Source organism: Hyla sarda, chromosome 11, assembly GCF_029499605.1.
Source record: "Hyla sarda isolate aHylSar1 chromosome 11, aHylSar1.hap1, whole genome shotgun sequence".
In the NCBI taxonomy this organism is placed as follows: domain Eukaryota; kingdom Metazoa; phylum Chordata; class Amphibia; order Anura; family Hylidae; genus Hyla; species Hyla sarda.
In genome coordinates this window covers 50,694,034-50,766,122 of record NC_079199.1, presented here as the reverse complement: position 1 = coordinate 50,766,122, position 72,089 = coordinate 50,694,034, and the positions used below count along the sequence as shown (strand labels likewise).

At 44.0% G+C, this 72,089-nt stretch overlaps 1 protein-coding gene across 5 annotated transcripts; it reads right to left on the bottom strand.

Moving 5' to 3' along the window:
- Positions 1–16,471: 16,471 nt before the first annotated feature.
- LOC130295464 (uncharacterized) lies at positions 16,472–66,649 on the bottom strand. Of its 5 annotated transcripts, none has more exons than XR_008848840.1 (5): positions 66,446–66,649; positions 59,600–66,266; positions 55,084–55,376; positions 41,007–41,062; positions 16,472–17,203 (listed from the first exon to the last, which is right to left on the bottom strand). XR_008848840.1 is itself a non-coding variant. In XM_056546259.1 (2 exons), the coding sequence occupies exon 2, from the start codon at positions 65,929–65,931 to the stop codon at positions 59,851–59,853; it is 6,081 nt and encodes a 2,026-aa protein (XP_056402234.1). In that variant the 5' UTR covers positions 65,932–66,266; positions 66,446–66,649; the 3' UTR covers positions 59,431–59,850. The 5 variants fall into 5 exon arrangements, 1 of the variants encoding a protein (XP_056402234.1); XR_008848841.1 differs by lacking the exon at positions 16,472–17,203 and adding an exon at positions 30,955–31,391; XR_008848842.1 differs by lacking the exon at positions 41,007–41,062.
- Between the last annotated feature and the right edge of the window lie 5,440 nt (positions 66,650–72,089).

The following is a 72,089-nucleotide window of genomic DNA, read 5'->3' as shown; positions in this document are numbered from 1 at the left end:
TTTATTTAATTTTTTGGAACTGAATGTTTCCATTCAGACTATATTACTAACCATGTTATTTCTCTTTCTCTTTTTTTTGCAGTAACCGGAGGGGAATATTGTCACTCATGTTTATATAAAAAATTTCCTTCTATTTTTCTATATTAAATATTTTCAAATTAAACTATTGTTTGATGTTGTCTGTCGGAAGCCAGAGATGCATAATACATGTGTAAGACACATGAACTATGGTAGATGGAATATATACATAATGCATTCAACACAGCATCTCTTATATTTTACTTTTATTTTTTCACATTCTTCATATTTACTCCTTATTTTTTATTATTTTACTTTTTTATTTTTATTATTTTATTAATTTTTTATTACTTATTTTTAATGTTCATTTTTATTTTAATCATTATTATTTTAATTTTTTAATTATTTTGATTTGTTTATATTTATATTTTTGGGTCTTTGCTGTTGCTAACAGCTACGGAATGAGTCTTGCCTGGACACAGCTCCAGTTGTTTGTTTGACTGCAGTCCCCTTTTTAGCCCAGGATTAGGGCACCTGTGGTGCAGTAGAGAGCTGGTTACAGCGGTGACCTCAGACTATGGCTACAGCTGGATACCGTGCTCCAGCGGATCGGAGTTGAGACACTTCATTGTGCCTACGGCTCGGACCTGCAGCTGCACGTCTTAAGACTATTATGGGATCTGTATCAATACCTCTGAAATCAGTAGACCATTCCACTCTTTGTTTATTTTAATTTTACTTTTTTCTTTATTATTATTATCCACTTTACTTTGCTTAGTTTATATCTATACACTTATTTACACATTTTCATCACATGATATATTACAATGGTGACGGGGACGCTAGACAACCTGACAGTGTGGAAACGAGGCCTGGAATACTGCGCGCGTGCGCAGTAGGGCCCGCAGGTTCTGATAGTGAGAGCGAGGCTTGGAACGCCATGAGCATGTGCAGGAGGGCCGATACGCTGTGTCCACACACGGTCACCATGACTACGTGTCATATGCATCTTTTGACTTCCGTTGCAGGACCTGGGCGCACATGCGCAGTTACTTTTTACCCACACTTACTTTCTCTATTATGGCGGTGAGTGATTCTCTCCATACCTGTTGCTGCAAATGTTTGTTTTTAATGATTTTATTCACATTACACATCTGTTCTGAGTAGGTAATCAGAACCTTATTAGGGATTTACATATGATTTAGGGACACATGTTTGTATATATGTATTGAATTGTGTATAGACATATGTGACACATGTTTTGCACTTGTTTATGATATGTATTTTTTTGAATTTTTACACTACACATTTATTATGTATATTTTTTCACTAATTAAGATTGTAATTGTATGGCCCATAAAAAGGGACCTTTTGTTCACTTGTGTTATGCCTGAGAAAGACCAGGAGAGCTGGTTGAAACGTCGCTGTAACTTTCACCTGATTATGGAATACATTTTTTCACCTATTTGGATTGTGTGCTGTGGACTTCTACTAATTTATAGATAGATAGATAACCAAAGCACACAGGTTGCTTGATGGAGAAAAAAGTTATAGTTTATTCCATCTCCAATGTTACAAAAAAAGTGGTACTTTTTAGCAGCCTTTCACTACCATTCTCAAAGCATATTCAAATGACAAAGCTGGGACTTTAAGTAGACCACAATGTGTCCATACTGATATACCAATTTCCTAACATATGTTATATAAAAGTGCATTTGTTATCTTGCCTGGGTGTCGCGGATCACCGGGATTTGTTACGGTCACGTGGTATGTTCCTTCTCTCTTTGTCCTTTATTATGTCCTGTCCTTTCTACCTTGCTCTTTTGTCTTTTGCCCCTCATCCTCTTCTTCTTCTTCTTCTTCTTTTTTCCTTCTTGCTTATTCCTATCTATATTCTGTCTAGTATTTTCTTCATATTTTATAGTTTAAATATCCTTTCGTGTTAACAAAACAGTCACCTATTTGTTAGGTTGGGTACTTACTTTCTTAGAGATTATAGTCTTGTATGTAGCCTGTATTAAGGTTTCATTGCTTTGCCTACTACAGATTGACTTTATTGACATGGCGTTGTAATGTCCCATTGTATTTAGCTTTTTCCCTTAATGGGTGACTTCCTTATGTCATGCGTTGCACTGATTTGAAGTGCAGTTCCATTTTTGGTTATATGTCCTTTTTCCAAAATTTCAATAAACACATATTGTATAAAAAAAATAAAAATAAAAATAAAGTGTATTTGTGCATAATTAGAAATTTAAACACCCTTGTATAGAATAATAGCTAACTTAGGCTGGGTTCACACTACGTTTTCCCCCATACGGGAGCGCATACGGCAGGGGGGAGCTAAAAGCTCGCGCTCCCGTATGTCACCGTATGCGCTCCCGTATGTCATTCATTTCAATTAGCCGACCGGAGTGAAACGTTCGGTCCGGTCGGCTCATTTTTGCGCCGTATGCGCTTTTACAACCGGACCTAAAACTGTGGTCAACCACGGTTTTAGGTCCGGTTGTAAAAGCGCATACGGCGCAAAAATGAGCCGACCGGACCGAACGTTTCACTCCGGTCGGCTCATTGAAATGAATGACATACGGGAGCGCATACGGTGACATACGGGAGCGCGAGCTTGCAGCTCCCCCCTGCCGTATGCGCTCCCGTATGGGGGAAAACGTAGTGTGAACCCACCCTAAGTGCTAATATCGGTGTGTTACACTCCCCAATCGATGTGGCGTCCATTACTGAGTTCCTAACCAAGGCTCTTACACCTGCGAGCACCATGAATATTTTTTTCACAGCAGTGGTAGTAGTTGTGGCGTTCTTCTGTAATTTTGTAGATCAACTGTATAGATCATTTTTTTAAATATGTTAATATTATATTATCATTTAGTTAATTACAATAGTTAGCAGCCGCAGAATAATGAAATCTTATAATTATGGACCCCCTAATGATATGAAAGGGCTGATATGGAATACTTCAATGACATGTAAATCCTAAAAATTAAAAATGCAAGTTAATCTTAGGAGGAAACATCTATAGAAGACGTTCAAAGGGAATTAGAAATTTCACAAATAGGTGGCAATTAAATTAGCCAATAATTGTATATTGTTTCATGGGCCAGACTGCAATGAACAAAGCACAGTGATATTCAATATATATCAGAGCAAGATGTATACAGATAAAGCAATAGTTGGACAGGCAATATAAGTGTGATGAACTCACCTTGCTTGGCTCCAACGCTGCCTCTGTTTCTCTTTTTTCTTGTTGTCGTGAAGACACTCCTGCATTTAGCAGGGCCACTCATCATTGTATGATGCGGTTGGCCCAGCTAATGAGGAGATAGATGTCACAACAGGGTCAATCAGCTGCCGCACCAACACTCACTCCTCCCAAAGGCGGGATATTGGAAACTGTGTTGTAACTCAGTCCTAGGCCTGTGAGTATGAAATTTTCCTTTACTAGCGTTTATGATAACCTGTTTAGATTTTTCTGTGACCTGACCTCTTTCTGTGACCTCAAACTTCTAGGGGTGACCACCACCAATTGTTTATTACAGTATAACTTCCATTCAAAAACGATGCGTTGCTAACCCGGACAGGGTTTTTCATCAGGTTACACCCATTACATTAGGAGCAACCCCTGTCTTTTTGTTGTTTCCCTGCAGAATTTCATTTGTCTATGACCTAGCCTTGCCTCTTGCCTGCTGATTCTGTACTACAATACTCTCTAGGTTTGACCCTTGCTTCTTCTGTTCCTATTTTGGATTTTCTACTGCACTGCCCTCTTGGTTTCTAGCTTGTCTCTGGTTAACCCCTGTTTCTGGTTAACCCCTGTCTGTTGATTTTCTACCTTTTCTGCCCATGTGTTGCTGATGAAACCTGTCGGACTTCCCTTGATGCCTCATGCACTTATTTCAATGTAGGGACTGTCACCCAGGTGGGGCCGTCATTTGGGGTCGATTGTCCAAGTACATAGGGTGAGTATTAGTCTGCACTGATCCCTACCCCATATAAGTTTGATTAGAGGGAGATTTTACATGCTGTGTGCATGCTTTCAATAACTAAGATCATCGAATTCAAGGAGTTATCCAGTAGGTTGCAAAAATTCATATCCTTCTGGGGCCTGGAGGAAACCTATACTTACCTGTCCCTGGTCCCCCTGTTAGTCCCCCAAATCTTTCATTTGGCTCTTCAGTCCCCCCAATCTTCTGTCTCTCCTTCTCCAGAGACAAGTGCTTGGCACAGGATCTGCCAGCTCAGCTTATCATTGCCCGAGACAGGACACCGCATTAATGTTGATGCGAAGCAACCTCATTTAACAAAAGCTTTTCTGTTTTCTTTTTTCTAAGTAGTGAAATATACCAAACTATATTAAAAAAAGTTTTCCATCAAACTTTATAATTGAACATATGCCTCCCTGTACCATAAGACAACAAACACCCGCTCACTTGCTTCCCCTGAGCAACAGCTGACATACTTTCTGAGAGGTGCTCCTGTCTTCCTTCTTCTGGTGACATCTCACTCCCCCCTCTGGTCTATGATTGGTTTGATTGGGAAGAGAGATCACCAAAAGAAAAATACAGGATAAGTGATCAGAAAATATGTCAGCTGTATTGTTGGGGGGGAGAGGGTGTTGGTAAGTATATAGGTGTTTGCTATTTAAAGGCCTGGGTTTATGTAGTGGGTTTTCATGGTAAATACCTTTAATTTAGTATCATTGTAACTGTACTGAACTGCAGAGGAAATTTAAAGGGGATGTTTCATTCAGAAAATGACCTTTTGGTAAAATCTCCTTTTTTTTTTAAGTTAAAATTTTTTTTCTGTAGAATGTTTTGAGATTTTTTTTTCTAAATTTCAATTTTACATAATCCTGAAATCTTGCAGTTTAAATTCTGGCCTTTAAGTCTAATAGTAAGCTGATACTGGAAATAACCTGTTCTGGAAATAAATATTTTCCACAGTCTCCTCACTATCATCACAGGAGTAAAGCTAAATGTGACTCAAGTACAAACATAAGATGGGAACAGGCCATCCTCAATAGATAATAGTCACTCATGCACAATGTCCTCTGCACAGAGCACAGAGTGTTAGGAGTTGCGCCACGGTCAGACATGCTGGCCGTGGACGCACTCCTCCGCTGCTTGGCGGGGTTCGCACTACGATTCGCATCCCGCAATGCGATCATACCCAGCCCACAGCTCATTACTTTCCCTGTCATCCCCATGTCTCCTCTGTTCTTCCTGTTTGCCAGCGCTCGCTTCCCCACCTCCTAGGGCATGCACGCGCTGGCTCTGTGAAAGTTAAAGGGCCAGTGCACACTTAATTGGTTCTTGCTGCTCCATGACCCTCTAAGTAAAAGCACTTCATTTTGTCCCTTGACGGATCTTTGTGCCATTTCAACCTTAGAGAAAGCGTGCTGTTTGTGTCTTGCCTTGCCGTGTATCTGACCCCATTGCTACGTATCCTGACCTTGCTCCGGTGCCGCCTGCCTTCTGATCTCTTGCTACGTGACCTGACCTAGCTACAGTGCCACCAACCCTGACCTCCTGCCTGTCCTGATTTCGAGTTGCCTGATTCTTCCTGTGCCACAATACACCTCAGCTACCTGTGTGGACAAGTTGTATCAAGGGTAGCGACCTGGGTGCCGCCTGCAGCAGCATGTCCATCCTGCTTTGCGGCAGGCTGTGGTTAAAACCAGCGACACCTTAGACTCTGCTCCCTGGTATGGCCCACGCCATCATCCACACGGGTACAGCGGATCCACTTCACCTCTGCCGTAATAGTAAGATCCAGCCATGGATCACGCCAAGGTGCCACTGCCTAGTGTTGAGAACCTCTTCTCCATTGTGGCTCAGCAGTCACAACAGTTAGCTCAACAGGCCCAGCAACTGGATCAGCTGTCCACCATAATGCAGCAGCTCTTTTTTGTTCAGCAGCAGCCACAACAGCCGCAACAACAGCGGCAATGCACTCCTGCGGCTCCTTCGGGGACAGCAACTTCCGGTGTATTCCTTGGTCCCAAGCTTCGCCTTTCTCTGCCAACCAAGTTTGAAAGGGACCCTAATTTGTGCAGAGGCTTCGTCACCCAGTGCTCTATGCACGTGGAACTCATGTCTGACCAGTTCCCGTCTGAACGGGCTAAAGTGGCTTTCACGGTGAGCCTTCTTTCCAGTAAGGCACTGGCCAGGACTACTCCACTCTGGGACAAAGGAGATCCAGTTACGACCGATCTGAATACTTTCATTTCGGAATTCCACAGTGTCTTCGAGGAGCCAGCACGTTCTTCCTCGGCTGAAACCGTGCTCCTGAACCTCTGTCAAGGGGATTCCTCTGTCGGCGACTATGTGGTCCAATTCGGTACTCTAGCTTCAGAATTGGATTGGAATGATGCTGTTACGCCGAGCGCTCCGGGTCCCCGCTCCTCCCCGGAGCGCTCGCTACACTCTCGCTCCCGCAGCGCCCCGGTCAGATCCACTGACCGGGTGCGCTGCGATACCGCCTCCAGCCGGGATGCGATTCGCGATGCGGGTGGCGCCCGCTCGCGATGCGCACCCCGGCTCCCGTACCTGACTCGCTCTCCGTCGGTCCTGTCCCGGCGCGCGCGGCCCCGCTCCCTAGGGCGCGCGCGCGCCGGGTCTCTGCGATTTAAAGGGCCACTGCGCCGCTGATTGGCGCAGTGGTTCTAATCAGTGTGTTCACCTGTGCACTCCCTATGTATACCTCACTTCCCCTGCACTCCCTCGCCGGATCTTGTTGCCATTGTGCCAGTGAAAGCGTTTCCTTGTGTGTTCCTAGCCTGTGTTCCAGACCTCCTGCCGTTGCCCCTGACTACGATCCTTGCTGCCTGCCCCGACCTTCTGCTACGTCCGACCTTGCTTCTGTCTACTCCCTTGTACCGCGCCTATCTTCAGCAGTCAGAGAGGTTGAGCCGTTGCTAGTGGATACGACCTGGTCACTACCGCCGCAGCAAGACCATCCCGCTTTGCGGCGGGCTCTGGTGAACACCAGTAGTGACTTAGAACCGGTCCACTAGCACGGTCCACGCCAATCCCTCTCTGGCACAGAGGATCCACCTCCTGCCAGCCGGCATCGTGACAGTAGATCCGGCCATGGATCCCGCTGAAGTTCCTCTGCCAGTTGTCGCCGACCTCACCACGGTGGTCGCCCAGCAGTCACAACAGATAGCGCAACAAGGCCACCAGCTGTCTCAACTGACCGTGATGCTACAGCAGCTACTACCACAGCTTCAGCAATCATCTCCTCCGCCAGCTCCTGCACCTCCTCCGCAGCGAGTGGCCGCCTCAGGCCTACGACTATCCTTGCCGGATAAATTTGATGGGGACTCTAAGTTTTGCCGTGGCTTTCTTTCACAATGTTCCCTGCACTTGGAGATGATGTCGGACCAGTTTCCTACTGAAAGGTCTAACGTGGCTTTCGTAGTCAGCCTTCTGTCTGGAAAAGCTCTGTCATGGGCCACACCGCTCTGGGACCGCAATGACCCCGTCACTGCCTCTGTACACTCCTTCTTCTCGGAAATTCGAAGTGTCTTTGAGGAACCTGCCCGAGCCTCTTCTGCTGAGACTGCCCTGCTGAACCTGGTCCAGGGTAATTCTTCCGTTGGCGAGTACGCCGTGCAATTCCGTACTCTTGCTTCAGAACTTTCCTGGAATAATGAGGCCCTCTGCGCGACCTTTAAAAAAGGCCTATCCAGCAACATTAAAGATGTTCTGGCCGCACGAGAAATTCCTGCTAACCTACATGAACTCATTCATCTAGCCACTCGCATTGACATGCGTTTTTCCGAAAGGCGTCAGGAGCTCCGCCAGGATATGGACTTTGTTCGCACGAGGCGTTTTTTCTCCCCAGCTCCTCTCTCCTCTGGTCCTCTGCAATCCGTTCCTGTGCCTCCCGCCGTGGAGGCTATGCAAGTTGACCGGTCTCGCCTGACACCTCAAGAGAGGACACGACGCCGCATGGAGAATCTCTGCCTGTACTGTGCCGGTACCGAACACTTCCTGAAGGATTGTCCTATCCGTCCTCCCCGCCTGGAAAGACGTACGCTGACTCCGCACAAAGGTGAAACAGTCCTTGATGTCAACTCTGCTTCTCCACGTCTTACTGTGCCTGTGCGGATATCTGCCTCTACCTTCTCCTTCTCCACTAAGGCCTTCTTGGATTCCGGATCTGCAGGAAACTTTATTTTGGCCTCTCTCATCAACAGGTTCAACATCCCAGTGACCAGTCTCGCCAGACCTCTCTACATCAATTGCGTTAACAATGAAAGATTGGACTGTGCCGTGCGTTACCGCACGGAACCCCTCCTAATGTGCATCGGACCTCATCACGAAAAAATTTTGTTTTTGGTCCTCTCCAATTGCACTTCCGAAATTCTCCTTGGACTACCCTGGCTTCAACACCATTCCCCAACCCTGGATTGGTCCACAGGGGAGATCAAGAGTTGGGGTACCTCTTGTTTCAAGGACTGCCTTAAACCGGTTACCAGTACTCCCTGCCGTGACCCTGTGGTTCCCCCTGTAACCGGTCTCCCTAAGGCCTATATGGACTTTGCTGATGTGTTTTGCAAAAAACAAGCTGAGACTCTTCCTCCTCACAGGCCTTATGACTGTCCTATTGACCTCCTCCCGGGCACTACTCTACCCCGGGGCAGAATTTATCCTCTGTCCGCCCCAGAGACTCTTGCCATGTCTGAGTACATCCAGGAAAATTTAAAAAAGGGCTTTATCCGCAAATCCTCCTCTCCTGCCGGAGCCGGATTTTTCTTTGTGTCCAAAAAAGATGGCTCCCTACGTCCTTGCATTGACTACCGCGGTCTTAACAAAATCACGGTAAAGAACCGCTACCCTCTACCTCTTATCTCTGAACTCTTTGATCGCCTCCAAGGTGCCCACATCTTTACCAAACTGGACTTAAGAGGTGCTTATAATCTCATCCGCATCAGAGAGGGGGATGAATGGAAAACGGCATTTAACACTAGAGATGGACACTTTGAGTATCTGGTCATGCCCTTTGGCCTGTGCAACGCCCCTGCCGTCTTCCAAGACTTTGTTAATGACATTTTTCGTGATCTCTTATATTCCTGTGTTGTTGTGTATCTGGACGATATCCTGATTTTTTCTCCCAACCTAGAAGAACACCGCCAGCATGTCCGCATGGTTCTTCAGAGACTTCGTGACAATCAACTTTATGCCAAGATGGAGAAATGTCTGTTTGAATGTCAATCTCTTCCTTTCCTAGGATACTTGGTCTCTGGCCAGGGACTACAAATGGATCCAGACAAACTCTCTGCCGTCTTAGATTGGCCACGCCCCTCCGGACTCCGTGCTATCCAACGTTTTTTGGGGTTCGCCAATTATTACAGACAATTTATTCCACATTTTTCCACCATTGTGGCTCCTATCGTGGCTTTAACCAAGAAGAATGCCAATCCTAAGTCATGGCCTCCTCAAGCGGAAGACGCCTTTAAACGGCTCAAGTCTGCCTTTTCTTCTGCTCCCGTGCTCTCCAGACCTGACCCATCTAAACCCTTCCTATTGGAGGTAGATGCCTCCTCAGTAGGAGCGGGAGCGGTCCTTCTACAAAAAAATTCTTCCGGGCATGCTGTTACTTGTGGTTTTTTTTCTAGGACCTTCTCTCCGGCGGAGAGGAACTACTCCATCGGGGATCGAGAGCTACTAGCCATTAAATTAGCACTTGAGGAATGGAGGCATCTGCTGGAGGGATCAAGATTTCCAGTTATTATTTACACCGATCACAAAAATCTCTCCTATCTCCAGTCTGCCCAACGGCTGAATCCTCGCCAGGCCAGGTGGTCTCTGTTCTTTGCCCGATTTAATTTTGAAATTCACTTTCGGCCTGCCGATAAGAACATCAGGGCCGATGCTCTCTCTCGTTCCTCAGATGCCTCGGAAGTAGAGCTCTCTCCGCAACACATCATTCCTCCTGACTGCCTGATCTCCACTTCTCCAGCCTCCATCAGGCAAACTCCTCCAGGGAAGACCTTCGTCACTCCACGCCAACGCCTCGGAATCCTCAAATGGGGTCACTCCTCCCATCTCGCAGGCCATGCGGGCATCAAGAAATCCGTGCAACTCATCTCTCGTTTCTATTGGTGGCCGACTCTGGAGACGGATGTTGTTGATTTTGTGCGGGCCTGCACTGTCTGTGCCCGGGATAAGACTCCTCGCCAGAAGCCCGCTGGTCTTCTTCATCCTCTGCCTGTTCCCGAACAGCCTTGGTCTCTGATTGGTATGGACTTTATTACAGACTTACCCTCATCCCGTGGCAACACTGTTGTTTGGGTGGTCGTTGATCGATTCTCCAAGATGGCACATTTCATCCCTCTTCCTGGTCTTCCTTCTGCGCCTCAGTTGGCAAAACAATTTTTTGTACACATTTTTCGTCTTCACGGGTTGCCCACGCAGATCGTCTCGGATAGAGGCGTCCAATTCGTGTCAAAATTATGGAGGGCTCTCTGTAAACAACTCAAGATTAAATTAAACTTTTCTTCTGCTTATCATCCTCAATCCAATGGGCAAGTAGAAAGAATTAACCAGGTCCTGGGTGATTATTTACGGCATTTTATTTCCTCCCGCCAGGATGACTGGGCAGATCTTCTACCATGGGCCGAATTCTCGTATAACTTCAGAGTTTCTGAATCTTCTTCCAAATCCCCATTTTTCGTGGTGTACGGCCGTCACCCTCTTCCCCCCCTCCCTACTCCCTTGCCCTCTGGTTTGCCCGCTGTGGATGAAATAACTCGTGATCTTTCCACCATATGGAAAGAGACCCAAAATTCTCTCTTACAGGCTTCATCACGCATGAAGAAGTTTGCTGATAAGAAAAGAAGAGCTCCCCTCATTTTTTCTCCCGGAGACAAGGTATGGCTCTCCGCTAAATATGTCCGCTTCCGTGTTCCCAGCTACAAATTGGGACCACGCTATCTTGGTCCTTTCAAAATTTTGTGCCAGATTAATCCTGTCTCTTATAAACTTCTTCTCCCTCCTTCTCTTCGTATTCCTAATGCCTTTCACGTTTCTCTTCTTAAACCACTCATCATCAACCGTTTCTCTCCTAAACTTATCTCTCCCACTCCTGTCTCCGGTTCTTCAGACATCTTTCCTGTAAAGGAGATACTGGCCTCCAAAAAGGTCAGAGGAAAAACCTTCTTTTTGGTTGACTGGGAGGGCTGTGGTCCTGAAGAGAGATCCTGGGAACCTGAGGACAATATCCTAGATAAAAGTCTGGTCCTCAGGTTCTCAGGCTCCAAGAAGAGGGGGAGACCAAAGGGGGGGGGGGGTACTGTTACGCCGAGCGCTCCGGGTCCCCGCTCCTCCCCGGAGCGCTCGCTACACTCTCGCTCCCGCAGCGCCCCGGTCAGATCCACTGACCGGGTGCACTGCGATACCGCCTCCAGCCGGGATGCGATTCGCGATGCGGGTGGCGCCCGCTCGCGATGCGCACCCCGGCTCCCGTACCTGACTCGCTCTCCGTCGGTCCTGTCCCGGCGCGCGCGGCCCCGCTCCCTAGGGCGCGCGCGCGCCGGGTCTCTGCGATTTAAAGGGCCACTGCGCCGCTGATTGGCGCAGTGGTTCTAATCAGTGTGTTCACCTGTGCACTCCCTATGTATACCTCACTTCCCCTGCACTCCCTCGCCGGATCTTGTTGCCATTGTGCCAGTGAAAGCGTTTCCTTGTGTGTTCCTAGCCTGTGTTCAAGACCTCCTGCCGTTGCCCCTGACTACGATCCTTGCTGCCTGCCCCGACCTTCTGCTACGTCCGACCTTGCTTCTGTCTACTCCCTTGTACCGCGCCTATCTTCAGCAGTCAGAGAGGTTAAGCCGTTGCTAGTGGATACGACCTGGTCACTACCGCCGCAGCAAGACCATCCCGCTTTGCGGTGGGCTCTGGTGAACACCAGTAGTGACTTAGAACCGGTCCACTAGCACGGTCCACGCCAATCCCTCTCTGGCACAGAGGATCCACCTCCTGCCAGCCGGCATCGTGACAGATGCAGCCCTGTGTGCTACCTTCAAGAAGGGACTTTCTAGCAGGGTAAAGGATGCCCTGGCCACACAGGACCCACCATCTTCCCTGGCTGAATTGATTCTGCTGGCTACCCGCATTGATGTGCGTTTTGCTGAGACACAGGAGGAGCTCCGTCAAGGATGTTAACCTGCTCATTCACGTTGTCTTCCCCGTTTGGCTCCGGTGTTCCAGTGGCCGCCTCTGCCTATTTCTATGCCTTCTGCCGAAGAGCCTATGCAGGTGGATCAAGCTCACCTGTCTGCAAGAGAGGTCACGCCGACGGGAAGAGAATCTGTGCCTGTACTGTGCCAGCCCGGAGCATTTTCGCAATAACTGTCCTCTTTGGGCTCAGCAATAACTGCCCTCTTCGGGCACGCTTATACATGCCGGTCTGGCTCTTCTCCTCTTCCGGTTTCTCATTTCTTGTTTCTGCTTTTGTGGATTCTGGCTCAGCAAGGAACTTCGTGGATGCCTCTCTGGTCCATAAATATAATCTCCCAGTCTCACAGCTCGCTAAGCCTTTGTACATCTCCACTATCAATGGGAAGTGCCTGAATTCTACGGTAAAGTATATAACTGAACCTCTGAAGATGCAAGTGGGTGCTATGCACAAGGAGAGAATCAGGTTCTATGTGCTCCGTCACTGTTCTTCTTTGGTTCTCCTTGGTCTGCCATGGCTGCAATGCCATGCCCCGGTTCTTGATTTGCGCTCCGGAGAAGTCTTTCATTTGGGCCAGGTTTGTCTGAACCGCTGTCTGGTGACAATTCAACTGAAGCATCCTATTCCTTGCCCCTCTTTGCCGGGTCTGCCTACTCCGTACCAAGACTTTGCTGACGTATTTTGCGAGAAACAAGCAGAGAGTCTTCCTCCTCTTTGCCGGGTCTGCCTACTCCGTACCAAGACTTTGCTGACGTATTTTGCGAGAAACAAGCAGAGAGTCTTCATCCTCATCAATCCTACGATTGTCCAATTGATCTTCTGCCGGGTTCTTCGTCCCCTTGGAGAAGAATGTATTCCTTGTTCTCTCTGTCCCTGCATTGATTACCGGGGACTTAATAAAATCACCATCAAGAACCGGTATCCCCACCCACTGATCTCAGAACTATTCGATCGCATACGGGGAGCCAAGATTTTCACCAAGTTGGACTTGCAAGGGGCGTATAACCTTATCAGAATCCGGGAAGGAGACAAGTGGAAGATGGCTTTTAATACCCAGGATGGGCATTATGAGTGTCTTGTGATGCCGTTTGGTCTCTATAACGCCCCGGCTGTTTTTTAAAGAATTTGTCAACAACATTTTCCGAGATCTCCTCTACACTTGCATTGAGGTGTATCTGGACGACATCTTGATCTTCTCGCCCAACTTGGAAGTTCATCGCACTCATGTGCGTCACGTTCTTCAACACCTTCGGAACAACCGCCTCTGCGCCAAGCTCGAGAAATGTCTCTTTGAGAAGTCGACTCTGCCGTTCCTTGACTATATTGTCTCTAACCAACGTCTTCGAATGGATCCTGAAAAGCTGTCTTCGGTTCTAACCTGGTCGCGACCTTCTGGTCTGCGGGCTATTCAATGCTTCCTTGGTTTTGCCAACTATTATCGGCAGTTCATTCCGCACTTCTCCACCCTGGTAGCTCCGATTGTGGCTCTTACCAAGAAAGGTGCCAATCCCAAGTCCTGGCACCTACAGCAGAGGAAGCATTTTCTCGTATGAAGTCGGCATTGGCCTCCGCACCTGTTTTGATGAGACCTGACCTGGACAAGCCGTTCTACCTTCAAGTGGATGCCTCTTCTGTAGGAGCCGAAGCAGTTTTGACTCAGAAATCCTCCAAGCGCAAAACGGTGGCTTGCAGCTTCTTCTCTAAAACATTTTTTCCTGCTGAGAGGAATTACACCATTGGTGATCGGGAACTCTTGGCCATTAATCTCGCTCTGGAATAATGGTGTCACTTGTTAGGGAGAGCTACTCATCCTATCAATATCTATTCAGACCATAAACATTATCTTTACTTACAGTCCGCACAACATCTGAACCCCTCGGCAGTTTAATTTTCTCATTCATTTTCAACCTGCAGAGAAGAATGTCAGAGCCGATGCCCTCTCTCGTGCTTCCGAAGTGGTGGGCCAGGAACCTATACCTTTTCATATTGTGCCTCCATATCGATTGGTTACGGCAGCATCGGTCAATCTTCAGCAAGTTCCCCAACTCGCCTTGGGATTAAGGTGCTGAACTGGGGACATTCTTCTTTATTGGCTGGTCACCCTGGAATACGGAAGTTAACTTTGCTCATCACTCATCATTATTGGTGGCCTAACATGGAGCGTGATGTTGCTGATTTTGTCCGTACCAGCGTTATTTATGCTCATGACAAGACGCCTCGTAGCAAACCGATGGATCTCTTACAGCCTTTACCTGTCCCTGAGTTTCCGTGGACCCACATTGCCATGGATTTTATCACTGATTTGCCGTCCTTCTCCAGTTGCATGGTCATTTGGGTGGTCATTGATCATTTCTCTAAGATAGCTCATTTTGTACCTTTGCCTGGACTTCCTTCAGCTCCTCAGTTGGCAGATCAATTCTTCTGACATATTTTCCGCCTGCATGGTCTACCGCTTCACATTGTCTCTGACAGAGGGGTCTAGTTCGTTTCCAAGTTTTGGCGGGCCCTCTGTTCTCGCCTCAAAGTCAAATTGGACTTTTCATCAGCATACCACCCGCAAACCAATGGCCAGGTAGAGTGGGTGAACCACGTCTTGGAGAGTATCTTCGCCATTTTGTTTATGCCCAGCAGGTCGACTGGTCCAATCTGTTGCCCTGGGCTGAGTTCTCTTACAATCATTGTGACTCTGACTCTACAAGTACCTCTCCATTCTTTATTGTTTACGATCATCATCTTCATCCTCCTCTACCTCTGCCCGCTTCTTCTGGAGGAGCAGTAGTTGATATTTTGGTTTGGGACTTTCAAACCATTTGGCAGGAAACCCAGCATTCTTTTGCTTTCGCCTTCTCCCGCATGAAGTCCCAGGCTGACAAGAAGAGGAAGTCTCCATCAGTATTTTACCCCACGGACAAGGTTTGGCTCTCTGCAAAGTATGTTCGTCTACTCTGAAGCAACCTAGTTACAAACTGGGCCCACGGTTCTTGGATCCTTCTAAAGTCCTATGCTGCATTAATCCGGTTGTGTACAAGTTGCATCTTCCTTCTTTTCTGCGCATACCGAAATCCTTTTACGTCTCCCTTCTCAAGCCGTTGGTCCTTAACCGGTTCTCTCAGAACTATATCTCTCCTACCCCTGTTACCGGGGCCTCTGATGTGTTTGAAGTTCAGGAGATTCCCGCCTCCAAGACCATCAGGGTGAAACGGTACTTCCTGGTTGATTGGAAGGGTTTTGGTCCTGAGGAGAGGTCCTGGGAACCTGAGGAGAACATCTTAGACTGGGATCTGGTGCTCAGGTTTCTCCAACGTAAAAAGAGGTGGAGACCTAAGGGGGGTACTGTTTGGAGTAGCACCGCGGTCAGACATGCTGGCCGCGGACACACTCTTTCTCCGCTGCATGGCACGGTTTACACTGCAATTCGCATCCCGCAATGCGATCGCACCCAGCCCACTGCTCGATACCTTCCCTATTGTCCCCGCATCTCCTATGTTCTTCCTGCTTGCCGGCGCGCACGTCCCCGCCTCCTAGGGCATGCGCCAGCTCTGTGAAATTTAAAGGGCCAGTACACACTTAATTGGTTCTTGTTACTCCATGACCCTGTAAGTATAAGCACTTCCTTTTGTCTCTTGCCCAATCTTTGTGCCATTTCAACCTTAGAGAAAGCGTTCTGTTTGTGTCTTGCCTTGCCGTGTATCTGAACCCATTGCTACGTATCCTGACCTTGCTCCTGTGCCGCCTGCCTTCTGACCTCTTGCTATGTGATCTGACCTTGCTACAGTGCCGCCAGCTCTGACTGTCATGATTTTGAGTTGCCTGATCCTTCCTGTGCCACGTTACACCTCAGCTGCCTGTGTGGATGAGTCGTATCAAGGGTAGCGACCTGTGTGCCGCATGCCCCAGCAAGTCCATCCGGTGGGCTCTGGTGAAAACCGGCGGCACTTTAGACTCCACACCCTGGTACGGCCCATGCCATCATCCACACAGGTACAGTGGATCCATTTTACCTCTGACGTAACACAAAGCATGTCTAGAAACCTCTTCCACAGTCAAGTCAACGAGTCAACTCCAGACTATTGTTTCTTGTGTCCATGTAGCTGCTATAAAGCATCTAAACGCCATTACTAGAGCACAGCAAAAGCTGAAGCAATATGGCTGCCTCCAAATGTGATTTTTTTTATTATTTTATTACAATCAGAAAATAGAAATAGATTAGAAAAAAAACATATTTTAGTATCTGGCTCTAATCAGTTAAAAAAAAAAATTGGTGCAATAAATAGAAAAAAATAAAACATCCTCAATCCGAATGAATTGACAGCATATTCTGTATGTTTGACTATTGGTTTACAAATATGTGTTATTATGTGTTATATTCCTATTTGCAGCATGATCATCGAGACGTTGGCAGTCCTGCCCTATTAAATTACTGCAGAGCAATCTGTGCTCGCACTATTATCATTAGAACATCCTCAGTGATATTACACTAATGTACAGTTTGTTTACTGCAGGACAATCGCCATGACATTAGCTGTTCAAAATTGCTCCAAACAGATCGTTTTCAGGCTACGGATTATAGTAAAACAACCAGATGAGGCATAAGGGTGATTACTGACAATGACTAAAATATAAATCATTGCTAATATACCACAATTTGATTAAAAGTATCAGTACATGTAGAGTGATACTAATGGGATACACAAGGGTATTGGGTTGAGTCCATCCGTGGTGTTGTCTCTGGAAAGCGCTTGTGTTTCCCCACGGTTCTCCAACCACAGTCTGCTAGGTCATTTGGCTTTAGATACAAGTGATTATAAGCCTGTCTGCGTAAATTAGGCTATAAGATCGTCGCAGATATGCCTGTTACCCCATAATAATAGTGTTACATAATGGTAATCATTATGAGAACACTCTAAAAGTCTATGGGTGAAGATAACCACAATGTCTCGATGATGTGAATACATTCTTTAAGAGGGCATCCTTGAAAGGGAATTTTCATCTAAAAAAAGAGAAAAAAATCACAATTTTAGAACAATGTCTAATAATACCAATGCAACTTTGATTTTAGTTTTTTTTGTTAAGGGGATTACAGTTGACAGCAAAGCAAAAGGGAAAAATGGGGAAATGTTTTCGAATTACTGCTTTAAGTAGAAGAATGGAAGTGAAAACTTCATACTTTACCAAGTCCATAACATTTTACTTTCTCTCCCACCTAATATTCATAGGCTCTAAGCAGCACCAGGATAAATGTCATACACCAAGCTTAAGTGATAAGGTAAGGCTCCTAGGAGGTTGGCAGAACCATTTAAAACCAATATATTTTTTTTATTTTTTGTGATATTGGGACAATTCACTATAAACAGCCTTTGTTTATGGTTTTGCATAACAAAATGTGGACCTTCTGGGTTCCGACAGATTTGCCTTTGTGAGTCTTCACCCATAACCTCTGCAGGGAGGTGTGTACCTTCAAACAGGCAATACCTAGACCACCAGGAGTAGACCTTAGTAACAACAGTTGAGCAATGAATGGTTTGGAGATGAGATAAGGTACCAGGGCAGAGGACAGAATTTGCAGTCAGACAGTAGTCGGGATAGGTGAAGTTTCTATAAAATGTGAATCAGCTAAGAGATCAGTACAGGCTGCAGACAGAAGTAAAAGGTCAGGAGCAAGCCAAGTCTTTAAAAGAATAACCAGGAGTGGACATACCCTTTGATTCTAATGAAAGGTATGGCTCAGGCATCGAAGTATAGGTAAGGGGTCCCCAAATAGCAGGTCTTGATTACATCAAGTAAAGTGAAGCACTGAAAGGTAGCTAGGGCTAGCCAGAGCTGAGCCCCTACTTCTCATGGGCCTTATAGTGACTACCACTATATTGAAGCTCCTGTGCCCCAATATAAAACCTGCAACTGGATCCACCACATACTCTAAGTGGTCTCTTCTTAAAAAGTACCTGTCACCAAACTAAAATTTAAATATATTTTTCCTTATGTAATAATAAGAAACGTTGCTATTTACTTGCTGTTAAAATTCTCAACCTTTAAGTTTTTAATGTGATGGAAAAAATGGCCACTAGGTTGCTCTGTTCTGTTCCCTGCACAAGTTAAACAGTTAGTTTGGTCTCCTCCCGGCCTGGCAGGAGACCAAACTCAGTAAGTGCATGCGGGGCATGGTGAGGCACCACTCTCCCAGGCTTCAGTGAAGTCATGCCTGCTGGGGAATGCCCGCTTTCTCCTGCCGGGAGATCCCACAATTTGAGTAAGGGGAAAGGTATGATACAGAGCTTTTTAAAGCTCAGAAATGTATTTGAAGGGCAGGAGAGGTGTTATGAATAGTTAGGGAATATAAACTGCTTGGTTTGCACACTCTGCTATCTTCACCCATGATTACAATGAAGTTAGACTTTAATTCATCCTTGCCCCCAGTATTTCTATGAATTTTGCAGAAAGAATCCTCAGCCTTTTTGTTTCACATTGTAATTATAATTGATAATGTTAAGGCAGTTGACAAAAAAAAATCCGGTTTGAGGCTGAAAATTAAACGAAATTATCAGTCCGGGAACGCTGTTTAATTATGCATGCATTTCGCTAGGCATCTTTAAATATTAACAAGATATGTTTACGCACTTATGACCCAAGATATTCACAAAAGTGTGAAAACCCCGTCTGCAATCCAAGCTGAAAACCAGTGCATCAGAACTGTACAAGTCATATTTCTCTTTTCTGATGAAATATGGGATTGCTGGGCTCAATGACGCTCACGAATGTAACAAGTCTTGCAATTATATGAAATTATATTGAATATATTTATGATTTCAGCAGATGATTAATAATGAATGGCATTCGGTGAGATTCCCTTAATTGAGGAGGGGAGACTCATCAACAGATGTTTGATTTAGAACATACGCCATTACCTGCAAACATAGTTTTGTGTGTATGAATAAATAAATTCAGATCTTTAAGAAAACCAAATAATTTAGAAATAATACGTGATACGAATGATAGTGAGATATTCCATTGCATCACTTTAAATAAGATTCCTCACTAAAGGGGCTGTCTGGTAAAAAAAAAAAAATGCATCCCCTATCCACAGAGCGCTCGAATAATATTGCTATGCAGCACACATATAATACCACTATACTGTGCTCAAATAATACTGCTGTACAAACACTGGAAAACTGTCCAAACAAGTGGAAAAGAAAAATTACAACTCAGCTCATTCACCACAGGGGCCACAGGTGAAGGGATTGCTTTGTAATCTGACGCGCTGGAGCTCGAATAAAGCGGGTCGTCTGCCCATGTTGACATACAATAGAAGGTGAGGGATCCAGCTTCACAGCAATGTGGCTGTTAAAATTAAAACTTTAATATAATCAATAAAACATGGAAACAAATGAAAAAAACTAAAAGCAGACACTCCGACACGTTTCGGGCTATTACAAGTCCTTAATCATGGCTGCCAGGATTAAGGGCTTGTAATAGCCCGAAACGCGTCGGAGTGTCTGCTTTTAGTTATTTTCATTTTTTCCATGTTTTCTTGATTATATTAAAGTTTGGATTTTAACAGCCACGTTGCTGTGAAGCTGGATCCCTCACCTTCTACTGCATAATAACACTTTACAGTGCTGAAATAATACTGTTATACAGTACACATATAATACCACTATACAGGGCTCAAAAATAGTGCTATACAGTACACAGATATACAGTGTTGCTTTTAAGTTCACAAATAATACACAGTATATGTTTTAAATAGTGTTGAGTGGCATAGGCCATATTCGAATTTGCGATATTTCGCGAATATATGGACAAATTTTCATCATATATTCGCTAAATTAGCATATTTGTAATATTCGTGTTTTATTTTCGCATATGCGAATATTCGCGTATGCGAAAATTAGCATAAGCGAAAATATGCACAAGCGAAAATTCGTATATGCGAAAATTTGCACGCCAGTCTCACACAGTAGTATTAGAGCCTTCTTTACACCACACAAGCTGGAAGCAGAGAGGGATGATCACTGTGATGTGTACTGTGGAAAAAAAAAATTAATATTCGTAAATACGAATATATAGTGCTATATTCGCGAATATTCGCGAATTCGCGAATATGCGATATTCGCGAGCAACACTAGTTTTAAAATCTCTTCTGAATCTGGTCTTTAGTCTTTTGTTTGTCAGACAAGTCTGAAGCAAGAGGAACCAGCAGGCGAGTGATATCTGACAGTTCAGCCCAGCTCTTCAGCTACACATCAGGATGAGCACGATCACACTGCACAGTTTTATACTGAGAATATACATTCTCTGAATGTAGATACAGAAATACTTACTAGCGTATTCTGCCCCTAGACATCTTATCCCTTATCCAAAGGATAGGGGATAAGATGTCTGATCGCGCAGATCCAAGCCCTGGGGACCCCTGCGATCTCGGCTGCGGCACCCCAGACGTGCGGTGCACAGAGCGAACTTTGCTCCAAGCCCGATGACTTTCAATGCAGGGCGGAGGTTCGTGACTTCACGCCCCCCTCCCATAAACTTGCATTGAGGGGGCGTGGCCATGATGTAATGAGGCCATGACATCACGAGCCTCTGGCGCTGCACCCGATGCTCTAAATGAATGATGGGTGCAGCAGGGAGATTGCAGAGGTCCCCAGCGGTGGGTCCCCCGCGATCAGACATCTTATACCCTATCCTTTGGATAGAGGATAGATGTCTAGGGGCGGAATACTCCTTTAAGAGAGAGGGAAAAAAAACTAAATATGCAGTTGAGGCCCCGTGCAGGCTGCATTTAAGCTGTACATTGGAAGTGTAAGCTGGGAAAAGCTCCTGGCATATACATCCAACATATCCATTGACCCAAAAAATCCTATTTGCCTCCATTCGAGTGGTATACTTTGACATAGATAGATAATAAATAGATGCTTTATAGATAGATAGACAGATATTCTGGATATTCTGGCACTACCTTCTACCTTGACATTAGTCTTATTTATTAGTGAACACACCTGATTGTCAGCACAGTGCTGGTAGTTACGGACTGTAGATCTATGTCCCTTTTGGCAAAGAACGCTCTCCTTGGAATGTTCTAAAATACATTAGCACATGCCATTTTAGTTTGGCACGATGTCTATTCCCTGGCTGCAGGTAGAAAATGCTCTCTTCTTCCATCTGTTCACAACTAAAAAAAAAGGCAAATGGACAAGGCCGAGCTGGGAATCTTGCCATTTTAATAAATGATTTTCAGGAGAATTTTTTTTTATCATTTCATGAGTTGCTGTTTTTTTTTTTTTTTTGTTCTTATATAATTGAAACATGATAGAAACATGTGCTTTAAGGTATATAGATAGAAGTGTGGTGCCCAGTTATTAAATAGACTTCTGAAGCATAAAATTCTCTTTTTCATTGTACTTTGGGGTTACCAGAACAGGTAATTCAGGACCAGCTGACTCCTGACAATTACCTAAACATTGTTGGCAATATAATCCTGGGACACTTGGGATTTCCTGTGGAAATCTTTTTTTTTTTTTTTTTATCAACTGGTGCCAGAAAGTTAAACAGATTTGTAAATCACTTCTATTAAAAAACATCTTAATCCTTCCAGTACTTTTTAGGGTCTGTATACTAAAGAGAAATCCAAAAAATAAATTAATTTCCTCTGATGTCATGACCACAGTGCTCTCTGCTGACCTCTGCTGTCCATATTCGGAACTGTCCAGAGCAGCATAAGTTTGTTATGGGGATTTTCTCCTGCTCTGGACAGTTCCTAAAATGGACAGCAGTGGTCAGCAGGGAGCACTGTGGTGATGACATCAGAGGAAATACATTTCTTTTTTGGATTTCTCTTTAGTATACAGCCCCTAGAAAGTACTAGAAGGTTCAAGATTTTTTAATAGAAGTAATTTACAAATCTGGTTAACTTTCTGGCACCAGTTGATTAAAAAAAAAGGTTTCCACGGGCGTACCCCTTTAAGCCCCTTCCCAGGACCCCAACAAAACGCCTAGGAATTGCCAATACTTGCTCATACTCCACCTCTTTATTCACCTTTGCCCACATTATATCTGTTTCCCAGGACTGTTAATAGTTATGCTAATACCTAAATCTTTACTCAAGGCATTGAATGTTAGAGCATTTCATCGAGGGTGGCTTTACATTGACTTGCTATATTATGTCTCCCCTCTCTCTGTTGTACTGTTAACAATGTTTAGGTGGGATCAATAGTACAAGAAAATGGATCACTGCTTTTAGGTGTATTAGAGGCATTAGTTGTAGCTCCTGAGCCCCATGCAAAATCCATAAAAGGGTCCACATATTTGGTTCTTTTATAATACTTGTGTCTTCTAATTTCGTTGATGAGCTTTTGGACACCATCAGCCACAATGGGCGATTACAACCGCTATCTCTGCAGCCCTTATTACTACACTCATATACTTGCAGTGCCACATGAATGATAATACAGCCATTGTATGTAAAACCATGGGACTAAATACATACATCATGTAGGTTTACATGGTATGAAAGCTGTATGATAAGGTCCACTAGAGCTGGTTAGGTATCGACATACGATTAGTTAAGGGATGGAGATGTCAAATGTTTAATGGCTAAGTCTAATAATAGAGTTCAAGAATGACCAATCCCGGGCTCACTCAGAACTTTGGGGTAAAAGCAGCTTGCCGAGCATTTGAACTTTTCCAGGCTTAGCATGCGCGAGCCTGATAACAGCGCTATTATTAACAGAAGGGATGAGAATCACATGGCCTCTTTGCACCTGAATGAATTGTGAAAGTACTAAGAACACCAAGATGATGTCAGAGTAGCCTAACATACTTTGCAGCTAGCAGCAAGATTACATGACCCAAGACTAGCCAATAATTTCTTGTAGTATGTGATATACAGTTCCCAGGCCAATCAGAAGACATCATAGAAGCTCATAAAATCCTATGCCCTGCATTGCAGTTGCCATCTTGGAGAGAAAGCAAAGAGAGAAAGAGAGAGAGCACAGAGGAATTACTGACCCCCAAATTCAAGCAAGCTGAACAAAATGTTGAGCAGTGGGCTGACCTCAGACAGTGACCTGTCACCTGCATTGCTGTGTCCAGTTGGTGCACTACTAATCGCAGCCGTGTTCATGCAGAACGAGCCCATAAAAGCTATCACATTACAATTACTAGCAAGGTGAGCAAAGAAATGGTCTGGCCTGCATTTTAGCATATAAAATATGCATTGAAGGGCATTGAGAGTGAATAGGCATCTAAGGCCAAGTTAATCAAACATATAGTATTTCTACCTGGGTTTAACATAAATTCCCATAAAAAGCGTTGAGAGTGAACATGCAATACACATTTTGGACCAAGTTTTCTTGTACTTTCTAGGTTTAATCAAAAAAAATTTCCTCTACCAACTTCAGTCCTAGGGGAACCTGAAAAATGAAATTGTGAACAACCCCTTGAAACCTCTCAGGTAGGATGAATAACAAGATATCCATTACACATTTCTTCTTCCTTTAGATGTCATCATTCTGCTGCAGGAAAAATCATTTTCTTTCCGGGGTCACATGACACAAATGATGGGTTAATTCCTTTCCCACTTCATGCACTTGAAGTATAAGTTTCCTGCCACACTTTTGAGGAGTGTTTGTGTCAGATCTACAGAAAACATGTCTTTTGTTGTGACTCCTGACCTTGTGGCATTTTATACATTCTCAATTATAGTCGTCTTCTAGAGTAGGTGATGCTATGTTTCTTTAATGTTAATAGTGTTGGACTTTGATATGGATACGAGGTCACACACATGAGAGCGCCCCAGTGCCCCAGGGTCTGTGAACAAAGCCCAGGCACTACCAACTAGTCTCCTATGTTGATGGCGACCAGACCTTAACTTATGGTTAAGTTGCTGTGAATTAGAGGGACAAGGGTTAAGAGGAATTAGGAGTAATCTGAGTAGTGAGTTTGTAATGGCTAGGCGACAAAGGCTGACCTTGAAGGGGTACTCCGCCCCTAGATATCTTATCCCCTATCCAAAGGATAAGGGATAAGATGTCTGATCGTGGGGGTCCCACCGGTGGGGACCCCCGTGATCTCTCCAGCAGCACCCCCTGTCATCTGCTGCACAGAGCAAACTTCGCCCCATGCCTGATGACAGGCGATACAGGGCTCGGAGTATTGTGACATCATGCCCCGCCCCATCAATACAAGTCTATTGGAGGGGCATGGCGGCTGTCACCCCCCACTCTTGTATTGAAGGGGCGGGCGTGATGTCATGAGGGGACAGGGCCCGCCCGTCATTAAGCACAGAGCGAAGTTCTCTCCATGCAGCAGATGACAGGGGATTCTGCAGGAGAGATCGCGGGTGGAGACCCCCGCGACCAGAAATCTTATCCCCTATCCAAAGAATAGGGGATAAGATGTCTAGGGGCAGAGTACCCCTCTAAGAATCTATAGCAGCACTTTAAGATAGGTAAAACTCAACAGTTACTCTGGGTGCAACCTGTCTATTAGTGAACCAGTGATGCATTGCATTGTTCCCAACCCTGCTCAAGAGATTTCTAAAGTTGAGCTATGTGAAAGTTCCCATGTCATCTTGTTTGTATGTAACTGGTAAGCATTATATTAAAATATTTACATACATTTTTACATGTATATAAACAGTCATGCATATAGGAATTGCACTTTTCACAACATCCTCGAGTAACACTTATCTTCCTGCTACCTTTCCATTCTTCCATCCATAGTCAGCTGTGTTGCCATATAAATTGCTGGCCAAGGCAGGACATAGCTGCGGCCAGCAAGTTGCTATATATAACTTATATGCATATAATGTATAACACATTGGACTTGGGTACTTCCGTAGATGACAGCCACGATGTAGCTCAGGAAGACAATTGCATTGGGGGACCGGAGCAGGACACCAGAGGCACCGCGGAAGCCCTGCAAGTAAGTAGATGTTTATATATATCCCACACAATGGCCATAGTTAGAAAAAAGCTCACTACATCACATTACATTTCCCTTTACTCTCCCACTATGGAGACTACATCAGTGCCAGTGCTGCTGTGATCACACAACTTTATTAGAGATACTGGGCCTCATTTACTAAGCTGGAACTGACCGTTTTTGTCTGGTTATTTTGGCGCAGAGTGTCTGAGACATGTCTGCGCCAATCTGCGACAGTGTGTGCCTGGAAAATCCGACAAACCCGACATTGCACTGTGAAAACCTGAAAAGGGGTCGTGGTCTGTCACAAAAGGGGCATGGTTGGCCTGAAGAGGGGCGTGGTTTCACAACACGACCAATTTACTATTGAATTCACAGAAAATTCTGTGGATAAATGGTTGGAAATATCCACCTAGAGAAAGCTGGTCAGAAAATAGTAAATAGAGTGGAATCCTGCAAGTCTGAAACAACTTTTCCCACTAGTGAAAACCTGACATTCTTAGTAAATGGGGCCCATTGTGTCAACATGACAACCATTTTTTTATTTTAAACCTGGGAGGCCTGGGATTTGCAGTAAGTGTATCTGGCTTTGCAAGGGGTGGGCCTGTTTGGTTATATATATATATATATATATATATATATATATATATATATATACACATAGTAACATAGTAGCATAGTTCATAAGGTCGAAAACCTATAACCCTGATGATTCCTTACTGAGTTGATATAGATCTACAATTCATAACCTGTAATGTTATTATTCTCCAAAAATGCATCCAGACCCCTTTTCAATTCTTTTACAGAGTTACCCATGACCACCTTTTCTGGCAGAGAATTCCACAGTCTTGCTGCTCTTACAGTAAAGAACCCCTATCTGTGCTGGTGTAGAAACCTTCTTTCCTCTAGATATAGAGGATGCCCCCTTGTTATAGATACAGTCCTGGGTATAAATAGATCGTGGGAGAGATCTCTGTACGGTCCCCTGATTTATTTATATAGTTATTAGGTCGCCCCTCAGCCTTTTTTTTTTCCTAAACTAAATAACCCTAATTCTGATAATCTTTCTGGGTACTGTAGTCCTCCCATTCCCCATATTTCCCTGGTTGCCCGTCTTTGAACCCTCTCCAGCTCCCCTATATCTTTCTTGTACACTGGTGCCCAGTAGTGTTGAGCGGCATAGGCCATATTCGAATTCGCGAATATTCGCGAATATATGGACGAATATTCGTCATATATTCGCGAATATTCGCATATTCGTTATATTCCCGTTTTATTTTCGCGTATGCGAAAATACACGCACGCGAAAATTCGCATATGCGAAAATTCGCATATGCGAATATTAACATATGCGAATTTTCGTATATGCGAATTTTCGCACGCCAGTCTCACACAGTAGTATTACAGCCTTCTTTACACCACACAAGCTGGAAGCAGAGAGGGATGATCACTGTGATGTGTACTGTGAAGAAAAAAAAAAAAAAAAAAAAAAAAAAAACGAATATTCGTAATTACGAATATATAGCGCTATATTCGCGAAATTCGCGAATTCGCGAATATGCGATATTCGCGAATAATATTCGAATTGCGAATATTCGCGAGCAACACTAGTGCCCAGTACTGTACACAGAATTCCATGTGTGGTCTGACTAGTGATTTGTACAGCGGTAGAATTATTTCCTTGTCATGGGCACCACATTTGCCATGCGCCAGTCCTGGGGAACAGTCTCTGTTACTATAGAGTCCCTGAATATTAAAAATAGGGGTCTGTCTATTACATTACTTAATTCCTTTAGAACATGGGGGTGAATGGCATCTGGACCTGGTGATTTGTCTATTTAGATTTTTTGTAGGCAGCACTGTACTTCTTCCTTGGTTAGACAGGTGACCTGTACTGAGTAGTTTACCTTATCTTGCTGTATTTCACCTGACATTTCATTTCCCTCAGTGAATACAGTGGAGAAGAATTTGTTCAATATATTTGCTTTTTCCTGATCCCCATTTATCATCTTCCTCATCATTTTTAAAGGGGTTAGTTTTGCTTTGTTTCTGTCTCTATTTTTGCAGCTTTTATCTATTTTTTTTTTTAACATATTTTACATTTTTCTCTATAGCTTTTTAATGATTCTTCACTGCCGTCCTGTTTTAGTAGTTTACATGCTTTTTTTTTTTGTCATTTATTTGCCCCTTAACATTTTTATTCATCCATATTGGTTTTCTTTTATTTCTGACCCTTTTATTCCCATAAGGTATATATATCTTACAGTGAGAATTTCAGATATTTTTAAAAGTCTCCCATCTGTCAGTATTCTTGTTTTTGAGGACATTATCCCAATTTATATTGTTAAGGGCTTCTCTGAGTTGATCAAACTTTACCTTCCTAAAGTTCAATGTTTTTGGGGCCCCTCTAGAGATTCCCTTATTGAAGAACAAGTTATAATGTATTATATTATGATCACTATTTCCTAGGTATCCTTCTACTTGCACATTAGTTACTCTGTCAGGTCAATTGGTTAATATAAAGTCTAGTAGGGCGCCCCCTCTGGTTGGGCCCTGCATCATTTGGGACAGATAATTGTCTTTAGCTATAGTCAGGAAACCAATCAGATTTTTTTTTTAATTTTCATCTCCATACATTTCTACCCATAATGACTGCACATTATCATTTCCCTCCCATATATCCTCCTGCAGTGCGGCCTTCAGACTCAATTTCACATAAAGACAAACTCCTCCCCCTTTCCATTTTGTCCAATCCTTCCTGAATAGACTATAAACCTGTATGTTGACCGGCCAGTCCCAGCTATCATCCAACCAAGTCCCTGTTATTCCCACTATCTCATAATTTTCTTCAGACAATAACCACTCCAGTTCGTCAGTTTTATTGGTCAGACATCTGGCATTAGTCAACATGCAATTCAAAGGTGTATGTTTTTTCTTACTATGAAGCCCATCCCTATTAACTATTCTAACCCCTCCCTCTGCTCCACCCCCAGGTATATTAATAAGTCCCCTCTCTCTATCTACACTATCTTCCCCCTCTATGTTGTAGGTTCTCTCCCCCAGTTCCTAGTTTAAACCTTCCTCCACCCTTCTAGCCATCTTCTCTCCAAGCACAGCTGCACCCTCCCCATTGAATTGCAGCCCCTCCCTACGGTAGATCTGGTATCTGAAAGTGAAGTCAGCCCAGTTCTCCATGAACCCAAACCACTCCTTCCTACACCAGCTTCTGAACCACTTGTTTACCTCCCTAATCGCCCGCTGTCTCTCTGGTGTGGCTTGTAGTATAGGCAATATTTCAGAAAATATTACCTTGGAGGTCCTTGCTTTAAGCTTGCCGCCTAAGCCCCTGAAATAATTTTTAAGGACACTCCACTTACCTCTTACTTTCTCATTGGTGCCAATATGTACCATGGCTACTGGGTCCTCTCCAGCCCCACCCCGCAACCTTTCAACCAGATCCGCGATGTGCCAAACTCGAGTGCCAGGTAGACAACACACTGTTCGGCGATCCCGGTCTTTGTGACAGACCGCCCTATCTGTCCCCCTAATAATTGAGTCCCCCACTACAGTACCTGTCTGGCCTGCCCTGCACTCCCCCCTCCCTCCTTACTGAAGCAGACACCCCCTGGCAATCAGAGGCAGAGTCCTACTGCAGTACTGCTAGCTCTGAAATGGCATCCCCCTCATCTGCAAACCGGGTAAACTTGTTGGGGTGTGGGAGTGTGCCAGTTCAGGACTAGCCTCTCTGACATTTTTCCCTCTACCCCATTTTCTAACTGTAACCCAGCTAGCTGCCTGACCGTCCTGCACCTCTGTCCCACTATCCTCCCCCACCTCTACCCCAGAGAGTACTTGCTCAGTGAGCAGGAGACTCCTCTCCAAGTTGTCAATGCGTCTCAGTGTTACCAGTTGCTCCTCTAGATCCAGGATCTGGGCTTCCAAATGAGCAACTCGCACACATCTCGCACAACAATATGAACCCTTAAACTGCTGTTCAAGGATTGTATACACTGTGCAAGATGCACACTGGACTGCCTTCTCCAACATGGAGGTCATGAAAAAATTTACGGAAAAAAAAATACAATAACATTTTTTATTAAACTCCCTGAATTTAAAGTCCCTCTCACTTTTATACTTACATTCACTTGTATACTTCCCACTCCCACTCTATACAGACACACAATCACTAGCACAAACAATCGCTTAGTGTACTTGCCTTTATTGTTACCAGATACCACCTCTCTCTTCCACTGCCTGGAAGTGAATGCAAAGGGCTAGCTGTCTGCAAATAGCTGCAATTTATCAGCTGCTAATTAATGAACTACTCCACCCTCTCTGCAACTGTATTCATCACAGACAGAGAAAAGAGGGGGGAAAAAAACACAGAAATGCAGTCAATGCTCACAATACTTCTTACAGTATTCCCTTATTATGAAGTCCCTCTCACTTTTATACTTACACTCACTTGTATACTTCACACTCTTGTATACAGACACACAATCACTAGCTCAAACAATCGCTTAGTGTACTTGCTTTTATAGTTACAAGATACCCCCTCTCTCTTCCAATGCCTGGAAGTGAATGCAAAAGATATATATATATATATATATATATATATATATATATATATATATATATATATACATATAGCACAAGAAAACGTAGAGCAGCACGTCCCACAGTAATATGATGGCGGTGCAAGCAGCGAGTAGAGCCCCGGTCAAGGCAAGTTAGACATCTAGGAAGGATGCCACAGCACACGGAGGATTCAAGTGCAAAAACAGTGGTTTATTCCATGGTAATACAGGTTAGCAATGTTTCTGCTGCCAATGCAGCCTTTGTCAAGCTTGACAAAGGCTGCATTGGGAGCAGAAACGTTGCTAACCTATATTACCATGGAATAAACCTCTGTTTTTGCACTTTAATCCTCCGTGTGCTGCGGCATCCTTCCTAGATATATATATATATATATATATATATATATATATATTTATATATATATATATCATGTATAAAAAATATATAAATTATATTTAAAAAAACCTCTGCAGAGGATGCATAGCCATCCACGGACTGGTAGAAATGTCAGAACAAGTAGGATGCTGCAGGGTACCATTTTATGACAGCCATAGGTCCTTCATGAGATAAAACAAGACAACTTATTTTTACTACTAAGTTACCTTTATAGACTAAAACACAGCATGCAACTACCATGTGTAAAATATCTACATTTTTTATTTATCTCTCTTTTAACAGGGAGGAAGTAAAGGGCTACGGTAATTAAAACCTCCTCTTACTTTGTCCATTATTGAAATTAATGAAGTATGCAGCCTGCTAGCAAATTCTAGATTAGAAGCTTTATGTTTTAATTTGAATATCGAATATTGTCTAGACCAGTGTTTCTCAACCAGAGTGCCTCCAGCTGTTGCAAAACTACAACTCCCCGCATGCCCGGACAGCCAAAGGCTGTCCGGGCATGCGGAGAGTTGTAGTTTTGCAACAGCTGGAGACATACTGGTTGGGAAACACTGGTCTAGACTGAACTCAATTGCATGCACCTCTCTGTTGAGGGACGTACAGTATCCTATCAGGCTCGTATGGGTTTTCAACCTATGGTTATAAAAAAATCTTTAAAAAAATTTAGAAATTGAATAACAAAGTCTATTGGAGAAGTGCCATACTCTATATATATATATATATATATATATATATATATATATATATATATATATATATACTAAGCCTTATAAATATTGAACTTCTTTAAATGGTAAAAAAAAAGAAAATATGAAATTAAGCTTTTCTACAGGTTGTCAGATTTTTTGAAGCAATTATTTTCGAGATTCCTAAGCTCTGTCCTCAAAATGCTTAGCCAGCCACGAAATGCCGATATTTGCAGAAGCAACAGCGTTTGCCAAGATTTTTCCAGTCGTCTTTAACTGGCAGCGACATCACAGGGAGAGTGGAAGCATGGAAGTGCAATGTCTAGTCAGTAAAAAGGTTGTAGAAAGTTCCAATAAAACTGCGGTATGTGTAACAGAGCAACATTTAATAACTGGGCTGACAGCTTCCAATTGCCTCCAGAAAATAGTCCTGGAGTGAAGAACTTTTTGTAACATCTGGAGGGGCACGATGATGAAAGTAGACAGTCGACGGCCTTTTAATTTGATTGGGGTCACAGATGGGTATAATGAAACGCCCCGCTGTGCGGAGACCAACATGTATTCTGTAACTTCCATGATTCCAGGCACTTTATACACCTAAATATGAGATGATAAAAATGCAAACAGTGATATTTTGTTTCCTCCTTCTACTGCACAAATCAATTGCATCTTATGGTATTTAAGTATTCGCCGTCATTTGGTTTCTGTAAATAGGCGACATTTAGTTTTAAGGGAATGTATACTCTGGTACTACTCAGAGGCAGCTGGAAAAAAAAATTAAGCAGCTTTTCAAAATTTCCTGTCATAATATCTTTTACCGTTTTGTGTACGCAGCTCCCATACAGATCTACACTCACTGCCACTTTATTAGACACATTGGGGGAGATTTATCAAAATCTGTCCAGTGGAAAAGTTGCTGAGTTGCTCATAACAACCAATCAGATCGCTTCTTTTATTTTTAACAACCTGTATGGGGAGAAAAAAAGAGAGACCAGAGAGGGCGCCTGGTGTGATACCGTTGGGTGGTTGAGGGAAAAGGAAGGGAAGTAGGTGCGGGGCTTGCAGGCCCCTTAGGTAGTAACTGCTCACCTTAGAGCAAGTATTAAACTTGCATACCAACCCAATGCACGGGTTACAAAATAGCCGGAGCCGCTGCTGAGCCTGAGGTTACAGGTGAGGTAAAAACCGTCTCCTGGAGAGAGTAGGTGATCATAAAAGAGCAAAAAAGACCTCGCAAATGGCGCTGCTGGTTCCGTGGAGATGTAGGAATAAACCAAAATCCAAGTTGGAATATTGTAAAAGCTTGTGGATTTTATTGCAAATGAATAAAACCAATAAAAGCAATAGCAATAAAAGAGTGATACAAGTTAAGATTACGCGTTTCGGGGGAGCCACCCCCTTCTTCAGATCAGTATGCAGACTATACAAACAGAGATTCTATAAATACTGGAAAAAAGGGCGCCAGGTACATTAGGGGGCGGAGTTATGCAAATTACATACATGTGAAACAATAGGAAAAATTAGGAAAAACCACAGAAACCGAATGTAATCAAAGAATGTACATCTTATATAGGTAACAGTGGGGACCAAATGTTATTAAGACAGGGAATTCAGTGTGTGGCTCAAAGATGAGGCTGCCGATGTCTGGCAGTATCAGGCCACACATCCGGACCTCAGATGAAAACATCCGGGGTCCAGATGTGAGCCAGAACAGCTCTGACGGCGGCCGTGATGTGTAATGCGAGGGCGCGCGTCAGGGGGGAGTTGCCACGGACGCGTTGCTAAGGTGCGTGCGACACGTGGCTAGTGCGGCCAATCAGGAAGCAGTGATCCCGGAGAGCTGTCAGTGGTATGCTGACAGCTCCGTGCGCTGCATCTAACAGTGTGTAGCTCTGTGTAAGCTGGCGAGAACTGCAGGGGGATGGAAGAGGATATCCAGAAATGATTAAATTGATTTAAATAAATAAGAATGAAGTGTGTTATTTAGGGGAGAGTGATGCATGATACAGGGGGATGGGGGGATACGGAGCATGAGAGGACTAAGAAAGAAAATAGGAGAGTGTGATGACAAATATTGGGAAGATGGGCTAGTAGTCATACCTGGGTACTGTGGACATGGGGTGGAGGTACATGGCATGTACATAATGGGTGACAGCTAATGGAGTGGGGGTCCTAGTTCAGGTAGCATAAATATATATATATATATATATATATATATATATATATATATATATACATATATATATATATATATATATATATATATACATACACATATATACATTGGGGGGGGGGGCACGAGATCCACCCGAGGAGATGTAGAGTGGGTAAGGAATTATATGTGTATATACATGAGCATACGGGTAGTAATGCACATGTGTCACGAAAGACATGTGTGAGCATATGTTTGGCAGCCATATAGCAGGACAGCTGTACTTAATAGTTGTATAATAACACATATGAGTGACAATGCACATGCATCGCAAGAGATGCATGTGAGCATATGCATATGTGTAGAGCTGGACCAATGTACTACTGTGCATGTATGTGAGTGAAACCATACACATTTGAGTAGCAGTGTACATGTGAGAGTGTGTTCATGTGCATAAGGGTGATAATGCACATTTACCACAACATGCATGTGAATATGTAGAATAGAATGAAATGAATAGTATATTGGGGTTTGTGTAGAATTTTTGGTGGATGGGGTGATTAAAGTAAAATTAGTGGTAAATACAGGCGGATCAGGGTTGATTAATCTGATGGATGCGTTCGAGGGTTAAAGGTTACATTCAATCATTTCATTGAGACCCCCTGGTCACCACGGACAATACAGAACCTACTAGAGACCTTCAGGATTCCTCTAACAAAGGTACTGTCTCAGCTACTGACTTCGAGGACATGAAGTCCCTCTTCTTTGAACTAGAAAGACTTTCTTTTGAAGAGACACAACACCAATTGGATGGTGCTTTTCTGGATATGTACCTTAAGGAGGACATTATTCCAAGAGGACTCAGATTGCACCCCCTACCCTCCTTCACCAATGATAATGCTTTCTGTAATGACTGGGAAAATGCACTAAAAATTTGTTCTAACACATTACTGAAATTATTATGGGGTAAACGTAACTCCCTGGTTAATGACATTTCAGAAAGAATAGACACATGCATTAACTCGCTCAACAAATACAATCACTTTCCTGAATACAGGGAATGGCACACCTCTCTCAACAATAAGGTGCACAAGTTGGAGAGGGATGTCATTTCCAAAAAGATCCATAAACTTTCCAGGGATCGCACCGATTACCAGAATGAAAATATCAAATACTGGGTAAAAAACCCAACACAATCTAAGAACCTTCGCCAAGACCTTCACACATCGCACCCCCAGAATGCTGGGTCTACACAACCCATGGTTCCTGATCAACCCCACAAGGACGCCACTCAAAGGCATCCTCCCAATAGGGTACACCAACCCTGTCCCAATAACAATAGACATTATCAACATCCAAGAACATTCAATGCTTCCAATCACCATAAAAATAAGTCCAAACCGCAGCCTTCTACCACCACACAAATCCGCACTCCACGCAATCGTCTCTCAAAACGGATTGCCCATTCTGCTACCACCATCAGCACTATCCCCCCAACCAGAATGAATATGCATTACACTACCACCATAACACCGGTCAATTGCACACGGCCCATCCCCCCTGCCCCCTCAGTCTCGATCATTTCTTCACCCAAGTCACCAGGCAACAACAATGCTGATAGCAGAGTCTCACAGACGTCAATATCCCTTCAGCCTTTACCAACAGCCATCTCTTCTCATCCTGTTTCCACGCAGGATATTCCAACACAAGACCTACTTGACCTCTTGGAGCACATATCTGACCCACCACCCACCCTTCCCTCTGGTAGATTCCGTACAGACTCGGATAATTTATTTGAAGATTCCCTTACTGTAGCTACCACCCCACATACCTCATATAGACGCCTTTCTGTACATCAGTTTTTTACCCCTGTCAGCACTCCACATGGAATCGAAGATACCAATAGACAGAACTCACCAACCTTGGACTCCTCCATCACCAACAACACCACGATTTTTTTAGGGCTTCCTACCCTAATCAAAACCCCTCCGTTACTTGTGAACCAGATAGATTTTCCCCCCTTGGAGCAGGTTCATCTAGCACCACCCCTGGGCACAAAAAGAAAAAATCAAGAAAGAGGGGATGCAGAGGAGGGTCCAGTACCAAGGAAAGAAAGGAAACTAATAAAAGAATACTTCAAGGTAAAACCAAAGAACTCAACACAGTAAAAATCTTCAACCTCTCCAAATACACACCCAATGATGTTGAACAGAGCGTTCTGGCTAAAGGATTATCTTTTTGCCCCACGTCCAAATCCAATAACTTTGACCTCTTTCTTGATCTTAATTCTTTCATACGAAAACTCACAATTAAAAGGTTTTTTAGCCTCAAAGACTCGAGTGGGGTCTCCCCCACCACTAATATAGGCGTCTCTGAACCTCCCGTTCTTGTACCACCTTCCATCACCACGGGCTTGTGTCCTAAATCTAACTTTTATCCTCTCCATGCAAAAGGGAGCTTCATAGATGCATTCTCTTCCCTGGTACAATCGGACTTTGACAACCTCACTAAGAAGTCTACACAGTACAACCGTAACTCCAAATACAATCTGACAGCAGCAGAAAGATCCGCCATTAAATCCCTGTCAGATAACCAACACATCACCATTCGTCCAGCCGATAAAGGCGGAGGAATAGTACTCATTGACAGAGATGACTACATTGTCGAGGCCACCAGACTACTATCCGATACTGCCTACTATTCTCCCATATCACACAATCCGACCAAGGCCTTCCAGGAGGAACTCACCACTCTGGTCAATTCAGGCCTATCGCGAGGAGTATTAACAAAATCCGAAAGGGATTATATTCTCATCACAGAACCTGCTCTTCCGCTGTTCTATTACCTCCCAAAAATTCATAAAAACATCACTAACCCACCTGGTCGACCAATCATCTCTGGCATTAATTCCATTTCATCGAACCTTTCTCACTATATAGACTTACTCCTGCAGAGCCATGTTACCACCCTCAAATCTCATCTGAAAGACACCACAGACTTCATTAAATCAATCCTGGAAATTGAATGGAAACCGAAATATCTGCTTGTTACCCTGGACATCACTTCACTATACACCGTTATCAAACATGAAGCAGGAATTAAGGCAGTCTCCCATTTCATCTCCAAAGACCCATCCATGCCCTCGGCCCAAGTGGACTTCATTCTACAAGGACTCCACTTCATCTTGACGCACAACTACTTTGAGTTTTTGGGTCAGCTATACATACAGCACACCGGGACCGCTATGGGGTCCAAAGTGGCACCCAGTTTCGCGAATCTGTTCGTGGGACTCTTCGAGGAAATCTTTGTGTACCCTCATCATCTTTTCTCTAATTGCATCTTTTATAGGCGCTACATAGACGATATTTTTATTATCTGGAAAGGAGACAGATCTAGTCTAAACAACTTCATCACTCATCTAAATTCCAATGACTGGTCACTCCACTTCACCCAATCCGTTTACAGCAATAATGCAGAATTCCTGGATGTACTGGTTTCCCACGATGGTCATTCACTTTACACCAAGACCTTCTTCAAACCAGTAGATAGCAACAGCTATCTTGGCTTTGATAGTGGCCATTTTAAGAAATGGCTCACTAATGTACCATATGGACAGTTTAAGAGGATCAGAAGGAACTGCACAAAAGACAGTGACTTTATATCACAAAGTAACATTCTAAAGGCCCGGTTCAAGGCAAAGGGCTATCCCAGATCGTTGGTGCAGTCCTCCTATAATAGGGCTCTCTCCCTCAGTCAAAATTCCTGCTTACTCCCCAAACCTGAACCAATAAATACTACCACGGAACGTACTTCCAACTTTATCACCACATACAGCCAAGAACATTATGCTATCAGGAAAATCCTCACCAAACACTGGCCAGTCCTACTGCAGGATCCCTACCTAAGAAGCAATCTTCCATCCAAACCTCCGCTTACCTTCCGTAGAGCCCGGACACTACGGAATATCATCGCTCCCAGTAAACTCAAAACCACAATACTGCGCAATAACCCTTCCATTTTTCCCACGTTAACAGGAAGCTTCAAGTGTGGTCTTCCACGATGCAAGTGCTGTTCACACATTGCACACAACTGCCAATCATTTTCCTCCTCCGTTACCAAAGAAACCTTTAACATCAAATCATTCCTCAACTGTGGCTCCCGTTATGTCATTTACCTCTTACAGTGCTCCTGCAAACAGCAATACGTGGGTAGGACCATAAGGTGCTTTAGGGAACGCCTGAATAAGCACCGCAGCAACACCACACGCGGCTTCCTACTCCACAGTGTTTCGCGTCACCTCACTGAGCACCACCAGGGTGATTTCAGCAATATTAAGGCTACCCCCATAGAACACATCAATAAGGATGTCAACCAACGATACAACACCCTCAGAAGACGTGAGAACTTTTGGATTCATACCCTGGGCACCATCTCACCAGGGGGTCTCAATGAAATGATTGAATGTAACCTTTAACCCTCGAACGCATCCATCAGATTAATCAACCCTGATCCGCCTGTATTTACCACTAATTTTACTTTAATCACCCCATCCACCAAAAATTCTACACAAACCCCAATATACTATTCATTTCATTCTATTCTACATATTCACATGCATGTTGTGGTAAATGTGCATTATCACCCTTATGCACATGAACACACTCTCACATGTACACTGCTACTCAAATGTGTATGGTTTCACTCACATACATGCACAGTAGTACATTGGTCCAGCTCTACACATATGCATATGCTCACATGCATCTCTTGCGATGCATGTGCATTGTCACTCATATGTGTTATTATTAGTGTTGAGCGGCATAGGCCATATTCGAATTCGCGAATATTCGCGAATATATGGACGAATATTCGTCTTATATTCGCGAATATTCGCATATTCGTTATATTCTCGTTTTATTTTCGCATATGCGAATATTCGCGTATGCGAAAATTAGCATGTGTGAATATTAGCACATGCAAGATTAACATGCGTTAAACTTCGCATATGCGAAAATTAGCGTCTACGAATTTTCGCATATGCGAACTTTAGCATATGCGAATTTTAGCACGCCAGTCTCACACTGTAGTATTAGAGCCTTCTTTACACCACACAAGCTGGAAGCAGAGAGGGGTGATCACTGTGATGTGTACTGTGAAGAAAAAAAAAAAAAAAAAAAAAAAAAAACGAATATTCGTAATTACGAATATATAGCGCTATATTCGCGAAATTCGCGAATTCGCGAATATGCGATATTCGCGAATAATATTCGAATTGCGAATATTCGCGAGCAACACTAGTTATTATACAACTATTAAGTACAGCTGTCCTGCTATATGGCTGCCAAACATATGCTCACACATGTCTTTCGTGACACATGTGCATTACTACCCGTATGCTCATGTATATACACATATAATTCCTTACCCACTCTACATCTCCTCGGGTGGATCTCGTGCCCCCCCCCCAATGTATATATGTGTATGTATATATATATATATATATATATATATATATATATATATATATATATATATATTTATGCTACCTGAACTAGGACCCCCACTCCATTAGCTGTCACCCATTATGTACATGCCATGTACCTCCACCCCATGTCCACAGTACCCAGGTATGACTACTAGCCCATCTTCCCAATATTTGTCATCACACTCTCCTATTTTCTTTCTTAGTCCTCTCATGCTCCGTATCCCCCCATCCCCCTGTATCATGCATCACTCTCCCCTAAATAACACACTTCATTCTTATTTATTTAAATCAATTTAATCATTTCTGGATATCCTCTTCCATCCCCCTGCAGTTCTCGCCAGCTTACACAGAGCTACACACTGTTAGATGCAGCGCACGGAGCTGTCAGCATACCACTGACAGCTCTCCGGGATCACTGCTTCCTGATTGGCCGCACTAGCCACGTGTCGCACGCACCTTAGCAACGCGTCCGTGGCAACTCCCCCCTGACGCGCGCCCTCGCATTACACATCACGGCCGCCGTCAGAGCTGTTCTGGCTCACATCTGGACCCCGGATGTTTTCATCTGAGGTCCGGATGTGTGGCCTGATACTGCCAGACATCGGCAGCCTCATCTTTGAGCCACACACTGAATTCCCTGTCTTAATAACATTTGGTCCCCACTGTTACCTATATAAGATGTACATTCTTTGATTACATTCGGTTTCTGTGGTTTTTCCTAATTTTTCCTATTGTTTCACATGTATGTAATTTGCATAACTCCGCCCCCTAATGTACCTGGCGCCCTTTTTTCCAGTATTTATAGAATCTCTGTTTGTATAGTCTGCATACTGATCTGAAGAAGGGGGTGGCTCTTAACTTGTATCACTCTTTTATTGCTATTGCTTTTATTGGTTTTATTCATTTGCAATAAAATCCACAAGCTTTTACAATATTCCAACTTGGATTTTGGTTTATTCCTACATCTCCACGGAACCAGCAGCGCCATTTGCGAGGTCTTTTTTGCTCTTTTATGATCACCTTTATTTTTAACAAGGCCTCTGTAAAATGAAAGAAGCGATCTGATTGGTTGCTATGGGCAACTCAGCAACTTTGCCTTTGGACAGGTTTTGATAAATCTCTCCAATTGGGGGAGATTTGTCGAAACATGTCTAGTGGAAGAGTGTTGCAATTGCCCATGGCAACCAATCCGATTGCTTCTTTCATTTTCCCCAGGCCTCTTTAAAAATGAAAGAAGCAATCTGATTGGTTGCTATTGGCAACTGCACCACTCTTCCTCTGCACAGGTATTGATTTATCTCCCCCATTATCTTTTTAACACAAATAGCTAAGCAGCCAGGGACATGCACAGGTTGACTAAGAAAGGGGACTCGAGCCCCTGCCCTTTTGATGTTCCTAAAAATGTCCTGGGCAGCACTGGGCAATCTGGTATAATCAGAGGCGTAGTTTGTAGCTTCTGGGCCCAAATACAAAATCTGTAATAAGGCCCCATATGCCAATTATATTACTGGCCTCTTATGGGGCAGATGTGCTTTGGGGCCCCTTAGGCACCAGGGCCTGCTACCTCTGCTATCTCTATGGTTACGCCCCTGGGTATCATTATGTGGGCATTTATATTAATAATTATGGGAAATGCTCTTTTTTCAGCCCCTTCCCCCCAAAATGTGTGCGCGGATCCCTCTAATCAGCCAATAACATGACATTAATTCAATATATTTAGGCATGTGGATGTGGTCAAGTCAACTAGAATCATAATGGGGAAGGTCGTTGGTGCCAGACAGGCTGGTCTGAGGATTTCAGAAACTGCTGATCTACTGGGATTTTTACAGACAGACATCTCTAGGGTTTGCAGAGAATGGTCTGAAAAAGAGAAAATATCCAGTGAGTGGTAATTATGTGAACAGAAATGCATTGTTGGTTTCAGAGGTCAGTTCTGTAGAGGTCTATATTTATCCTTTGGTCTGTAGGTTATCAAGAAAAAGGAACAAAAGATTGGAGTAATGCACAATGGACAGAATAAGACTACATCCTTGCACTCTCTTTTTTTCTTTTGGGCCTCCCTTTCAAAGTCTGCTGTTCTAAAATTCCTAAAAATATTAAATAAGGAAAGGACATAAAAGAGGTTCTATAATATATAATATATATAATATATATATATTTTTTTTCTTTTAGAAACAGCGCCATTCTTCTCCATAGCCTGTTGGTGGTATTACATGGGTATTTAAATGGGTATTCCAGGATTTTTTTTATTTGACTATGCTACAGGGGCTGTATAGTTAGTGTAGTTCATTATATAGTGTCTGTACCACCTGTATTTGATGGCAATTCTTATGTGATCTTTGCCCTGATATAAATTTTTATAGGCATACAAAATGAGGGTTGTTTCAGCTTTTCCCAGATGCAGTGAGGCCCCAGACATTACATCACTAGTCAGGTGTTGAAAGGAGCCTGTCTGAATTTCAATGGGTAGAGCGAATGCTGGGTAGAAAAGAGATAATTCTCCACAGGGCTACAACTGTACTGCAATGGGTGGGGTGGCTGATGTGTGGGAGGAGAAAAGTGACTTCATACTTACAAACAAGAGATCCAGGGACTTGTTTTTAGAGGGAAGGAACTCCAACAGGAAATCACCTTTCACAAAAAGAAAGTAGCAGTGTTATAGTAATCTCACAACATAGCCATTTAGTCCTAAGACAAGCGCAGATCCTTCCTAAGCATGTCCATTACTGTCTTATGGTAGATAACCCCTTTAACCCCTTAATAACAATGGACTTAAATGTACATCATGGTGCGGTGGTACTTAACGCACCATAACGTACATTTATGTTCCGCCATGACCGTGAGCACCGGACTGGTACTCGCATCATGCGCAGCAGGTCCCGGCTGCTATGAGCAGCCAGGGACCCGTCGGTAATGGCGGACATCTGCGATCACGCAGATGTCCACCATTGATCCCTCAGATGCCGTGATCAATACAGATCACAGCATCTGTGGCAGTGTGATTCTTTATATGGATGATCGGATCATCCGCTGCGCTGCCGTGGGAATCCGATCATCCAGCATGGCGGCCGGAGGTCCCATCACGGCTGTCACGCCCCTCCCATAGACTTGCAGGGGGCGGGGGTGACGTCACACGGGGCAGAGTCGTGACATCATGATACTGTCGCCACCCGGTTGTTTGTGAGCTGACACCACGGTGGGTGGCAAACAGGTGGGTGGCAAATACAAGATTGCGGGGGTCCCCAGCGGCGGGATAAGATGTCTCAGGGCCGGAGTACCCCTTTAAGGCCAAAATGGGCTTAGTCCTTAAGGGGTTAAGTACATGATGTAATGCCAAACATAGTGTATGGACAAGAGTGGTACTGTTTACTAAAGGCAGACAAGTTTTCCTAATCATCTACAACCCCTTTAGGTACTGACCTGACCTGATTCCTCTAAATGTTATATAACTGTACAAAAAGTTTCTGCGCTGGAAAGTTTGTAACATGCTATAGGGTGATTGATAGGGTGATATATAGAAAATGAAGGAATGACTATTATAATCAGCGATCGCTGAGCCTCTAGAACATTCCTCAATTAACAAAGAATGTCACAGATGTCAGAGTACAATGTGTAACCTGTGATGGTTACGCCATGTCACTTTTAGGAAAGATGATGAGGACTTCATTATAATACACTTATTGATTTGGCAACAAGAGTCTAAAAATGTTACGTTCACCGAAGCAACTAAATCTTCACAGACATAATTTCTTTAGAATACACAGCAGGTAATACGATGCCTATAGTGGGCTAACCTGGTGGGTATAAGAGATACCGCTGTACAGAACAGGAGTTTGAAAGTAGGTTTTACATGACGCCTATAATCCAGCGGAAAAGGACAGTTGGGAGGAACATTAGGAGGAGAACAAGTAATGGTCAATGCTGATTGGCTGGTAGATAGCAGCTCAGGACATCCCTATTTAACGTCTTTCTCAGATGGATGCCAGGCACAGCATTTTATACTTAAAGGGGTACTCCACTGGAAAACATTTAAACATGTTTTAAACAACTGGTGCCAGAAATGTAAACAGATTTGTATATTACTTCTATTTAAAATCATAACCCTTCCAGTAGTTATCAGCGTCTGTATGCTCCAGAGGAAGCTCATTTCTTTTTGAATTTCCTTTCTGTCTGACCACCGTGCTTTTTGACTGACACCTCTGTCCATTTTAGGAACTTTCCAGAGTAAAAGCAAATCCCCATAGCAAACCTATTCTGCTCTGGACAGTTCCTTACATGGACAGAGGTGTCCGCAGAGAGCACTGTGGTCCAACAGAAAGGAAATTCAAAAAGAAAAGAACTTCCTGTGGAAAATATAGCAGCTGATAAGTACGGGAAGGATTAAGATTTTTAAATAGAAGTAATTAAGAAATCTGTTTAACTTTCTGGAACCAGTTGATTAAGATATATATATATATATATATATATATATATATATATATATTATAGGGGTTATCCAGTTTAGGAAAATTACCCCCTTGGGGACAGGGATTAGTGTATGATCACGGGGGGTGTTGGGGTGAGGTGGTCCGGCTGCTGGGACACCCTGCAATCTCCTGCACAGCACTCCGGCTCTCCTCATGCACGGAGCGGGATTTGGCATGCGCCCTCCTTGTATCTCTATGGGAGAGCCAAAGTGCTTGGTGGTATGGTGGTCGACACAGCTCCAAGCATGGGGAGAGCCGGGGTGCTGGGCAAAAGATCGCAGAGGGTCCAAGCTGTAAGACTCTCTGCAATCTGACACTTATCCTCTATTCAAAGAAAAAATGTTTCTAAACTGGACTACTCCTTTAAAAGGTAGTATGTCAGTCCTGTCATGTATAAAAGAATGGGGAGCATACAGCAAATATCGAAATGGACCTCCCTATTATATCTTGATTTTTCTTTGCAGGTCTGGTGTTTATTTCCTCTTGCTTTACCTTAGGTCAATACTCCATCTCTTCATTTGCTGACAATACACTTTCCTGGGAAGAGGAATCCTGCACCACTAGCAAAAGGAATGGGACCAACCAGGGCTGGACCCCATCTCCCTGAGGGCCTGATAGCAGCTGCATCATTTGTCTCTATATTATGAATATCCTTGTCTGTTAGTTGGTTTCAAAACAGGTAAGTAATCAAAGTACCGGGTAGGGGTTAAAAGCACCTGCACAGGTATATCTTTATATTAAGAACTTCTGTTTGTGAGTAATGCAATTTGCTTTCTTTCATAAAGGCAGGTGATCAGCAAGGGCCAACAGGGAGGGTCTGATTTCCCCAAGTGCCCAAAATTTCCATCCGCTACAACATGGAAGGTGCCAACCAAATGCAGGAGGAGAAAAGCAGCCATAGGGAATGGAAATCCTGAACCAATCTGATGAATTCCATGGAAGAGATTTGTTTAAAAGACCCATTAGATTAATGTTTCCGAACCAGGGTGCATCCAGCTGTTGCAAAACTACAACTTCCAGCATGCTCGGACAGCCGTTGGCTGTCCGAGCATGTTGGGAGTTGTAGTTTTGCAACAGCTGGAGGCACCCTGGTTGGGAAACACTGCATTTGAGGGTTGCCTACCAACTATTTTAAAGGGGACCTGTGAGGTGGTTTCCCACAGGCATATTACAGGCATACGTTTGTTTTCATATTACGGCCACAAGCCCCAGCCTGACCACAGGTCTGATGCCCTCATATTATGGAATTCAAGAGCAAAAGACGGTCTTGGAGGCGCTGCTCAAAGGATGGTCACAAAAGGTAAGGACACAAGCCAGCACAGGACAATCTTATTTTATTTGGCTTGTGTCCTTACCTTTTGTGACCATCCTTTGAGCAGCACGTCCAAGACCGTCTTTTGCTGTTGAATCACATATTATCCTGCTGGTCTCCTTACGGAGTCCAGAACCGGTCCGAGTGCAGCAGCCTAAACTACATCCACTCCTATATACGCCTACAACCACCTGTGAACCGCGACTCCCACGAGTATATCACTTAGGTGAGGTGGAGGGTTCACACCAAGCTGATTTACATTTCAAGGGAGCGCCCCCTGTTTTTTCCTTTTTTATCTCTCCCGATATACTCATATTATGGATGCATTTTTGCCCATGTAAAACCTGCTAAAATATTATTATTTAAAAAAAAAAGGAATGGTGAAAAGTGTCTGCTGGGTGGCTTCCCATGTGGCTCAGCTTGATGGACATTTCTGTCTCTGTATATACCCCTGGTTCACAGTATCATCCACTTGTTAAAGGAATATGAATATGTATCGGGGAAATACTGCATTAAAGGGGTTCAACAATATGAACCTGTTCTCAAGTTGTGTATGGTATTGCAGCTCAGTTCTGGAGCGAAGTACCACACACTTCTTGAGGACAGGTGTTGCACTGTTTCTAGAAGAAATTAGCTCTATTTTTCTGTTTCTGGATAATTTCATTAACACACATCTGCCATAGTGCTGTATTGAGGGGGCATGTCAGCTGCCGCTTCATGCGGTGGTCGGCACACACTATCTGGCCGGAGAGCTGGGGCACCCATATGGGAGATCGTCGGGGGTCCCAGCCGTCGGACCCCCCCGCGATCTGAAACGTATCCCCTATCCTTAGGATAAGGGATAAGTTTTTCAGGACTGGATATCTCCTTTAACTCCATTAAAAGGTATGCCAAAAAGGCTACCCTCAGAATTTCTGCAGTATATTTTGAAGCATATTGTAGCAGTGTTAACATAGCCCTTTTCTCCCATTTAATGTAAGTTTGAAAAATGTAAGGTAAATAGATTAATTGTTAAACTCATTCGTTATGTTTTCCTGTTAACCCTTGTTCACACAGTGCAGTTTTAGAGCAATTTATTTTGTTCTTTTATAAAACCAGTGGAATTACATCCAATATAGAGAAATATGAGAGATTTTTTTTTTCCACTTATAAAGATCCATTTCTAAAACTGCAGTGTATGAGAAAGCCAAAAGCAATCCCATCTCATCCCAGCTTTATGTGAACATTCTGTGGCCTAAAGATTTCCATTATGCTCTGAATGGTTGAAATAATTTTTATTGGATTTCTTTTTTTGAGAAATTTACAACAAAGGAAAGATTGGCCAAAGAAAACCACGTGGCCAAGGAACAATACATAACAAATATAACACAGTTATATAAATATTACTAACGCAATCACTCAGTTGTATGTAGAAATATTAATTTGCAGAATGATGTCTTTGGATGTTGTGGATATTATAGACATATCCGGTAGATCATTATAGGTCATCTTGAAAAATAAAAACATCACATAAGCAGTTTTAAAGTATTTTATAGTCATACCTATAACTCTGCAGCGAAGAATAGGATTTTTCCTTACTAGATCCCGTAGTCCTCCCCTCTCTCGTCACAGGAAGACTCACCGGAAATATGTGCAAAGTGTGACACCCAGTAATCATAAGTAGTAATGGGTAGTTAGAGTAGTACCATTTAATAATATAGGATGAACATAATTTAATGGAATGGATCCCAGAACAGCATGAAATCTAATAAAACCGTGATAGAAGTGATGTGCATGGTTAATTAGCAACACCTAGGTCAGTGGATAGTGCTTCGTCCAGGTCTTCCATCTTGACTCGCAGGTCCGTCTGTTGTTTAGCTTCCAAGCGTACGTCGTTTCGTAAAAACAATTGGACTTGACTGCTTCTATAATGTCAGCTGTAGAAGGGACAGAAGAGGATTTCCACCTAGCTGCAAGTTGGGATCTGTAGGCTATTAGGATATGGCATAAAGGTGTTCTATAAGCGGTGGAACACAGCCTAAGGGTTTTCCACACTGTAGATATTCACCCGGCAGAATTTCGCTTGCAGCATCGACAGTAGGACCGAGCGGACGCGCACCATCTCATGCAGTCACATAGAATTCCACCTAAAGAATTAACATGTTCATTTTTTAGATGGACGTTCCTTCCACAGCTGAATTCTGCTGCGGAAATTCCACAGTGTGCACAGAGCCGCAAAATACCATTGAAAACAATGGGCTCTGTTGCAAACGGAATTCCTTCATCTAAATGTCCACAGTGTGGATGAGCCCAAAGGTGCAACTTGTAGCTTCTGGGCCCCAATACAAAATCTGTAACCCAATGCGACTAGTGCCTCTTAACCCCCTATAGCAGCGGTACTCAACTGGCAGACCACGATCCAAACCCGGACCACGGCCGCCGGGCATCCGGACCTCCGGCCGGTTCTCTGAAACAGCCAGAAGAGGCATCCGCTGTCCTGACATTCATATGTATCGGTGTCTTCAAGACTCTCTGCTCCCTGCCCGGCCAGCACTTCCCTTATTATGCAGGCGGCACGATTAGCGCTGCCTGCATCATCTGCTCTTGCCAGGCCTGACAAGAAGAGGCCAGAGCAGTGGAGCAGAAAAGCAGTGTAGCACAGGTAAGTATGCGGGGCCAAGCCATCAGTGGTGGGGGTGAGGTGGGATATCAATGCTGCAGGGGTCTTGGGGTGGGGATAAATGCTGGCGGGTCTTGGGTTGGGGGTGGGGATAAATGCTGCAGGAGTCTTGGGGGGGGGGGTTGGGAATAAATGCTGCAGGGGTCTTGGGGGGGATATAAATGCTGCAGGGGTCTTGGGGTGGGGGGGAATAAATACTGCAGGGGTCTTGGGGTGGAGGGGAATAAATGCTGAGGGGTCTTGGGGGGGGGGAATAAATGTTGCAGGGCTCTTGGGGTGGGTGGGGGGAATAAATGCTGCAGGAGTCTTGGGGGGGGTTGGGAATAAATGCTTCAGGGGTCTTGGGGAGATAAATGCTGCAGGGGTCTTGGGGTGAGTGGGTGGGGGGATAAATGCGGCAGGGGTCTTGAGGTGGGTGGGTGGATGGGGATAAATGCTGCAAGGGTCTTGGGGATAAATGCTGCAGGGGTCTTGGGGTGGGGGGGAGATGAATGCTGCAAGGGTATTGGGGTGGGGGGGAGATGAATGCTGCAGGGGTCTTGGGGTGGGGGGAGATGAATGCTGCAGGGGTCTTGGGGTGGGGGGGAGATGAATGCTGCAGGGGTCTTGGGGTGGGGGCAGATGAATGCTGCAAGGGTATTGGGTGGGGGGAGATGAATGCTGCAGGGGCGTTGGGGTGGGGGGGATGAATGCTGCAGGGATTATTGGGTGTGGGGGGTGTAGATGAATGCTGCAGGGGGTCTTTGTGTGGAGGGGGGAAGATGAATGATACAGGAGTCTGGTCTTGGGGGAATGAATGATGCAGGGGTCTGGTCTTGGGGGGGAATGAATGATGCTGGGGTCTGGTCTTGGGGGGGGGATAAATGCTGCAGGGGTCTTGGGAATAAATGCTGCAGGGGAATAAATGCTGCAGGGGTCTTGGGGGGAATAAATGCTGCAGGGGTCTTGGGGGGGGGGATAAATGCTGCAGAGGTCTTGGGGGCGGAATAAATGCTACAGGGGTCTTGGGGGGGAATAAATGCTGCAGGGGTCTTGGGGGGGAATAAATGCTGCAGGGGTCTTGGGGGGGGGGGGAAATAAATGCTGCATTGGTCTGGGGGGGAATAAATGCTGCAGGGGTCTTGGGGGGGAATAAATGCTACAGGGGTCTTGGGGGGGGGAATAAATGCAGGGGTCTTGGGGTGGGGGGAATAAATGCAGGGGTCTTGGGGTGGGGGGGAATAAATGCAGGGGTCTTGGGGTGGGGGGGAATAAATGCTGGTGGGGTCTTGGGGTGGGGAATAAATGCTGCAGGGGTCTTGGGGTGAGTGGGTGGGGGGGATAAATGCGGCAGGGGTCTTGAGGTGGGTGGGTGGATGGATGGGGATAAATGCTGCAGGGGTCTTGGGGATAAATGCTGCAGGGGTCTTGGGGTGGGGGGGAGATGAATACTGCAAGGGTATTGGGGTGGGGGGGATGAATGCTGCAGGGGTCTTGGGGTGGGGGGGAGATGAATGCTGCAGGGGTCTTGGGGTGGGGAGAGATGAATGCTGCAGGGGTCTTGGGGTGGGGGGGAGATGAATGCTGCAGGGGTCTTGGGGTGGGGGGAGATGAATGCTGCAATGGTATTGGGTGGGGGGGAGATGAATGCTGCAGGGGTCTTGGGTGGGGGGGAATGAATGCTGCAGGGGTTATTGGGTGTGGGGGGTGTAGATGAATGCTGCAGGGGGTCTTTGTGTGGAGGGGGGAAGATGAATGATACAGGAGTCTGGTCTTGGGGGGGAATGAATGATGCAGGGGTCTGGTCTTGGGGGGGGAATGAATGATGCAGGGGTCTGATTTTGGGGGGTAGATGAATGATGCGGGTAGGGAGTGTTAAGGCAGAAGGGGACAGAGGGGTCTGGGGGGACAGAAAAGTGTAAAGATAAATAATGCAGGGGTCTTGGGGGGCAGAAGAGTCTGCAGTAGAATTAAGAGGGCCCATTCACATTGAGTACATTCCTCTGGTGGAAATGTTTCAATGGTTTTCTGCTGCTCTGTGCATACTGTAGAATCGCCACAGTGCAATTCCCCCAGCAGAATGGACATACACCCAAAGAACAAACATGTTCGTTATTTAGGTGGGCGTCCATTCTGATGGTGGAATTCCCCCGGACTGCATTGTCATCTATAGAGATGGTGCACATCCATGCAGTCGTATTGCCAATGGCTTCTATGGCGCCTGCAGCAAGCAGACATTCTGCCAACTAAATGTCCAGTGTGGAGGAGTCCTTAGGGGTCTGCAGGAGGAGGGGGAAATGGGTCTGGGGGGAGTACAGGGGTAGGGTTCTAACAAACAGAGGAAACAGTATCTGGCAGTATTATTTTTAGGGGTCATGATGTCTGGCAGGGTTATAATGATTATTGTCTTTATACAGAGGTTGAGGATCTACTAACAAAGTAACCAATGATGTCCGGGCGTCAGACTCTGCAGAGAAGATGGAGCTGAAAGAAGATAAAGACCAGAGGAAGAAGAAAAGGAAAGACAACAGAGAAGACGTCTCCTGTCAGTCATTATACAGTTGTATATTCTGCTGACTGTCCCATCAGAGCTGGAGTCACTTGTAATTTCTGCAGTGATGATGGATGACACTGTACACTGAATCTGTGGTTGTCCAACTGTTACAAAACTACAACTCCCATAATGCCTGAAGCTTTGCAACAGCTGGAGAGCCACTTAAACCGAGGTGATTTTAGAGTAAGCAGCTCATTTTATTTTAATGGGTGTTGACTGCTGCGACTCCCACCATAAAAAAAAAAAAAAAAAAAAGGGCTGCATAGTCTAATATCCCCGGACCTATTTTTGCTCCCAGTCCAGCCCTGGAAGTAAGTGTATTACAGGTATATCCCAACCTTTAACTCTACAGTTGTTTCACAACTACAGCTCCCATCATGCTCTTCTGTCTGCATGATGGGAGTTGTAGTTTTGCAACAGCTGGAGAGTTCCCCAGGGGGGGACAGGCATAGTGGCATAGTTTTATATGGGGGAGATGCATCATGGCACAGTTCATATGGGGGGCAGGCTTAAATGGCAGTATTATAGTCAGAAACAGGGTGTATGGAGGTATTATATCAGGGGCATAGTGTTTGAAAGCATTATAATTAGGTACACAGCATGTAGTAGTATTATATTCAGGGGCACAGTGTGTGTCAGTATTATACCAGGGGCACAGTGTGTGTCAGTATTATACCAGGGGCACAGTGTGTGTCAGTATTATACCAGGGGCACAGTGTGTGGCAGTATTATACCAGGGGCACAGTGTGTGGCAGTATTATACCAGGGGCACAGTGTGTGGCAGTATTATACCAGGGGCACAGTGTGTGGCAGTATTATACAAGGGGCACAGTGTGTGGCAGTATTATACCAGGAGCACAGTGTGTGGCAGTATTATACAAGGGGCACAGTGTGTGGCAGTATTATACCAGGGGCACAGTGTGTGGCAGTATTATACAAGGGGCACAGTGTGTGGCAGTATTATACCAGGGGCACAGCGTGTGGCAGTATTATACCAGGGGCACAGTGTGTGGCAGTATTATACCAGGGGCACAGTGCGTGGCAGTTGGAGAACGATTATGACTTAACAAATAATGTTTTACAACAGGCAGCACCTATTTCTGGCATGGCACTGCGGCCGTTAGGTGTGAACCAGATCTTAGCGTTTAGCTCGGACCTTCACTGAATGGCAGACCTGGATAAGCGGACCCCTACTAAAAATAGTTGAGTACCCCTGCCCTATAGCTATGCCCCTGGTCATCATAAGCCCTTAAAACATTGCCATAACTCTCTGTGTGAACACAGCCTAAAACATTATCATCATGTTCTGTGTGAACACAGCCTAAAAGACTTACTTTACGCTCTGTGTGAATACAACCTAAAAAATTTCCATCACGCTCTGCGTAAACACAACCTAAAAGACGTCCTTCAATCTTTATGTGAACACAACATAAAACCTTTCCATTACTCTGTGTGAAAACAGCCTAAATATTTCTTTACGCTCTGTGTTGACACAAACTAACATATTTCCATGATGTCCTGTGTGAACACAGCCTAAACGACTTTCTTCAATCTCTGTGTGAACACAACATAAAATATTTCCATCACACTCTGTGTGAACACAACCATTAGTCCTATTAAAGAATAGATTTAATTAAATAACATCTCTCTCTAAATAATACAACTCCATATACTCACCAATGTTCTTTTTTTATACACAGTGGCCCTGATTTACTATTGTAAACTCAACATGTTTTGTTGGGTTGTGCACCAGATTCTCTTAGACGGCTATGCATTCCGTGCTGAGTCTGCAGAAAGAATATACTGGTTTATTCTTTCGGCGGACATGGAAATCTGAATTTCCGTGCCAAAAACATCTGCCACAGAAATTCCAAGGTGTGAACATAGCATTAGCGCTTCAGAGCTGCCCTGTGCAGTACCTGCAACCATAGTCAGTTACTTTAGAGGAAGTCTTGTATATTTTCCTGTGCCATCTCTCCTTTACAATGGTTTAAGGGGTATTCCAGGCAAAAACTTTTATATATATATATATATATATATATATATATATATATATATATATCAACTGGCTCCAGAAAGTTAAACAGATTTGTAAATTACTTCTATTAAAAAAAAAAATCTTGATCCTTTCAGTACTTATGAGCTTCTGAAGTTAAGGTTGTTCTTTTCTGTCTAAGTCCTCTCTGATGACACGTGTCTCGGGAAACGCCCAGTTTAGAAGCAAATCCCCATAGCAAACCTCTTCTAAACTGGGCGTTTCCCAAGACAGGTGTCATCAGAAAGCACTTAGACAGAAAAGAACAACCTTAAAGGGGTACTCCGCCCCTAGACATCTTATCCCCTATCCAAAGGATAGGGGATAAGATGTCAGATCACCGTGGTGCCGCTGCTGGGGAGCCTCGAGATCCCTGCTGCGGCACTGCACTACCATTACAGCACAGAGCGAGTTTGCTCTGCACGTAATGACGCGCAATACAGGGGCCAGAGCATCGTTACGTCACAGCTCCGCCCCTCGTGATGTCACGGCCCGCCCCTTTCAATACAAGTCTATGGGAGGGGGCGCGGCGGTCGTCACGCCCCCTGCCATAGACTTGCATTAAGGGGATGGGCTGTGATGTCACGAGGGGCCGAGCAATGACGTCACGCGGCTCCATCCCCTGTATCGCCCGTCATTACGCACAGAGCGAACTCGCTCTGTGCTGTAATGATAGCGCAGTGCCGCAGCGGGGATCCCGGGCTCCCCAGCAGCGGCACCGCGGCGATCTGACATCTTATCCCCTATCCTTTGGACAGGGGATAAGATGTCTAGGGGCGGAGTACCCCTTTAACTTCAGAAGCTCATAAGTACTGAAAGGATTAAGATTTTTTAATATAAGTAATTTACAAATCTTTTTAACTTTCTGGAGCCAGTTGATATATATAAAAAAGTTTTTGCCTGGAATACCCCTTAAATATACAAGGTAACAGCACTCGTTCCTTATAGACCACATGCTCCCTTAGGCTATGTTCATACTTAGTTTTTATTACCACTTTTTAGAACTGTAAAACAGACATTTTGCTGTCCACAGATGGGGAAAAATGCAATTATTATAATATTGAGTTCTATGAAAACGGTCATTTGTGATATATGTATACATTTTCAGCTCATAATTGTTTTGGCCATAAATTAAAGGGGTACCCTTGCATTTAAAATAATATCCTCTACCCACAGAATAGGGGATATGTGTCTGACCGCCAGGAGTCCAAGCTCTGGGACCCCTGGCATGCTCCGGAACAGAGTCCTGAATATCCTGGCTGCATAGAGCGCTGGGCTGTCATGCATTGTCTAGAAGAGCACTGAGGATACCCAAGTACATTGCTCAGGTATTTCCGGCACTTCCATAGACAATGCAGAACCGTGTGCTGACCCCACACTCCATGCAGCGGGGATATTCAGGGGTATTCCTGTGGATAAAAGATACGTTTTTAAACTGAAATACCCCTTTTATTCCTGGTTAGGGACAGATACTGAAAAAAATGCTCTATTCTTCTTTCTATTTTCTGATCATTTAAATTTTATTTAATTTCTAATACATCGTTGTAAGGGCAGCCATCATGCATGAGCTGCTTTTAACATCATTCAGACATATGCTCTACAGCAATCCTTACAGACCTAGGAAACAATAGACTAAGGCTAAGTTTCCACTTGGTTTTTTTCTGGCAGTTTTTGAGCCAAAGTCAGAAGTGGATCCATAAGGGAGGAGAAGTGTAAGTCCTTCCTTGAGGGTACGTTCACACGGGCGTATTTGTCAGCGGATCCGCAGCTGCGAATCTGCTGACAAAGGCCCCTAAAGTGCTACCCTCTTTGTGCCTGCTAATAGCGGCAATCCGCCACTACCAGCAGACACACTGCGATGTGCGAGTTACCCTGCAGTGTACTCGCACACATCGCGGCCGCTCTCTGTGTAGCTCAGGGAGCCAGGGGAGCGGCCGGGATGTGCGGATACACTGTGACTCGCACATCACAGTGTGTCTGCTGGTAGTGGCGGATTGCCGCTATTAGCAGGCACAAAGAGGGCAGCACTTTAGGGGCCTTTGTCAGCGGATCCGCAACTGCGGATCCGCTGACAAATACCCCTGTGTGAATGCACCCTTATATGTCCTATTCCTTTTGAATACACTTCTGGCTTTGGCTCAAAAACTGCAGGGGCAGTATTCCAAAAACTGCCAGAAAAAAAAAATCAAGTGGAAACTTAGCCTAATGAGGACTCATTGACTTCTATGGGAATGTTTTCTAGGCAGAGGTCATTGTGAAGAGACGAGGAGGCTGATTTGTGAATGGCCTGATCCTGTCTTATTTATGTAGTGATGTCACCTTTCAATGTACTCCTTTCTGTGATGATAGTGAGTAGACTGCTAAAAAGTGGTCACTACAGGACAGAAACTGTCAGCTAATTATTAGGTCTAATGACAAAACCACAAGATTTTAGGACCATTTTATAATATAGATAGTAGAGTTAAAAGTTAGCAAAGAAAACACCAAAATTCATACAAATTTTCATTCCCCATAATAACTGTTTATTAAAGGGGTATTCCAGGCCAAAACTTTTTTTTTATATATCAACTGGCTCTGGAAAGTTAGACAGATTAGTAAATTACTTCTATTAAAAAAAATCTTAATCCTTCCAATAGTTATTAGCTTCTGAAGTTGAGTTGTTTTCTGTCTAACTGCTCAATGATGACTCACGTCCCGGGAGCTGTGGAGTTCCTATGGGGATATTCTCCCATCATGCACAGCTCCCGGGACGTGACATCATCATTGAGCAGTTAGACAGAAAACTTCAGAAGCTAATAACTATTGGAAGGATTAAGATTTTTTAATAGAAGTAATTTACAAATCTGTTTAACTTTCCGGAGCCTGTTGATATGTATAAAAAAATGTTTTGCCTAGAATACCCCTTTAAAGTTTTAAAGTAAAACGTACAATATACAATCAGCATCGTAGTAAAAGGCCATTAGGGAAAACAATCCATCAATAGCCTTGAACATGGAACGTACATGGAGAAACACAAGTTTATTAGTTATTAGCTTCTGAAGTTGAGTTGTTTTCTGTCTAACTGCTCAATGATGACTCACGTCACGACGTGACATCATCATTGAGCAGTTAGACAGAAAACTTCAGAAGCTAATAACTATTGGAAGGATTAAGATTTTTTAATAGAAGTAATTTACAAATCTGTTTAACTTTCCGGAGCCTGTTGATATGTATAAAAAAATGTTTTGCCTGGAATACCCCTTTAAAGTTTTAAAGTAAAACGTACAATATACAATCAGCATCGTAGTGAAAGGCCATTAGGGAAAACAATCCCTCAATAGCCTTGAACATGGAACATACATGGAGAAACACAAGCGTTAGGGAGCAAGGAAAGTCTTATGGATATCATATAACTAAAGAGTACAGAACAACTTGTGACTTAAGGAGTACAAATAAAAAACAACCTGAATATAATTTCTCAGTTAAGGAAAGAATCAAAATGAACACTCCAATTGTGTAAGAAGGGGAAGGGAAGGGGAGGAAAATAATAAAGGGTAGGAGAGGCAAGGGAAGAAGAGAAAAACAGACAAAAGAAAGGCGGGGGAGAGAGAAATTGGAGAGATATGAGCAAGAATAGAAAGAGGTATACAGGCAAAAAGAACACTTACCATGTTGATTGGTCAAGCTCCACCGATCACTCCGGGCACAGTAAACAGTCACCCCAGAATGGGATAGGCAACGGATGACACCATATGGGTATGGATAAGAAAGTCTATGAACCAGTCTCTTGCAGTAAGGAGAGAGTGGGGAGTGCTTTTTCCTCTTCGCTGTAGTAATTGAATTAAAACCTTTGACATGTCTCTGTGATGTTGGAAATCTTTTTGAATGACAGTTTAACATAGAAACACTAACCTAAAAAGCTTGATTTAAACAGTAGGTAATTTTCTGATAAACATGTTCCCTGAAAAGAAAAAGAAAAAGAATATATAGCATTTTTCATAGAAAAAAAGGCTAAATATTGCAATATTGTCAAAAAATTTCACCCATTTTAGTGGCTTCATGCACATTTTTGTGTCCATATTTTGACTGCAAGTCCGAGCTTGGGTCTGATTAAAGGGGTACTAATCAACTGGTGCCAGAAAGTTAAACAGATTTGTAAATTACTTCTATACAAAAATCTTAATCCGTCCAGTACTTGGGAACTGTCCAGAGCAGGAACAAATCCCCACAGCAAACCTCTCCTGCTCTGGACAGTTCCTGACATGGACAGAGGTGTCAGCAGAGAGCACTGTGGTCAGACAGGAAAGAACAACTCAACTTCCTCTGTGACACCTCTGTCCATGTCAGGCACTGTCCAGAGCAGGAGTGGATTGCTCTGGGGATTTGTTCCTGCTCTGGACAGTTCCCAAGTACTGGAAGGATTAAGATTTTTGTATAGAAGTCATTTACAAATCTGTTTAACTTTCTGGTACCAGTTGATTATAAAACAAATCATACAAACGTCAGAGAAGTCCTTCAGAGTCCGACCAACTTCTTACTAGGCCATGTTCCAATGTCAGAATTTACAGGCGGAATCTTGTGGAAAAAATTCCACTAGAAAATTCTGTTGCAGCGGAATTCCATTGTTTTCAATGGGATTCTGTTGCACAAAGCACACTGCAGAATTTCCGCGGTGGAAACATCTGCTGCAGAAATGCCTATTTAGGCCTCCATTTAAAGAATCTGCTTGGAAATGCATAGCTGTCTACCTAGATGGTGCATTTCCAAGCGGGTATAGCAGCAGCATTTTCTGTCTGTGCCCGCAATTTGTGGTGTGTTCACCTATGTTTTTCCAACGGACATTCTGCATATATTGCCCTGTAAATACACAAAGAAAAGGCGTTTAAGAAATCCAACAAATACTTTATTGATACATATTATAAAACCATATTAAAAAGCATATACAAGCATACCCTGGAAACCAGGGGTGCAATGAGATAACCAGCATAACACTGGGATAAGGTAAGGGCTCACATCAATTAGATTAATGGTGTTAGCAAATACAACTATGCAAGTGCACTTAAACACTTAATATACAATATGTTACACAGAGGTGAACAGCATAAAAAGCTAAATAATTACCAAGTGGTTAACAGAGTAGTGAGACGTGGGCCCTCACTACCCGACGTTTCGCCAGAGAATGGCTCTCTTTGGTTTGTTCTCAGCTCAGACCATGTGTGTATTTTTTTACTTCATTTTATTTTATTTTTACTTCATTTTATTTGATTTTAATGCTTGTTATAATGATTTTTTGTCCGTAGATGTGAAAATAGCCTGCACTGCTGGCCTCTGGGCTGCATGAATATAAAAAGTGAGGGGAACCCTACGATGATATTGGGACGGCAGTTTATTTTTCCCCCCTTCTCCCCCCCCCCCTGTTTGGAGCTTCTAATTCTATGACTTCTTTTATGTGAAGATTGTTATAAAATGTCTTGTACTTCCCCTTGGACTTCTGCTAACGTGATTGTGCATCATTTTATGGTATAACTTATCATGTTTTTATCCATATTTACTTATTTATAGATAAAAGATTTCATAATGTTCCAGCCTTTTTCGCACTTTAATAAAAATGTACAGGCCCCTTCCATATAATATGGTAATGTATTGCATTGGCACTTTATCTATCTCTTTTTTTTTTCACTTTTTCAGGCTTCACTTTGCACTCTCATTTCACTGTGGTGTAGTCTGGGTATGTGGGTGTGTGAGTGACTTAGTATGTGTGTGTGGAATTTCACCTATTTGACACTTGTCAATTTCTGGAACTGGCCACTCCAGCAATTTGTTACATTTATATTTATCCAGGGGTGATGCTCCGCTCTGGCTTCCAAGCACGGCTGTCCAGCCGGGGGCAGGGAGATTTGCGGTAAGCCGTGTCTCCCCACCCCCGGCCAGGTGGTCCCACTCGGCGGCCGGTCTTCAGATTAGCAGTCTTCTATTGCTGTGATCCAGTTCAGCATGCTGGTGTCGTTGACCGGGTGATTGATTCCCTGTCTTTGGCTCCGATACGTCGGCTGCAGCTCCAATGTTAACATGATGTTTGATTGGATCATGCAGCATCTGATTTCATACTTACTATTGGTGCCTCTCCGGCTGACATGGGTGGGTGGTCTCGGGCTCCGCCCTCCGGCGACTCGCTCTTAGCGCAGATTTCCACTGGCAAACTCCCTGGCAACGGCGATACATTATTCCTTTTTCCTGCCTGCCATTGGTGCTTCCCTGGGTGACACAGGTGGGTGATCCCGGGCCCTGTCTTCCGGCAACTTGCGTTCGACGTGACTTGCTGGCGGGCGGGGTCCTGGCTGCTTCCTCCGTATCCTGGGTGAAGGTGGGTTCCGTTTCTTGTATGAATGTTATGGGTCATTACTGCGTGATGCCTCTGTCAGCGGACAATTTTATTGTCTGATGATTGGTCTATGGGGTACATTTATGGAAGGCAGACTGCACACCGATCATGCCCCGGAAGAAGCCATTCTCTGGCGAAACGTCGGGTAGTAAGGGCCCACGTCTCACTACTCTGTTAACCACTTGGTAATTATTTAGCTTTTTATGCTGTTCACCTCTGTGTAACATATTGTATATTAAGTGTTTAAGTGCACTTGCATAGTTGTATTTGCTAACACCATTAATCTAATTGATGTGAGCCCTTACCTTATCCCAGTGTTATGCTGGTTATCTCATTGCACCCCTGGTTTCCAGGGTATGCTTGTATATACTTTTTAATATGGTTTTATAATATGTATCAATAAAGTATTTGTTGGATTCCGTAAACGCTTTTTCTTTGTGTATTTATATTTGTTCCTGCGCGGGATCTGTTACATATGAGGGGAGTTATTTGTGTTCATTGATATATTCCCCTGTGTAAACATAGCCTCAGAGATAAGCTCACACACAAGCTCAGAAAGCAGATTGGGGAAGAAAGAAACCAGAAGGAAAGCTCCCACAAGCTGGAAAGAGAGAGGAGGGCAGATACAAGACAGTTTGAATGTTAGAATCATATAGGGCTCACTGTAGAGCCCTGCATTGGGACCCAATAAAACCTTGCGGGCAGTAATGAGGTTGTTGTGGGCGAGAGCGGGCGGTCAAAGAACATACAGCAGGTCCCACAAAATCCTGTGCAGTTCTGCCAACCTCCAAAGGGGCTGATGAAATGTAATAAGGGGGTGATAAATGGCACAGGGGAGGGGAGCTTTCAACAGCAATGGAGATGCAATTCAAGTGCAACCTGGCACAAAGCTGTAACAAAATATAATATGGAATTTTAATATTACAATATAGTATACACTGTTATTTGTCTCTGCACAAAATTTGACCTGCACGGTCACAGAAACCAGCTTAGACAGATAAGTCTCTATATCAAGCAAATTCCTCTCAATTAATTGATATGATACATTATTAACCATATACATAATGGACCGTCTCTCCATTGTATAAGAAGCCATTTTGTCATAGACATGCAGAATGTAATAAATACTGCCTGTCCGGTCAACTGTTGGGGATTAATGTGTCACTGTGCCGGTGGGAAGCAGACAAGTAGAAATAGCAGGTCCATGTTTGCCTTAAGTGCTCCTTCAGTGATTATGGCCTGATATTAATGCCAGTGTTTTATATTGAATTCATCTTTGTCCACTTCTTCAGCAGAACATTATTATTTATGGTGTTTGGTAAAGTACACTGTGTTTGCTCATTTGTTCTCATCGTGAAGGTCTTTTTTGACATAACTCTGTGGCTGACAACAGTGCCATCTAGTGTTCAACCATGACATAGCAATCATGTAATTTTGGACATTTTTGGGGAATATCAACCTGAATTTGTTGTTTCTACTAAGTAAGGGATATGCTATTATAATGTCTCCGCTGTCTCGTGGACACAGCTTCACATCAAGTTTATACCGAATCTCAAGGAAAGACACGCTGGTTGCTTAACTGATGTAATCTTTACTGAGATATAATGAAAGTGCGCGGTAAAACTGTAAAACAAACATATGAAAGACAAATATAAGCATGGCTATTCAAGTGCCTTACATTATGCATAGCTAATACATAGATAGTCTAACATGTGCTCACTTACTACACACTGAAAACACATTATCTATCTACAAATGCCGAGCATCTCTCTACACAAGATAACTAGCAATTCCTTACTCACAGGCTTTGGTATTTATCAGATTTGCAGTCTGTATTAGCTTTAAGAAGTCCTGTGGATCTGGTCACTGTGGTAGCTGGAGCTGGAATGAATGAGACATGCCGGAGCTAGCCCTATGTTTTAGAGAGAAGGCCCGCCTCTAGGCTTCAAGAAAATGGAGGGTCTTAAAGGAACAGACCCTGCTGAGTGCCAAGCATGTAAAATACATTGCGAAGGCAGCACACTCCCCACCTGGCATACTTTTTGTTATGCCACTAACCCTTGGACAGGAGTAAAACTACTTCAGAAATTGGCCTTGCATACACTTTGGGAATGCCCTGTCTAACAATCCTAACTTCAACCTTTCTAACTCTAGCATCACTACTAGGATCAGTCCCCACAATGAGTCCAATAGGCCACTCGTTCCTGTGGGCCTGAGAGTCTTTCAGTAAAACAACGTCTCCAACTTGTAAATTGGGCTTGTCATCTTGCCATTTCTTGCGTGGCTGGAGTGTCACCAGGTATTCCTGTCTCCATCTCTTCCAGAAAATGTCCGCAAGACTTTGAACTTGTTTCCATTGCTTGGTGTACAAGTCCTTGAGGTCAAAGTCTCCTGTGGGGGCTGTCACTGGTTCCATCTTCTGAGTCAACAGCATTGCAGGTGTCAAGACTGCCGGCATCTCCGGATCTGTGGACACTGGAACCAAAGGTCTGGCGTTCATAATGGCCATGACTTCAGCCATTAGCGTAGTCAAAGCTTCATGTGTGAGGCGAGTAGACCCAACCTTCAGGAGCATGGCATCCAGAATGCGACGAGCTACTCCTATCATCCTCTCCCAGGCTCCTCCCATATGCGATGCGTGAGGAGGATTAAAAGTCCAAGTGCATCCTTGGTTTTGAAGATAGGAACCTGTTTCAGAGTCTGTAGAAATGATCTTCAACTCTTTGCAAGCCCCAATAAAGTTTGTGCCACGGTCTGAACGAATCAATTTTGCTGGTCCTCGGATAGAGAAGAATCTTCTCAAGGCATTGATGAAACTTGAAGTGGATAAAGATTCAATCACTTCAATGTGAACTGCTCTGGTACTCAGGCAGGAGAACAGAACAGCCCAACGTTTACTCTCGGCACTGCCTCCTCTGGTCTTGCGAGAAGAGATGTTCCAAGGGCCAAAAACGTCTAGACCTACATGAGTGAATGGAGGATCTGAAGAAAGTCTGTCCGCAGGTAAGTTTGACATCTTCTGAACTTCAAGTTTCCCTCTAATCTTCTTGCAGGTCACGCATTTGCTGATCACACTGGAGACTAGTCTCTTACCTCCTATGATCCACAACCCTGCTGACCGTACCGCTCCTTCAGTGAAGTGTCGACCTTGATGTGCGACTTGCTCGTGATAATGTCTCACCAGAAGAAGAGCGATGTGATGATTTTTGGGTATGATGAAGGGATGTCTCTCTTGGATAGTTGTATCTGCTGCCGACAAGCGACCTCCAATTCTTAACACTCCATCTTCGTCGAGGATAGGGTTCAACTTCTTTAGCGTATTGTGTCGAGAAATCTCTTCCTTTTTCATAAGGCTTTGGATTTCTTCTTTAAAGACTTCCTGCTGGATGCATCTGATGATCGTGACCTTGGCTTGTTCAAGGTGGTCATTGCTATGCTGATCAGTATTGGTAGCTCTGCAGGAGGATCTGGCTAGACAGATAAGTTTTCCGATTGCACGGGTCAGCGACTTCCAGCTGGAAAACCTTTCAAATCTATGAGCACCCAGACTGTCTCTTGTAACTATAGTCCTACAAACTGTCACTTGAGGTCTTACCTCTTTGTCTTGATCTGGTTCTATGAGCTGAAAGGTCTCTACCTGAGTATTTTCTTTGGTTTCTGGTTTACGAAGAAAGGATGGACCTACAAACCAGTTAGTTTGCTTGAGCGCAGCGGCTGGCACTAGTCTTGTCCCATGATCAGCGGGGTTCTTGTCAGTGCTGATGTAATGCCACTGTTCTGGACTTGTAGACTTTCTGATACGTGTCACTCTGTTGGCCACGTATGTATAAAATCTTCTTGAAGCATTGTGAATATATCCTAACACAATCTTGCTGTCTGTATAAAAGTTAATTGCATGGGTCTCGATGTCCAGTTCTGTTGTAATCATGTCTGCCATCTCTACAGCTAAGACAGCAGCACAAAGTTCTAGACGTGGGACAGTGTGAGCCGGTCTGGGAGCCAGCTTAGATTTTCCCATGAGGAACCCGACATGGCTTTGTCCCTCAGTGTCTATTACCCTAAGGTAGGCGACAGATGCGATAGCCATAGTGGAGGCGTCAGAGAATATGCATATTTCTCTTCTCTTTGTAGCAGACAAGGAAACAGATACGTATGGTCTAGGGATGTTGAGTTGTTCAAGCTCTAACAATGAGTCTTTCCACAACTTCCACTGCATTTCCTTCTCTTCAGGTAGAGGTATGTCCCAGTCACTTTGTTCTTGCTCAGTAGTGATCTGTCTCAAAAGAGCTTTGCCTTGCATGATGATGGGTGCTACGAACCCCAGGGGGTCGTAAAGACTGTTGACTGTAGATAGGACACCTCTTTTTGTGAATGGCTTCTCTTCTCTGGAGACCCTGAAGGTGAAACTGTCAGTCTTCAGGTCCCAACTAATCCCAAGACTTCTTTGCAAGGGTGGTGATTCTGTTCCTAGATCCAAGTCTTTGAGGTCTTTAGCACGGTCTTCCATTGGAAATGCTTCCATGACTCTGTTGCTGTTGGAAGCTACCTTGTTCAGTCTTATGTTGGATTCTGCCAACATTTCTCTTGTACTTTTCAGGACGTTGATAGCTTCTTCGTTGCTGGAGAAAGAAGCAAGTCCATCATCTACGTAGAAGTTCTTCATGACGAACTGTGTGGCTTCTTGACCATGTCTTTCATCTTGCTGTGCTGCTCGTCTCAGGTTGTAGATAGCTACAGCTGGAGAAGGGCTGTTTCCAAACACATGTACCTTCATCCTGTACTCTGTGATTTCTTTGTTAAAGTCATTGTCTGCATACCACAGGAACCTTAAGTAGTCTCTGTGATCTTCACGAACAAGGAAACAGTAGAACATCTGTTGTACGTCTGCTGTCACTGCTATGAGTTCTTTTCTGAACCTGATGAGTACTCCAAGGAGTGTGTTGTTCAGGTCAGGTCCACTGAGAAGGACATCATTTAGTGAGATGCCTTTGTGCTTCGCACTAGAGTCAAATACTACGCGTATCTGGCCTGGTTTCTGAGGATGGTACACCCCAAATATTGGTAAGTACCAGTGTTCTTGGTTCTCTTGTAGTGGTGGTGCCCTTTCAGCTTGATCGTTATCAAAGATCTTCTGCATGAAGGCTTGGAAGTGTTTCTTCATATTTGACTTTCTTTGTAGCATGTGCTGCAACGAAGTGAAGCGTTTCTCTGCTTGTACTTTGTTGTCAGGAAGGCGATGGCGTGGTGACCGGAAGGGTAGAGGGGCTACCCAGCTGCCTGATTTGTCTCTGAAGACTTCTCTGTCCATGATCTCAAGGAAGAGAGTATCTTCCACCGAGGGTGCTAGCTTGTCGTCATCTCGTGTTCTTTCAAACACCTTACAGCCCAGTTCATCTGTATCTCCAGTTGAGGCTAAGTCTTCCATGCACCTCTGGATACTCGGATGATGTGTTGGGTTTACAAGTCTCTCTTTAATGTGTAGACTGTTGGTACATGGGCAAAGACAAGATGTACGACCATTCTGTAACAGATGTGTTCTGTAGACATTTACCTTTTCTGGTTTGTGGAGTCCGTCTAGACATACTTCTCCAACGATGACCCATCCGAGATCAAGGCGTTGTGCAAATGGTGCATCGTGTGGCCCATTGTACTGTTCTCTGACTTTGTGCACTTTGAGGATATCTCTCCCAAGTAGAAGGATGATTGCAGCATCTGGATCTAGTGCTGGTATCTGGTCTGCTATTCGCACCAGATGGGGGTGATGACGAGCAACTTCAGGTGTGGGGATCTCTGACCTGTCGTCTGGTATCTCATCACATTCTATGAGGGTAGGAAGAGTCACCTTTGTCTTTCCATCTAATGACTCAATGATGTAGTTGTTTGCTCTTCTCCCTGTTGTCTCTACAACTCCAGAACAAGTCTTCAGGGTGTATGGAGTTGGACTTCCTTTGTCACCGAAGAGGTCAAAGAACTCTGTTTTTGCCAGAGATCTGTTACTCTGTTCATCCAAGACTGTGTACATCTTGATTGCTTTTTCTCTGAAGCCTGCAGGATACACCTTGACTAAGCATATCTTGGAACATGATCTGGGGCGGCCCTGCTCTGTACAGATCTCAGTACACTTTGAGGTTACTGCTGGCATTGTACTCTCGCCTTGCTCCCCACCATGATCTTCTTGACTTGCTGGAACTTCTTGTTTCCATGGTGGTGGTCCTGGGTGCAGTGCTGACAGGTGTTTGTCACTGTTGCACTCTGTGCATTTTATTGTTTTTGTACAGTCTTTTGCAAGATGCTGAATTGAAGCGCAACATCTGAAACAAATGTGATTGTCTTTAAGGTAAGCTTTGCGCTCTTCTAACGTCTTACTTCTGAAACTGCGACATTTTCTTAGTGGATGTGGCTTGTTGTGGATTAGACATATTTTGTCTGGCTCCTCAACTTTCTTACTTGCGCTGTCTTCCTGATTGACTGCAGACTCAGGCGAGATTTCTGTCTTCCGTACAGAAACTGTTGCTCTGCGTTCTTTGTAAGGCGTTGGATGTTTTTGCTCTACCTTTGGGGAGCTTGCAGTTCTCTTGTTCAGGAAAGCAAAGCTTGGATCATTGCGTGTTTCAGCTTGGTCTACGATGAATTCAGCAAGGAAGGCAAATGGTGGAAATGCGACTCGATGTTCTTTCTTGTATCTTGATGCTTGAGTGACCCACCTTTCCTGCAAGTTGAAAGGAAGTTTCTCGATTATGGGATCAACTCCACGTGCTGTATCTAAGTATGAGAGACCTGGCAGATATCCACTAGACTTAGCGGCTTCTATTTCTAAGAGTAGGTCCCCAAACCCTCTCAGCTTTTGATTGTCTTTGTTTGTCATTCTTGGATAGTTTTCTATCCTCTTCAGAAGAGCATCTTCAATCACTTCAGGTGACCCATAGCAGTGTTCTAGTCTCCTCCACACCATTGCAAGTCCTGCTGTTGCGTCATGAACATGTACTGATCTGATTCTTTGGGCTTGCTCAGTGGACTCTGGTCCTAGCCATTTGACGAGCAGATCAAGCTTTTCTCTGTCTGTCAGATCTAAGTCTTGGGTACCGCTTAGGAAAGATGACTTCCAGGCCCAGTAGTTTTCTGGACGGTCGTCGAATTTCATGAGACCAGCGCTCACTATCTCACGGCGCATCAGGAATCTTGCTACCTCTGTAGCTCTTGCTGCATCTGGTGAATACTTCCTAGGTGTAAACTCAGGGTATGGCTGCGGCTGGTAAGGCTGATGAGGTACTTGACTAAGTCTGCTTTCTTCTCCTCTGTTGTAAGTCTTTCTGCTATAATCCAGACTTGTATTTGCTTGAGGAGGGAGTACATCAGCATCCGTTTGCACTCTTGTCAGGTTGGCAGATTGGTCTCTGAGGATGTGACCACTTGACTTCCTACCCTGAGGTTCTGATTCAGTCTTGCAGTGTTGCGTAGAATCAAAGTTGCTTATTGCTGGTGGAGTCAATGATGGCCTTGGTGTGTCATTGAACTGCTGGTCAGTGTACATGGTTGCTTGTGACTGTATGTACTCACGGGTACGTTGGCTTGCGCTGAGGGGTGACATCTGGGTTTCTATGTCAGCGAACTGAGCTTCGGCAGCCCTTGTGAGAACTTCTGCCTCGGCTAAGGCTGCTGCAGCGTTTTTCTGCTGTTGCAGTAAGTGTAAAGATGCTTGCACTTCAGCTTTTCTTCTAAGTGCTTCAGCTTGTTCTTTCATCAATTCAGCTTTTCTTCTAAGTGCTTCAGATTCACTTTTTGCTTGTTCTTTCATCAATTCAGCTTTTCTTCTAAGTGCTTCAGATTCACTTTTTGCTTGTTCTTTCATCAATTCAGCTTCCTGCTTTGCATAGGACGCCATTGAACAAGCTGCCTCTGCTTTCGCTCTTGCCTTAGTTGCTATGGCGCTAGCGGATGACAGGCTGGTGGTGCTTGAGTGTCTAGAACTATGGCGTTTAAATCTTGATGCATCGGCGCTAACCGAAGTTAGATTTGTTTGACTGGACGCTCTAGACAATGTTGTGCACCTAGATCTACTTCTTGGCAAGGTGTCTTCCTCTTTATAGGAGCATTGAGGGTTAACTGTCAGAGTGCTGTTCTCTGGGTTCTGCATCTTGATTTAGCTGGCAGCTAGATAATGATGATGACTGGACACAGCACAGCGGTGTTATAGCACGTGAGAGAATTAGTTTCACTTTCTAGTGCTTCGCGCCTTGACTCCGACACAGACTGCAGGGCACAGGATTTATGAGTCTTTTTTACTGCTGCGGACGATTCAAAGCTGATTAACTGCTTCTGATAACGTTTTAAAAGCCTTTTTACTATAATGTCTCCGCTGTCTCGTGGACACAGCTTCACATCAAGTTTATACCGAATCTCAAGGAAAGACACGCTGGTTGCTTAACTGATGTAATCTTTACTGAGATATAATGAAAGTGCGCGGTAAAACTGTAAAACAAACATATGAAAGACAAATATAAGCATGGCTATTCAAGTGCCTTACATTATGCATAGCTAATACATAGATAGTCTAACATGTGCTCACTTACTACACACTGAAAACACATTATCTATCTACAAATGCCGAGCATCTCTCTACACAAGATAACTAGCAATTCCTTACTCACAGGCTTTGGTATTTATCAGATTTGCAGTCTGTATTAGCTTTAAGAAGTCCTGTGGATCTGGTCACTGTGGTAGCTGGAGCTGGAATGAATGAGACATGCCGGAGCTAGCCCTATGTTTTAGAGAGAAGGCCCGCCTCTAGGCTTCAAGAAAATGGAGGGTCTTAAAGGAACAGACCCTGCTGAGTGCCAAGCATGTAAAATACATTGCGAAGGCAGCACAGCTATATACTTTTTGAAAGGTAATCATGCTATTCTGAGCTAAGTGAGGTTTAGGTTAATGCTAGGAAATACTACTAAAAGGCCTTAGGGTAATAGGGCTAAGCAAAAACTGCACTTTTCTGCAGTGGTATTTCAATATGACTGCCCATAGAAAAGTAAGTGGGGCACCCAGATAAATGTTAGTTTGTCTAAATCTTATGCCCAGAAGAAACCACTGAAATTGATGTCATGAGTTATAACAATAACAGGACATCCACAATCCTACATGGACAGGCTGTAAGCTGCTTTATAATTTTTTATATATCATTTTAATTTTTTTTATCATTGGGGTTCCACATCTAAAGTCATAATGGGTTTTGATGTGTAGCACAGATTTCTTAATACCAACACACCATGCAGGCAGTACATGAGTATATCTCACGTGCACGTCTGAATGGAGGTACGGTATATTACATTGCTCTATTTTTTTTCCATCTCTGGCAGACTGGCTAGAAAAACATGCATGTACAACATAAACTATTATGCAATGCCCATACAATACAGCCATTTTCTGCCAAATGATACCTTTATACAGAGCAAAAATATTACCTCTTAATATAACCCTGTATAATACACAACACTGCCAAACATCATATTGCCATTCAGCTTACAAAATATACTTCCATACAAAATCTATAGTAATTATCCCTGGTGGTTTAGAGCAGTTAAAAGTTGCCCCTGGGATTTTACAGCTATTAAAAGAAAAAAATGATAAAGTCAATGTTGGTCTAGGACAGTGGGCTACAGAGTTCAGGCTATAATGATGTCTTGTAACTGGGAAGTTGAAGGAGATTTTCCCGTCTTTATCATTCTTGCCTACTTTGCAAACCCCATAAACTAGCCAGACAGTTATGGTAGCCTCTACAGGAAGAACCACAATTCAAGCTACTGCATAACCTCAATCAAGACCAACAGGGGCCTGTAGGCAGGGCTGGCGTTAGGGTGGCATTGCCCTGGGCCCCAGGGGGGATGGATGCACCACTGAGCAGCCCGCAGGGGGTCCCATTACATTCGGGACATCCTTGTGTCCTGAAAGATCTTTTCGGGACACAAGGATGTACTGGTTACCTTTCTGTGGCCCTGCGTTAACTTTAAAAATGCAGGGGCCGCCGGAAGGTAGCGCATGCAGGGATGTCACTGACATCCCGTGTGTACGCCCATAGGAACAGAGCGGAGCAGCGCAGCATTGAGGAGGACGTGCGCTGGCCGACATGGTAAATTTCCAGCACGTTAGCTTCAGTGCTCCGACCACTGCTCCTCTGGTCCCGGGACCTACTGCTATGGCCTATAGACCAGAATGTGCAGCAGAATTTGCACCAGAATCGAAAAAACCTGACTAACTCTCCATTTTCCTAGGAAAAGCCAAAAAAAGGGGTTTGGCTGCCGGTAAAAGCTTAGTTTACCTTAGTAAATACCGTGGAAAATAAATTGTAGGGAATTAAAACCCACAAAGAAACCTACACAACACTCTTAGTAAATGAGGGCCAGTATCTTTTACAGTTCCTAGATATTGGAGGCCTGGGTCTTTATCTTTAAATGGGGCTATGTATGTTGTCTGTATTAATGTTGTTGCTCTGATGTCAATTTTTTTCTAGGGGGTCTGGTCTGGGGGCTAGAGTTGCAGCTTGTACTGCCCTAGTGAATGTAGATTCACTCAAATGGTGAAAATTAATTTTTTTATCCATGTTGCAAAATGATGGCAAGAGCTATATAAAAATGTTACTTACTTATGAAACTGATTCTTTAACACTGCTGTCCAAGACACAGGCTCTCGGGGGTCGAGTGGCATTTGTGCTCATGTTGGGGTCTGAATAAATTTGGGAGAAATGTATTTCTGAGGTATATTTTTAGGACATGGTCTGGGTCTGTATTTGTGTAGGAGTCTAGTCTCTAGTCTCTAGTCATGTTGGGGTGTGATATGCCCAACCTCTAATCCAAATGCTGCAGGCTACAATTGTGTCTTATTGGAATGGGCAGGAATATGGTAACAAATGTTACTTTGCCTGCCCCTTATTACATAGCTTCTGTGGTATGTATGGGGATACAAACCCAAGCTCAGTCGGGTAGATGAGGCCTAACACTAATACTACAGGAGACAGGAACACAAATTCTAAACTGGATGTCTTTATGCTGCCGCACCAATGAGGTCATCCCCCATAAAGCGACTAAAACGAGAGACAAAGAATTATGAAGAAATACTACAACTCTGTACATGTTAAAGACCAGAGAGAAGGGATTATGTAAAGGGCTGCAGCCAACTACAAAGTCTATTCTTTGTACTTAATTTAAAAAATGTCACTTCAGCACTATGGCTAACTACCCGCTATAGATATGGTCTTAAAGCTGTCTAGTCTAATAAATCAAGACCGGAATTTGAATAACCTCTAGTGGCAGGTAATTTTTCAGAACAATCGTATACTTTCAGCGGTAGTAAAGTGACTTAAAATGCCCTGGCCTCAAGTTAACAAATTAATAAGGCTTACATCATGACATGTGTAGAGTTATCATCTCCCGCTATAATCCATTATTCAGCATAGATATTCTCTGGTAAACAGAAATCTGCTGCAGTCCATGTCCTGAAACACATGTGCTGAAACACAGATGTAAGAATGTCCTTAAAAGGACTCTGGAGTGTTGCTTTAGAAGATATTTAGATGGTTATGAGATAGATAGATAGATAGATAGATAGATAGATAGATGTGAGATAGATGATAGATAGATAGATGTTTCAGACCTTGCAATGCCTGCTGTACTGTTCACGCAGAGGCATATTCACAGTGTAGGGTCCGTCCCAGAATGAGGTCACCTTACCGTGGTGGGACGGTCCACGCTATTTGGCGCCAAATTTGCAAGCTAAGTACCTCATAATTTCATAGTTTCATATCTTCATTTATTGCATTACAGCTGTATAGCTTTTCATGTTCTATCTATATACTCATGTTTTATCTATATACTCATGTTTCATATATATCTTTGTGCTAGCAGTGTGCTGCTGTATTCTTCTGTTGCTGTATATTTAGCCCAGCAGCTTGCATCTGCAAGCCAGGTTTTTACAATAGTTTTGAATTAATAGTGCTGGCCAACTTATTCTTTGGTTGTATTACACATACGGGGGAGTGGCTACCTCCATGTTGGCTCCTGCACCTCACCCACCTCTATTAGGTGTATATAAGGTGCCTTGGATGTTTCAGACCTTGCAATGCCTGCTGTACTATTCACACAGAGGCATATTCAGTGTAGGGTCCGTCCCAGAATGAGGTCACCTTACCGTGGTGGGACGGTCCACGCTATTTGGCGCCAAATTTGCAAGCTAAGTACCTCATAATTTCATAGTTTCATATCTTCATTTATTGCATTACAGCTGTATAGCTTTTCATGTTCTATCTATATACTCATGTTGTCACGATTCGGCTAGCTGGATGTGGATCCTCTTTGTCAGCGAGGGATTGGCGTGGACCGTGTCGGTGGACCGGTTCTAAGATGCTACTGGTATTCACCAGAGCCCGCCGCAAAGCGGGATGGTCTTGCTGCGGCAGTAGCAACCAGGTCGTATCCACTGGCAACGGCTCAACCTCGCTGACTGCTGAGAAGGCGTGGGACAGAAGGACTAGGCAGAGGCAAGGTCAGACGTAGCAGAAGGTCGGGGCAGGCGGCAAGGTTCGTAGTCAATGTGGATAGCAGAAGATCTGGAAACACAGGCTTTGGACAACACTAAACGCTTTCACTGGCACAAGGCAACAAGATCTGGCAAGGGAGTGCAGGGGAAGTGAGGTATTATAGCCAGGGAGCAGGTGGAAGCTAATTAGGTTAATTGGGCCAGGCACCAATCATTGGTGCACTGGCCCTTTAAATCTTAGAGAGCTGGCACGTGCGCGCCCTAAGGAGCGGAGCCGCGCGCGCCAGGACATGACAGCCGGGGGCCGGGACAGGTAAGTGACTTGGGATGCGATTCGCGAGCGGGCGCGTCCCGCTATGCGAATCGCATCCCCGCCAGCAATGTCAGTGCAGCACTCCCGGTCAGCGGGTCTGACCGGGGCGCTGCAGAGAGAGGAACACCGCGAGCGCTCCGGGGAGGAGCAGGGACCCGGAGCGCTTGGCGTAACACATGTTTTATCTATATACTCATATTTTATCTATATACTCATGTTTCATATATATTTTTGTGCTAGCAGTGTGCTGCTGTATTCTCCTGTTGCTAGATAGATAGATAGAGTAAAAAATCTCTCAACAGCACACAAGTACGGTGAAAATAAATCCCACAACAAAGTTTCAAACAGCAAAGTTTCAATCACGTCATCTTTGATCTTTCTCAGTATGAACTGATTGAAACGTTACTGTTTAAAACTTTGTTATGGAATAAATGACTGGATTTTTCTCACTGTACCTGTGTGGTGCTGGGAGATTTTTTATGCTGTTTAAAAGTGGACCCCTGACCCGAATTCCAGAACCTGCGTGCACCTTTCACTATTTATAAAAAAAAAAAAATTATTGGTTGTGCTGTTTTTCTCTGTATTTTAGATAGATATTGAATAGATGACAAGTAGATAGTTATGAGATAAATGCATAGATAAATAGAAAGATATATAGAGATAGACAGACAGACAGACAGATAGATAGATAGATAGATAGATAGATACAAAAAGACAAATTTGCAGCACTCCAAATAAAGTTTCAAAGTGGAAAAAGATAAGTGTTTATTCCATCCAAAGTATCCCTTTGAATGGAATAAACACTAATCTTTTTCTGCTTTGAAACTTTATTTGGAGTGCTGCAATTCCTTTGTGTTTTTGTATTTAAAGAGCCCTGGACCAAGGCTGCCTGGATTGCTGGCACCCACACAAGTGTATACTGGTTGTGCTGCTTCTCTTGATTTCGGTGATAGATAGATAGATAGATAAGACAGATAGGAAATCTGCACTAAACCAACCCAAGCTCAACCTGCACCCAAGTCCAGATGAACTCAATAGAATAAGGATCATTTCCAACATGAGTTTACCCTCCTTTTTCTTACTTTCTCACTCTACTTGTCAACCCACTAGACATACTGTAGCCTCAGGACACCGACCTTCCAATATGCCACAAGCACCTACCGTATCTAGGTCTCACCGCCTGTTTCATTCAGGTCTGACCCTAGTTCCCAACAACCCAGCTTTGGCTCCCTTAACCTACTGAACTGACCCCTTAATAGGCTGATAATTCCCTCAGCCTCATCCAGCTTGGTGACAGCCCGCACCACACCCCTTGTACTACTATATGCACCTTTGCAGCTAATACCCTTCATCCCTAATCCAAAAGAGGCCTCCAAAACTGGTCATAACTGGTATGCCTGGCATGCACTGGTCTTCCAATGATAATGTGGGCAACCCACACCATAGCTTCTTCTTGG

What these genes read in the sequence shown, in the direction of transcription:
- LOC130295464 (XM_056546259.1), bottom strand. Translation starts at nt 65,931, where the DNA reads ATGCAGAACCCAGAGAACAGCACTCTGACAGTTAACCCTCAATGCTCC.